Source organism: Budorcas taxicolor, chromosome 19 (assembly GCF_023091745.1).
Source record: "Budorcas taxicolor isolate Tak-1 chromosome 19, Takin1.1, whole genome shotgun sequence".
NCBI classification, from domain to species: Eukaryota; Metazoa; Chordata; class Mammalia; order Artiodactyla; family Bovidae; genus Budorcas; species Budorcas taxicolor.
Window position 1 is genome coordinate 10,013,659 of NC_068928.1, and position 60,948 is coordinate 10,074,606.

At 40.5% G+C, this 60,948-nt stretch overlaps 2 protein-coding genes across 2 annotated transcripts; both read left to right on the forward strand.

Annotated features, from left to right (window-relative positions):
• The first annotated feature begins 20,140 nt into the window (after window positions 1–20,140).
• On the forward strand, window positions 20,141–38,042 carry PRR11 (proline rich 11). Its single transcript, XM_052658765.1, has 9 exons — window positions 20,141–20,268; window positions 25,765–25,915; window positions 26,342–26,464; window positions 29,947–30,210; window positions 32,118–32,216; window positions 32,577–32,689; window positions 33,727–33,786; window positions 33,876–33,972; window positions 37,974–38,042. The coding sequence occupies exons 1-9, from the start codon at window positions 20,141–20,143 to the stop codon at window positions 38,040–38,042; spliced, it is 1,104 nt and encodes a 367-aa protein (XP_052514725.1).
• A 7,473-nt stretch (window positions 38,043–45,515) lies between these two features.
• SMG8 (SMG8 nonsense mediated mRNA decay factor) lies at window positions 45,516–50,595 on the forward strand. Its single transcript, XM_052657912.1, has 4 exons — window positions 45,516–47,298; window positions 47,882–48,027; window positions 48,605–49,477; window positions 50,092–50,595. Exons 1-4 carry the CDS (start codon window positions 45,516–45,518, stop codon window positions 50,287–50,289), a joined length of 3,000 nt encoding a protein of 999 aa, XP_052513872.1. The 3' UTR covers window positions 50,290–50,595.
• Window positions 50,596–60,948: the final 10,353 nt, after the last annotated feature.

The window sequence follows — 60,948 nt, forward strand, 5'->3', positions numbered from 1 at the left end:
TGTGGGATTTAGTTCCCTGACCAGGGACCAAACTCAGGCCCCCTGCAGTGAGAGTGCAGAACCGTTGCCTCTGGACCACCAGGGAAGTCCGTATCTGGGATATTCTTAACGATGAATCTTTGCTTATGTTTGACTAACAAAGTTTTTTGTATGTTTTAAAACTTTTACTTTGCTCCAAGGAAGAAGAAAAGTCTTCAAATTAGCAGTTTTGTCTTTTAGTCCCTCCCCATGTAATATCTTTCATTGTTAAAATATACAAAATTCTAGGACTTCCCTGGAGGTCTGCTGGTTAAGCCTCTGCACTTCCACTGCAGGGGCACAGGTTCAGTCCCACATGCCATGCAGCATGGCCAAGACAAACAAAGCACACACTTCCACCCACTGCTCGAAGAGCCCACGAGTGACCAGCAGGAAATTAAAACCAAAGAAGAGGAAAACAGCTACATCTGAAGCCAGGTAAGGTAATTCAGAAAGAGATTTTATAAATAAAATTTAGAATAAAGTGGTTTTATGTGAGCAATCGTGTTCTTCATTCCCTACAAATAATGTCCTTGTATTCACTCCTAACATCTCAGGTATCTTTCTTTCCTGTTATCTATTCTCCTAGCCATCTTTTAAGGATATTTGCTTAACAAACAGCTTAATTTTTTTCTGAAAGTCAATGTATTTACAACACACATTATATAATTACTGTTCTTCTTCTACTTTTAAGATACAGAACACCAACAGAAATCACACTAGGCTATAAAAGAAATTAAGTAAGACCTGTATCAGAAGGGTATCAGAAGAATGTTCATGTATCGGAAGATTCAATATTGTTAAGACAGCAAGAAAGCAAATAGATAAAAATTAAAGGAACTTTGTATTAATACAAAGACAAAACTCAATTTAAAAATAGACAAAAGATTTTAACATATATTCACTAAAGATATACCAACTTTGAATAAGCACATGAAAAGATGTTCAACATCATTAAGGAAATGCAAATTAGGACTACGATGAGTTACCACTACACACTTACTAGAACGGCTAAAATGAAGGCTGACAATATTAACTAAATGTTGGTGAGGATTCGGAGAAACTAGAACCCTAAGACAGAGCTTTGAAAAAGATTTTAGCAGTTTCTTATAAGATCATACTTTTATGATGCTGCCCAACAGAAACAAAAACATTATGTCCATAAAAGACTTGTATTATAATGTTTAAACAACTTTATTCATAATAGGCAAAATCTGGAAATAAAATCACGGGCATAATCTGGTGAACAGATAAATAATTTCTGATATTCTAAACAACAGAATGCTACTCATCAATAAAAATGGTGCAACTACTAACACATACATACAATATGGGTGAATCTTAAAAGCATTATGCCAAGTGCAAAAAGCCAGACACAAAAGACGCTTTGTGTATATAATTTCATTTTTATGAACTTCTAGGAAAGACAAAACTGGAGATAGGTGGTTGCCAGAGAGTTTGGGAGGAGGTTTATTGCAAAGGGTTATAAGAGTAATTTTTATGGCATATCATAACTGTGGTGGTGGTTACATGACTATACATGTGTCAAAACTCATCAAACTGTACAACTAGAACTGTTGAGTTTTACTCTATGTAATTATATCTCAAACTGATTACAAAAAAAGAAGTGATAGATTCACATTTTATTGTATCTCACAATTACAAAAAGAACCTTAAAACATGCATTCTAAAGTTTTAAACTCAAGCATTTATTAAACAATACACAAAATTAACACCAATTAAGATGAGGCAGGTTACCAGAGGAAATATACAACGGAGATTGTTTTCATCACTTACTAATTCACCTTCAAACTCAATAAAACCTGAGACTAGGCAGAACCTACCCAAATCTATAACAGAAGAATCAAATAACAAAGTACTACGTGTTTAGACAAGTCATAATGACATTAGCTATAAAATGTATTTTCTCGATGTGGTTCATAATGCATTACAGTGGTGAATTTTTAATTTGAAATTTTATTTTTTCAAATTATTACTTTCTAAAACATATACTCTTGGTAATAAAGTTATAGTTTTCAGCAACACAGGTTGTGGTAAATTACTCACAGACACTGAAGAAAGACGTAAGGCAAGAATCAAAATTCTGGTGTATGTTCTGCTTTCAGATGCTTTGACAATACTATTGCACTGCTAGCTGTAAAGTACAGTAGTGCAATAAAGTCAGAGCATTCGTCAGCAGTATTAGGTAGGAAAGACATAAAAGCATCTTGCATCAGTTGAAGCTTCAGTGTGAGAATACAAAGAAGGGTTGCCACTTTGGACAGAAGATATCTAAAACCTAAGAACATTTATATCAATGTCAAAAAAAAAAAGACTAGGATTTAAATATCAAAGTGGTATTTTTTTTACAACTAACCTATGATTAATACTCAAACTGAAACATGCGCAGATATAGAAAGGGATTTTGTAAATAAGTCATAAGCTGTGTAAGTTATTAACATGAGTGTTGTTAATACCTTAGAACTGGTATTAACAGAACAGCTTATAGTTACTACTAAGGCAAAGTTGTGAAAATATTTCTGTTCTGCTGAGAGGTGTTGGTTAGTGCCCCCATAGCAACTGACTGATGAACTGCCACATGAAACAATAAGATTACCAAAGAAAACAAATGAAAAGTAAAATAAGTTTCCCAATTTCTATAAACCCAATCTATCTCTCTGGAATCTAAACTACAATACAAAAAGCATTTGCCTATCTCAAGAGTTTACAGACTTTCAGGAAATCATTATGTCATAAACAGGATACTATTAGCACTACTTAACTGAATGCTATGAAAGGGAATTTTAACATTTCAGTAAACCCCTAAAACATCTTAAATATAAGATTTCCTTCAAGCTGAGGAAAATCAAAGAGAAAATAGTAATGGGAGGAGAAGACTCTTGAGATTTAAGAATCAGATTTCCTTGTATTCAAGCCAATTAACATCCTAACCTTTAAAATGGTAAGAAACCATTCTGAAGTCAGATGTCCACCCAGAAATAGAATAATATCATAGTATTATAATACCTTTTGTGCATAATCACTAGCCTTATCACAAAAGAAGGACACTAGACAAATAATACTAAAGCAAAAAGTGAAGGGAAGAAAGTTAGAGAACAAAGATTACCCTACAATGAGCTTATTCCTCCATTAATAATGAGGATTGATGCAAAAACACTTTCCATTATTTTTAACCAACCTTCCCTTAAGTGATCCAGGTCAGCTACTTGGTTGGATGGGCCTAAGAAAGGAACTTAAATTTAGGACAGCTGGAACATGAGTGTCTTGACCTCAAATCCTAGGTCACATATCTGAGATATTAGAGTATTTCAACTCTGCTAGCCAAGCATCAGGCTTTTAAAAAAGGTATTTAAAAACAAATGTTTAATTTCCTGAATCAGGAGTTAAAACCCCTGGGGGGGAAAAAAAAAAGATGAGGATATTTGTCTTAAAAACTTAAGTACTTCTTTTTCAAAGTTAGATAATATGTATTCTATTTCATTTATTAAATAGTCAACATTGATTCCTCAACAAATACATTATAAAACCAAAAATCAGAGGATTGCACAGGAAATCATTTACCTTTGGAATCTTAGAAAATAAACCATTCACAGATAAAACATTTTTTTCTAAAAGCACATGGCAAATCTAAAGATGAGCTATCCTATTTTATACTACCCAATCAATACAAAGCAATAATAATACAACTGTAATAGTTCAAATACAATTTTTAAACAATTTTTTTTCCGTGATTATGGAAACAAAGAATTTGAACAGCAAAAAAAGTTATGACTCAGTTAAAAGGAATTCAAGAAGACTTGCTTTCTTCTCTTTCTCTCATAAAAAGAACTTTAAAAAACTACCTCATCATTCAAACATCTAAAGTTTAAATTAAGAGTCTGGCTACCTCATAGTTTTCTAAAACCCATTTTTTTTCAAGATGTACACATCATTGTTTTCCCCTTAAAATAAAATGTGTTCAATCTAAACCATGTCCTGTTAAGACTATTGACTCCAATGCAAAGTCAGAAAAGACTTCATTGGTATCTCAGAATTAAAAGCCAACTTGAAGGGGAAAAAAAACTGTTAAAAGCATAATTAGTATCATCTAGCTCCTTACAATTAGGTAGAAATATCCATCTGGAGGTAGGAATTCATAATGGAGGAAAAACCTAGGATTTTTTTAAAAGACGGTTAACAATAACAATAACAAACTTTTAACTAAAAGTTCATTTATTACAGATTTTGAAAGCTGCATTAAATTCTACCTTCTTTGCTGCCAGTTCTCGCCTTCCCAATTTCCATACACACCCCACAAAGAAAATCGAAATTGAAAACGTTAGAAGCAACTGAAAGCAAATGAAAGTCGGTTTTGTATTAATATATTAGAGGCACTTCAATTCATTAATACATCAGAAGAAAACGAAAATAAGATCTACCAAGGTCTCTCATTTTCTGGAGGTGGGAATGGGGGTGAGGATCGTACAGTTTTTCTTAAAAGACCACTACATGTTGCGGATATGAAGGAGACCCAAGGTTGAGCTCGGGGAGGGGAGCACAGGTACAAACGATACTTCAGGATAACGCCAGGGAATGGCAGGGAGAAGAGGAGCGGATTGTGATGGAGATTTTGGCTTTTTTACTTAACCTTGTTATTTTTAACAACAACAACAAAAAAAAACGAACAGGCGATCAATCAATGCTGGGTGCGTCCTCCAAATTCCACATTTTAAAGGAAACCAGCCCACTCCGAACACTCGTAATGCAGTAGGGGGTGGAGGGCTGGGGGGTAGACAGAACAAGGGAACTAAGGAAAAAGCGCGGGCGATCTAGCCACTAGTCAACGAACGGGAGGGAGAGAATAAATAGGACAAGAGAGGGAACGAGCCAAAAGAAAAAACTAGGACAAGCCCTCCAGTTTGGCGCCCTCGAACAAGCCTAGCAGCAGCGGGAGTCCTTTCCAATTATTCGCCCCCGCCCCCTACTTTCACAATGAATGAAGCTAGGCAACTCCAGAGCACTGGTGCAATCCACATCCCAATCCCGCCCGCGTTCCAGCAAAGGAACTCGGGGTTCAGATTCCCAAGGCTCACACCTCTCCCCCACCGAAGGGCCAAACTGGTCTAGGAGCTTCTTCAGCCGCCAAGAAGTTGTGCACGCGAGTAGAGCATCCTTTCTCAGACTTGTTCAGCCTGCTCCGGGCTGAACGTGAACGCTTCAGCCCTAAAGGGATTTCTCTCCGCCCCTCTCGGTGTTATTTCCCACCCCACCCTCTATCCCCGCTTTCTCGGAGGGTGAACGACCTCTCCCCTTCTAGGGGCGTTTAGAGACCATTTCTGTCAGGTCTTTTCGGTGGAAATACACAGAACGCTATCTGCATCAACCACAGCTCCTCGAGGGGCGCAAAGCTGAGGGCAAGGAAAAAGGAATTCCAAAGGCCCCGCACCCTCAGCATCTCCCGCCATTTCCCTCACGAGTTTCCCGGATGTAACCCCTTCCCTCGCGGCGGTTAAAAAGAGACCAGGCGGCGGCGACTCCCTTTGGTGCAGGAGGAGGGAGCTCGAGCCCTAGTCCAGCCTCCTCCGCCTAGGGTTTCCGGCGACTCCAAATCGCGTTCCAACTTGGAGGCCATCGGGGAAAAAATAAACGGCCCAGTAAACCTCCTTCACTTCACACTCACCATCAGTTCCAGCTTATCGACCTCCGCCTCCATGTTGAATAGTTGACATTCCTCAGACCGCGGCGGCGCTTAAGCCGCAAACCGTACCAGCACTGAGGGTCCCTATTGGACAGCTGTCATTCAACGTCTCGTTCTGATTGGTCCCCCCGCTTCACCGGCGCCCGCCCATTGGAGGCTGGGAAACGCCCCTCCGCATGAAACACCTTTTCCTGTTGGGCAAGGACACAAAACGCCGCAGGAGGATTGGCTCCTACATCTTTTTTTTTCCCATTGGCTGCAGCCGTATCTCGGCATTTAATTTCACAGCGAGGGTTCTGCAGAGGAGAGCTTGCGATTGGTGCAGTCGGAAGAAGAGCCAACCAATTACACCAAAGCTTCCACAAACAGCAAAGGGGACGTGACACGCCTTTTCTCTGACTTCCCCTCCACTTCGCTCCCGCCTTCCCCTTATTCATACAAGAAGCGCCTCATTCCTGATTGGCCCAAGCTTCGTGATGCTTCAGCCAGTCACAAGCCAGACTGTGCTCCCGGCACTAAATAGAGAGCGAATGGTGGAAAGACCAAGGCTACGATTGGTCCCTCCGCGATATGGTTTTAATTTTGAATTTTCCTTTATGGCAAGGGAGAGGCCACTGAGGTGACTCCATCGTATCCCCGGACTCTTAAGACTAGTAAGTGCAGGGTTGTCTTCCTACGTTACCTGGGCTCGCTTCTCTTGTAGCTAGATCTGTTGCTGCTGGCGTTCGTAACGGTTTGCAGAGGTGGGAACTTTGGCTGGACTCAGAGAGGAGATGAATTGGAAAAGAGGAGGGTTAAGGCTGGGTAAGAAGTGCTCCACCTGGCTCGGCTCTAATCATAATTATATTTAATTAAAGCTCTGCAAAAATATGTTTTGGAGCAAAGTATCCGCCTTCCCTTTGCACATTCCTGTGCATGTATTTGCTGCTCAAAATGTAGTTCGCGGACCAACTGCATGGGCATCACTTGGGTTCTTATCTAAAATGCAGATTATCTGGCTCCGCCCAGACCTACTGAATCAGAATATACATTTTAACAAGACCCCTGATTCCTATGCACTTTGAGAAAGTACATTTTTTGACAAGGAATGATACGGTGTTCCTCGATATAGTCTTAATATCGCCCTATGTTCTGTGAGAGTATCGGCTTTAAAAGTGTATCCTGTTTTCTATGTGCCTAGTAATGTGCGGGCTAAGCTTTAGGGAGCCGTACCCTCTTTAGAAAAACAAGACTGGAGCTAACAAATAGCAATGCTGCACAACATAAATAAGCAAGTACCAAAAATAGCCCTGTGGATTCTCAAGAGGAATCAATTGAACTGATAATGGAAAGTGATTGACTAAAAGTTGTCTATGGGAGTGTAAACACATTTTTCCTTTAAAATGTGTTTTAGGAAGATGTTAAAGAAACGCAATTGTCATTTTTAAACCGAACGAAGGGCTCCTGTGTCTGCAGCGCAGAAAGCCAAACTCTGGGTGAGTTTGCCGCAAAGTAAGGGTTTTATTGTAGGGAGCCAAGCATGGAAGTGGGAGACAAGTCTCAGATTCACTCCAACTCGGTCTCTGAGTTCTGGGTTTTTAAAGGGGAAGAACAAAGGAGCTGAGATTAATCATCTTAATTGTCTGCAGTCTAGGGGTCTTTAGTCGCCTGTGGTCCCTGGGGTCTGTATCAATACAATCTGTAAAAGTCATTTTACCTTGGAAGATAATTCAGAACAGCAGATGAACAGTGGTGTTTATCTGAAAAGTTGTGCCTCAAGGAACCTGACTTTCATTACGTATTTTTGGGCTAGACCAAAAGAGAAACAAGAAAAAGAACAAAAAACCAGACATTCGTTTTCATTATAAATTAGACATAGTACTTTATTTCCATTTCCGTTGCTGCCATGCTTTAAAAGTACCCCCAGACCAAAAGCATTCTTTTGTATCACAGGGTGGAGTTTTCATAGCAGTGCCTGCTCTTGTGGCAGAGAAGGCAATGGCAACCCACTCCAGTATTCTTGCCTGGAAAATCCCAGGGTCAACAGAGCCTGGTGGGCTGCCGTCTGTGGGGTCGCACAGAGCTGGACATGACTGAAGCGACTTAGCAGCAGCAGCAGCAGCTCTTGTGGAAGAGAGTAATTCTCTCTCTACTATTGATTCCATCTTTGTACTGGAAATACTTTTGGACCCATCCTTTAACCATATGAAGGTGGTATGATTTGAAGAACTAAAAAACTCCTTCACCAAGAGATTTTTCAGAATTGTATTAAAGTATATTCTTTTTTTTTTTTTTTTGGCTGGTGGCTAACAGTGGGTGCTTGATACACCATAATGTAATTTTATTTTATTATTCTTTTTTTAACTTTATTTTACTTTACAATACTGTATTGGTTTTGCCATACATCAACATGAATCCACCGCGGGTGTACATGAGTTCCCAATCCTGAACCCCCCTCCCACCTCCCTCCCCATACCATCTCTCTGGGTCATCCCCGTGCACCAGCCCCAAGCATCCTGTATCCTGTATATATACTAACACATATATATGGAATTTACAAAGATGGTAACGATAACCCTGTATGCGAGACAGCAAAAGAGACACAGATGTATAGAACAGACTTTTGGACTCTGGGAGAGGGAGAGGGTGGGATGATTTGGGAGAATGGCATTGAAACATGTATAATATCATGTAAGAAACTAATCGCCAGTCTAGGTTCGATGCAAGATAAAGTATATTCTTAATCAAAATAGAGAACACTTGCTAGATAACACTTAGCGGGAATGATTTCTTCCATTCATTTATTGAATGAAATATTACTTAATGCCTGCTATACTTTAAATCCTGAGGAAAGAGATGAATAAAATTTATCCTACCCTTGAAATATCTCACAGTCCAGTGGGGTGACAAATGTGTAAGCAAAAACTACAATGCTGATAAGTCACTTCAGTCGTGTCCGACTCTGTGCGACCCCATACACAGCAGCCCACCAGCCTCCCCCCGTCCCTGGGATTCTCCAGGCAAGAACACTGGAGGGGATTGCCATTTCCTTCTCCAATGCATGAAAGTGAAAAGTGAAAGTGAAGTCGCTCAGTCGTGTCTGACCCTCAGAGACTCCATGGACTGCAGCCTTAAAGGCTCCTCCGTCCATGTGATTTTCCAGACAAGAGTACTGGAGTGGGGTAAATGTCACAAGCAGTTCAGTTCAGTTCAGTCGCTCAGTCGTGTCCAACTCTGCGACCCCGTGAATCGCAGCACGCCAGGCCTCCCTGTCCATCACCAACTCCCGGAGTTCACTCAGACTCACGTCCATCAAGTCGGTGATGCCATCCTGCCATCTCATCGGACGTTTGTTGGCAAAGTAATGTCTCTGCTTTTGAATATGCTATCTAGGTTGGTCATAACTTTTCTTCCAAGGAGTAAGCGTCTTAATTTCATGGCTGCAGTCACCATCTGCAGTGATTCTGGAGCCCAAAAAAATAAAGTCTGACACTGTTTCCCCATCTGTCTCCCATGAAGTGATGGCACCAGATGCCATGGTCTTCATTTTATGAATGTTAAGGTTTAAGCCAACTTTTTCACTCTCGTCTTTCACTTTCCTCAAGAGGCTTTTGAGTTCCTCTTCACTTTCTGCCATAAGGGTGGTGTCATCTGCATATCTGAGGTTGTTGATATTTCTCCTGGCCATCTTGATTCCAGCTTGTGCTTCTTCCAGCCAAGCGTTTCTCATGATGTACTCTGCATAGAAGTTAAATAAGCAGGGTGACAATATACAGCCTTGACGTACTCCTTTTCCTATTTGGAACCAGTCTGTTGTTCCATGTCCAGTTCTAACTGTTGCTTCCTGACCTGCATATAGGTTTCTCAAGAGGCAGGTCAGGTGGTCTGGTATTTCCATCTCTTTCAGAATTTTCCACAGTTTATTGTGATCCACACAGTCAAAGGTTTTGGCATAGTCAATAAAGCAGAAATAGATGTTTTTCTGGAACTCTCTTGCTTTTTCCATGATCCAGCGGATGTTGGCAATTTGATCTCTGGTTCCTCTGCCTTTTCTAAAACCAGCTTGAACATCAAGGAGTTCACGGTTCACGTATTGCTGAAGCCTGGCTTGGAGAATTTTGAGCATTACTTTACTAGCATGTGAGATGAGTGCAATTGTGCGGTAGTTTGAGCATTCTTTGGCATTGCCTTTCTTTGGGAAATGTCACAATAAGGGTGTGTGAAAAGGAGTGCTATGGAGGCACAGAAGAGGTGATGTAAACATCTAGTTAACATTCCATAAGGACAAGAAATGTTGGTCTTCTTCACAATTGTATTCCCTACCTACCACAGTACCTAGTGGATCATAAACAGTCATGTATCATGCACCTAGATACACCAACTGTTATTTTTCTGTATAGGGGTGTGTGTGTAATATAATATATAAAAGTTATATAAATTATATATAAATACATGGTTAGATGGGGCTTCACAGGTGGCACTAGTGGTAAAGAACCCGCCTGCCAATGCAGGAGACATAAGAGAAGCAGGCTTGACCCCTGGGTCAGGAAGATCTCCTGGAGGAGGGCATGGCAACCCACTGCAGTATTCTTGCCTGCAGAATCCCATGGACAGAGAAGCCTGGCAGGCTACGGTTCATAGGGTCGAAAAGAGTTGGACACAACTGAAGCGGCTTAGCACACATGCACGTGGTTATATATATATATATATTCTATAGTATACATTATACATTGCACATATACCCCTATAAAGAGAAATAGCTAACCAGTAAGAATTGGTGAATCTCTGTGAGTGATATGAATGTTAATTATGCTATTCTTATAAATTTTGTCAAGGTTTGAAATTTTTCAAAGTTAAGAGTAGAGGAGATTCATGTTGATGTATGGCAAAACCAATACAATATTGTAAAGTAAAAAAAAAATTTTTTTAATATAAAAAAAAAGAGTAGAGGAGGGCTTCCCAGGTGGCTCAGTGGTAAAGAATCCACCTGCCAATGCAGGAGACACGGGTTCAATCTCTAATTGGGAAGAACCCACATGCAAAGGAGCAGCTGAGTCCATGCACCACAACTCTTCAGCCTGTGCTCCAGAGCCCGGGAGCAGCAACTACTGAGCCCTGTGCTGCAGCTACTGAAGCCCATGTGCCTAGAACCTGCGCTCTGCAACAAGAGAAGCCACCACCATGAGAAGCCCTCACACTCAACTCAAGAGTAGCCTCCGCTGTCTGTAACTAGAGAAAATCCTATGCAGCAACAAAGACCCAGTACAAGCCAAAAAATAAAAAAGAGTAGGGGAAAATAGACTATATCAAAAGACAAAAACAAGGGGGAGCCCAAGGGAGAATAGTGACGTCAACTGAAGACAGAAGACAGAAAGGGGAGTGATGCTAAGGAGAAGGGACAGGATGACTTAGAGAAATATTTCTGATTCGTGTATATGAGTACTTTTTTAATATAGTCTACTCTATAATGGAATATTCTTATTTCCTCACTTTTTTTTTTATCATGTTGTGGTACAGGCTGTTTGTTTTTTTTAATTGGCCTTAAATTCTTTTCAAAGCAAAGTAAGTAAAATGGAAGTGTATTTTTCAATTTACAAAAATAAGAAAAATGCTTTGAGTCATCAGGAAAGAATGAGTTTCTCTCTAGTGTTAGCAGCTGGAATCCCACCTAATCTATCAAAAAGAATTTGTAAGTCTCATTACGCTTTTGGAAAGGGGACAGATCATGTCTCATCTAGATAAAGATTGCTATATACGCTATTAATTGAACAGTTATCCTCTACAGAGTATCGAAAGCTTTTAATAAAGCAATGATGGTAAAAGAAACCTAAGCTTGCTGAATCCTCTGTCCTATGTGAGGTGAGAATTCATTATCTTTTAATTTTGGAAAAGCTATGATGATTTTTTAATATAGTGTTAATCTAGAAAATATCTCAGACTGCATCTTTCTATCCTGACAGATAAGACATATTCTTTTCATTCTCTACTTGTGTCAATTACTATATTTAATTAGAAGGCTATTAGATAGTAATAATGACCCAGGGCCCAGGACACACACATACGGAAGAGATAAGAGAAAATAGTATTTCATTCCTAGATTTTTTTTTTTTCATCAAAAGATAATTTCCCAAATGATATACATTGGAATATGTAGAATTCTTTAGAAATCTGAATGCAGAGGCACTGGAACAACCACCAGGAAATGGCTAGAAAGAGATGACCCACTTTCAGAAGGGTGGTATTTTTCCAGCTAATAGTATATGGCAAAGGTGAAGTGTCCAATACTACTCCAAGGCTTATTAGAAAGAAATACACAAACAAGAAATGGTAGTCCTCTGAGTCTTCTGTCTATAATCTTGGTTCCCATTTGCCCAAAGGCAACAGTATCCACTTTTGTGATTGTTTTCTGGTGTTTACCTCCATGTTTCTAAGTAATATGTTTATAATATTGTACTAATTCTCCCCCCCCCCCATCCCCCCCAGGTTAAACTCAGTACTCGGTATAAATTTAGAGAATTGCTAATTGCTACTTTCTTCTGTCTTCCCAATGTAACTGTGTCATAATTTTTGGGTGTCATTTGTGTCAAGAGTGTTCTGCCTATGTGTTCCTCTAAGAGTTTCATAGTGTCCTGTGTCATAATTTTTAATTAAATACTCAATGTTTATACTATAAAATATTGTGTAACAGCTGATCATTACATGTTAACTATGATTTCATTTATTTTCTTATGCAACTTTTTCCTAGACATTGTTTATATGTTTATTTTTTTAAGCACTTCTCAGTAACCTGGGCCAAACTTTACAGAAAAATAATAAACTCCACTCAGAATATTCAAATACACTAGGTAATTTATCAATTTCCTTTTTTTTTTTTTTTCCTGCTGAAGCCGTCTGTTACACTTGCTTATTTCACTGGCTAAGTAAGGGTCAGTAAACTAGTATTTTTATAGGTCTCATGAGCTAGAATGGTTTTTAGAATTTGTAGTAGGTGGGAAAAAAATCAAAAGAAGAATACTTTGTGACATATGAAAACTCTACGAAATTCAAATTTCAATAGCCATAAATAACATTTATTGGATTACAGCCGTAGTCATTGTTCATGGCTATTTTGATGCAGAATTGAGTGGCTGTAGCAGAGTTGAGTGGTTGATGGCTTGTAAAGCCTAAAATATTTATTATCTAGCCCTTCACAGGAAAGGTTCGCTGACCCCTGCCCTGGGCCCGCTGCAAAACTGTCTTCCAAGGACTTATGGTCACCATTATCCTGGAAATTCTCATTATTATCTCACTTCTGCTCTCACACTTGACTGAAATTTTGGCCAGGTATGGGACTGTAAACATTTCTCCATCAGAACTGCAGGATGGCTGTTGAACTCTGATGTCATTCTATTCTCAGGCCTCTGTATCTAGGCAGTGTTTTCTCTGGAAGCTTTTAGAATATCCTCTTTACTTTTGGTGTTCTAAATGATGGCGTGCCTCAATGTGCATCTTTATTCAAATTATGCTGGGTAATTTCAGTATAATTTCAATCTGGAAATTCAAGTCCTTCAGTTCTAGGGAATATTTTTGTATTGTTTATTTGATAAAATTCTCTCCATTTTTTTCTGTTCTCATCTAAAACTTTAATCTTCAAACTGTTCTATTACATTTTTTAAATTTCTACTATTTTTAATTTTAAAAACTTTTTCTTTTCCTTTTTCAAGGATGCAAGATCTCGATTTTTTTTTTTGGCCTTGATCCTTTTTAAAATTTATTTTTAATTGATTGATGATTGCTTTACAATACTGGTTTGATATCTGTCATATATCAACATGAATTAGCCATAGGTGTACATGTGTCCCTTCCCGCTAGGTTGTTACAGAGCCCTAGTTTGAGTTCCCTGAGTCATACAGCAAATTTTCTTTGGCTATATATTTTACATATGTTAGTATATATGCTTCCATGCTACTCTCTCCATTCGTCTCACCCTCTCTTTCCTTTCCCCCATCCTTGTCCATATCATTTTCTGAAGTTTTGTGTTTGGTTTTTTTTTTTAAGTTTTCTTCTACTTTCTACATTCTTTCCATTTCCCTCTCTGTTCATTTTGGTCTCTGTTCCTCATATTTAAGACTCTTCCTATAATGATTGATGATCCTTGGCTGTTATATGTCAAAGGAAGACACAAAAAAGATGGTTGGCAGCTCAAAGTAGCGGATATGGATATTGTCAAGCTACAGCCAGTTTCCCTGGAGAAGAATCTATTCTCCTCCAGGAGGAATGAGAAGTGTGGGGTTTTAAGGCCAGGAATTAAACTTGGGTGGCTTGTATTTGGGGAGCTGAGCTGAGGAAGGGAATTGAGTGTCTCACTTTTTAGTTCAGGACCATCCCCTGTCTTCTGAATAGTGACGTAGACATGACCCTACTATGCCTGGTGACCCAAATTCAGCAACTCTAACTTCTCCAGAGAATAGACTTGCCCATAAAATGAAAACCAGGACACTGCCTAGCTGCATGGACTGGAGGGAAGACGTCAAAGGCCTATCCAGTCGTTAAGACTTTTAATTAATCCAATTAAGCCCAATGGCACCCCACTCCAGTACTCTTGCCTGGAAAATCCCATGGATGGAGGAGCCTAGTGGGCTGCAGTCCATGGGGTCGCTGAGGGTTGGACACGACTGAGCGACTTCACTTTCACTTTTCACTTTTCATTCACTGGAGAAGGAAATGGCAACCCACTCTAGTGTTCTTGCCTGGAGAATCCAGGGACGGCAGAGCCTGGTGGGCTGCCGTCTATGGGGTCGCACAGAGTCGGACACAACTGAAGTGACTTAGCAGCCAAACCTCCCCAAAGGGACTTGGTGCTTTCAAGTCTGAAACTTCTCCGAGTTCTGGGATTTGTCTTGCTTCCTTTTGGCTTCTCTACCACCCAGTCAAGCCTCAGCTTTCCTCTGTTCTGCCAAGTCAGTTACCACTGTTCCATTTTCCAAGATTCAGTTCACACGTATCATTTATTATAGTATCTGTTCCTATTCTTTGTCCTATGAGTTTATGCCTTTTTTATTCCTTTACTGTCTTTTTCATGATGTTTCAGAAGAGAGTACACCTTTCCTTATAAATTTTATATAGCCAACTGAGTCTCACAAAATGCTATTATGGATTTTTTTTAATAGACTTCATTTGTAGCCAACCTATGTTTGCAGTCTATGAACAAGCTTAGTCCTAATAGGAATCTTGGTTAATATTTTCATTTACTCTGTGAAGTAAGACAAACGTGAAACACAAAGATTTATGGTGGAACTTCATTTCAGTAAGCAATTTCTGATAAATAATCATTTTCAAATACTGGAGTAATACTCCTCAATTTTTCTGCCGTTCAAAATGTAATGACTACAGACAAGATATACTCTCAAGTTTAATCTGCCCTATTAACATTTTTTTATCACTTTTTTTACTCACTTATTTATTTATTTATTGGCCATGTTGCACAGCATGTGGGATCTTAGTTCCCTGACCTGGCGTCAAACCCATACCCCCTCCATTGGAACACAGCCTTAAACACTGGACTGCCAGAGAAGTCCTCATCACTTTCTTAACAGAGAACAAAATAATAAATCAAGCCCTCATTTGTAGGGGTTTGTGTTTGGTTTTTTTTTTGACCCTGAAGCTCGAGGGATCTTAGTTCCCCTACCAGGTATCAAAGCCATGCTCCCTACAGTGGAAATGTGGAATCCTAACCACTGGGCTGCCAGGGGATTCCCACATTTGTAGTGTTTTATAATAGGGATTCCCTGGTGACTCAGATGGTAAAGCATCTGCCTACAATGCAGGAGACTGGGTTTGATCCCAGGTCGGGAAGATCCCCTGGAGAAGGAAATGGCAACCCACTACAGTACTCTTGCCTAGAAAATTCCAAGGATGGAGGAGCCTGGTGGGCTCGCAAAGAGTCGGACACGACTAAGTGACTTCACTTTTTATGATAACCATGGTATAAATTCTCCCATCATGGCCAGTTTTTAAGTTTCCATTGTGAAGTCCTTGAATGTGGCATTGGGAGGAAATGAGCAGTAATATATCTAAAGCATTTTCACTCTATAGATAAAATAAGTTAAAAACATGAAGAGCATACATATTAGTAAAACCTTTATGAAATGCTGAGTTTTGTATACTTATAAATACCTTTTAAGATCTAAATTATCTAAAATCTAAATTACCTAATTATAAGTTTATATAATTTAAATGGTAGATTTAACAACTGGCTCACAGACTTCCTAAAAATGTAACAGTAAGTACCAATCCCAGCACATCATTAAAGCACAGGTTGAGGTAGAGAGTCAATCCGCCGAGTTTAACCAGAATGTCCAGCTCCTTTTAAAGTCTGTTTTCATAACTGAGGGATTGGTGAATATAGGAAAAAGGGAAGCAGGAGGACAGTTCTCTTTGTCAGTTTGATCCCTAACAAAAGACGTCAAGGCGAGAGAGGGAACAGGAACAGAGGAGGGAGGGCTGTGAAGAGCAGCTGAAAGACAGCGAGGGGAGGTTACTATGGAAATCTCAGATCCAGGGGAATCCTAGTCAGTGAACTCTGCCTTGGATAGAGGTTTCTTCATATAATAGTCTCGGCCATGGATTTGATGAGGTTTAACTTCTTTTCTAACAACCATAAGTTTTTTGTTGCTTCCTGAGGCTTTCCTAAATATCTTCATTTAGAGTATTTTTGCTTTACGGTTTTTTTTAATCAATCTTTTAGACATCCCTTGTGTTTAACGATCCCTGTTTAGCTTTCCTTCATTACTTCAGTGAAAAGGAAAAGTGATATAATAAATGTGAAATCAGCTATCTTGAGGTATGTCTCCCAAGCCTTTAAGAACAATTAAGAAAAATGTTGTTAATCTGAGGCCTGGCAATTAGTTAAATAAGATGCTATCAAGAATCTTTACTCCTATAACGGTTGTTGATACACACGCTATCACCTGTTGCCATGAAGGGTGGCCTCTGTGGAGCTAAAGCATTTCTTAGTCTTGAATACCCACAGTGGGGCTGGGGGAGGTTCTTCAGTCTTTGGAATCTGGGAGTTTAGCAAGCCTAGAGCTGCATACCAAGTGCTGGAGGGTTACAGGGTGAACAAATGTGGAATGAATGTGTATTTTAAAGACCAATTGTTCCTATTCAAATGTAAGTTCGAAGAGAAGGAGGCCCAGCCCTTGAGACCATTTTTAGTTCTGCTGCTTGAATAAGGACATCTTTGTTCCTCAGGTAGCAACAGCTAAAACCAGCGAAGCCCTTCTTCACGTCAAGCCAGCTCTGACTTAATTTTCTTCAGAAAAGGATTTGGATTGAAATCTAAATATACTAGTTAGGGTTTATTTTCTAATTAATTTGTTGTAGTATAGTTGTTTTACAATGTTGTCTTACTGTCTGTTGCACAGCAAAGTGAATCAGCTATGCATATACATAGAGCCCCTCTTTTTTTGGATTTCCTTCCCATTTAGGTGACCACAGAGCCTTGAGTAGAGTTCCTTTAGAGGAACTAAAGTTCTCGTTAGTTATCGGTTTTATGCATAGTAGTGTATACATGTCAATCCCAGTCTCTCAATTCATCTCCCACCCCTCTTTCGCCCCTTGATATCAATATGCGGTGCTGAGAAGTCGCCTAAGCTGTATCCAACTCTATATGACCCTATGGACTGCAGCCTGCCAGGCTCCTCTGTCTGGGATTCTCCAGGCAAGAATACTGGAGTGTGTTGCCATGCCCTCCTCCAGGGGATCTTCCGACTCAGGGATCGAATCTGCATCTCCTGCATTGCAGGCAGAGTCTTTACCACTGAGCCACCAGGGATAACACTCACCGATATCAATATGTGAGTGTTTAAAAGTCTTTTAAAATAAATGTTTTGAAACACCCATATCTTAGATTTGGGGTAGTTATTATCTTGTATATCACCTAGGACAAACATGGTCTTTGGAGACGTACAGATTTGAACTTAATGCTTCAGTGCATTCCATTGGATACATCATTTCATCTTTCTAAGCCTTGATTTATTCGGATTTAAATGGTAACGAAAATTCTCTTACTCAGGGAAAATACCTTGCACAACAATGAAGATTCACTGAAAAATTGTATGTGAAGGTGCCTAAAAGTAAACGGGCATCCAATAAAAGGTTAATTTAGTTTTTCTTTCACTACCAACTCCGCCAAGTTCCATGGATGCTCAGTAAATGTTACCAGCAAAGAAATTTACTTCCTTTTAAAAACTGACACTGCCCAACTGTTGCCTTCTTATCTTCTCTGTTATTGTTAGCAAACCAAATTGAGATCCACTTGACCAACTCAGAGCCCAGCTCATCAACTGACCCTACATTGTGATGAAGGAAACTACAGTGTTCATTGCAGGATGCCAAACAAGGAGAAAGGGCAGCTAATGCTCAAAAGATCTGAACTCCTCACTGGCTTTCAGGCAAGGATTTTTTTTTTTTTTTTTTTTTTTGGTCTTACTGCACATGGCATGTGGGAATTCCCTGACCAGGGAACAAAACCACACACCCTGCAGTGCAAAGTCTTTAACTACTGAACATCGAGGGAAACCCAGGCAAAGATTTGTCAAGGCAGCATTAAGGCTGAGGGTCGTAGGGTGCCTGCTCAGCTGATGGACTTTCGTCTGTTTGCTTGGTGGTAAGGTAAAAAGGTGATGTTTAGGGAATCTTAATCATCAACATTTATGCTTCTTACCAGTTTCGGGTCTAAGTGCTTGTGGTCAGCATATAGTCACCATCTTTCACCTGGGTTGGCGGGGTGCAGGGGTGTCCTTAGTTTCTGCAAGACAACACAAAGATATGCATCAGTTGTTACATATATCCCATGAGGAAGAATTAGTTTTGTGACTGTTTTATCTCTGAACTATTGTTTAAGCTCTTATTACTTTTTTTGCTTGACTACTTTTCCTTTGATTCTGCATTCCCTCACTTCTCTAATTAGTAGCTGTTTGAGTCTGCTCTTTGGAACTTGAGGGACATCTGGGAGACTGAAGCCTTTTTTCTACAAATGAGACAAAGGAGACAAAAAAGGCCTTTTGCATTGGGAAGGCCCTGCAAGGTCCTGCTTGATTTCATTATGAAGAAATTTACTTGACTGAACAAAGAATAGCAAAACAAAACCAAAACAAAATTAGAGTAACATAATACCAAAGCCAAGGTATTTTCAGAGATAGTTTAGATCTGAGTTTAACTTTTCCCCCAGTTCAGGGTGGTCTCAGGTGGCCGTGGGGTTGCCATAGCCTATGATGCCTTGAAGTGGGACCTCAGTTCCCTGACCAAGGACTGAACCTGGGCCGCAGCGCTCAGCCTGGCACTTGTCTGCTTTGAAGAAAGATTTCAGCAAAGAGCTGAAAAGCAGTGAGGCAAGTAACGTGCTTATTAGGAGAGAAGATACATGTAGAGAAAGCACAGGCAGGCTCAGAGAGAGAAAGCTGCACACTTTCGAGGTGGATTAAATTGCTTATACAGGGTCAGTTCTTCCTGGTGTCCTCTGGCCAATCATCTTGCTTTGACTTTTAGTCCCTATTTAGTCTGGGTCAGGGCCCTCCCTTCATTGGAAAAGACCCTGATGCTGGGAAAGATTGAGGACAGGAGAAGGGGGAGACAGAGGATGAGATGGTTGGATGGCATGACTGACTCAATGGACATGAGTTTGAGTAAACTGCAGGAGATAGTGAAGGACAGGGATCCCCTGCCTGCTGCAGTCCATGGGGTCACAGAGTTAGATACAACTTAGCGAATGAACAACACCAGGGCCCTCCCTTGTATGTGTGTGCATCGTTTAGCCAAAATGGATTCCAGTGCAAGAGCCTCTGAGAAGTTACAAATTTGGATTTAGTGCTTTACTGCATTACAGAACATAATATGGTCTGGCTCCCCTTCCCCTGAGGGTCTTTTCTGCACACGCATAGCTTAGGAGCCTCCTAGACCTCAAAATGAGAAATATGTGGTCTCTCTCTTTTATCTAAACAGGACTCAACTCTTCCTTGCTCTTGCCATTATCTTTATCTTGAAACATCTGTCAGGACTTCCTGGTGATCCAGTGGTTGAGAATCTGTCTTCTAATGCAAGGCACACAGATTCAGTCCCTGGTTGGGGAACTAAGATCTCACATGCTGCAGGGCAACTAAGCCTGCTTGCTGCAAATAGAGAAGCCCCCGTGTGCCGCAACAAACACCCAGTGCAGCCAAAAAGGAAAGAAAAGTAATATCTGTCTACCGGGGGCAGAGTCCAGCTGCTCAGCCTAGGGTCCCTCTATCTCCTGCTTCAGGCGGACTTCTGGGTTGCTGGTGGTGACCTGTTTGCTAACCACAATGGTGGCTACAAGAATGTGTTCATTTTGTGATAATGCATTGACCTATACAGTCAAAAATTGTATTTTTTTCTGTGTATTATTCTTCAACAAAAAATGTAAATATTTTCTCTACAGAAACCATGCCCAAATTCAAACAGCGAAGAAGAAAGCTAAAAGCCAAAGCGAAAAGATTATTCAAAAGAAAAGAAGCCTCTCACTTCCAGTCTAAGCTAGTTACACCTCCTCCTCCGCCACCCTCACCAGAAAGGTAAGGCATAATGTGGAACAGAGAAAGTATTAAAAATCTGATCAGTTTGGGAGCAAGTCACCAGATGTATCAATGAAAAATATAGAACGCCACTTAATTTGAATTTCAGATAACCAATGAATGATTTTTTTTGTATTGTCCCTGTAACATTTGAAATACACTCAAAAAATTATTTTTTACTACTTATTCATTTTTTTATCTGAAATTAAATTTTAGCTGAGCATCCTGATTTTCATGTGGCAGCCATAGTTTAAGAGCTCAAATGAGGGACTACCCCAGTGGCCCAGTGGCTAGGATTCCAGGGGCCTAGATTCAATCCCTGTTCTGGGAACTAGATCCCACATGCGGCAACTGAGTTCACAGGCCGCAAATAAAGGACCTACAAATCGCACTGAAGCGGGAAGATCCTGTGTGCTGCAGCTAAGACGTGGTGCAGCCAAATAAATAAAAATTAATTTTTTTTTAAAAGAGTTCAAACGAAGTAAAACATCTCAAGGAATTGTGTTTGAGGTTTTATTGTTGTTCTGTTGCTAAGTCCTTCACTATCTTCCGGAGTCTGCCCAAACTGATGTCCACCTAGTAGGTAGGTGATGCCATCCAACCATCTCATCCTCTGTCGTCCCCTTCTCCTCCTGCCCTCAATCTTTCCCATCATCAGGGTCTTTTCTAATGAGCTGGCTCTTTGCACAGTAACTATTTTCTACTTTCCTACTCAGTTGTATAAATCTGGTAACTAAGTGATGAAAGAGGGGTATACAGCTGGAACTTAAACCTTCATTTTGGTAAAGTTCAGTCATTTATTCTCTGGGACTCAGGGCTTAAATGTGTTATTAAAAGAGACTCTGAGGTCTAAGAACTCTAGGGTGATAGTTTTCACAATAACATACTTTACACATTTTGTTTTTAAAGGTCTCTTTACAGAAAAAATTTTGAAACAGACTCAAAAAATCAGTAAGCATGATACCATCCTTGACTCCTCTCTCTCCTGAATGTTGCAAAAGTCCCCCAACTGGCCTTCCTATTCTGCCCTTGCCCCCTTCTGCAGTGTATTTCAATACAGCATTCAAAGTGAGCCTACTAAAATCATGTCATATTGGTCTTCTACATTGAAAGTTCTTTGTATAAACCACAAAGCCTTTATGGTCTGCTTCACATTATCCATTAATCCTCTTCCCTCCTTTCTACCCTAGTCATCCAGCCTCCTCGCTACTCCTCAAACACCTCAGACAGGCACCCACCCCAGGGCCTTTCCACTTGCTGTTACCCTTGCCTGGAATGTTCTTTTCCCCAAATATTTGCTTTGCTAGTTTATTCCGTTGAGGTTTGCTCTCAAAAGCCACTTTCTCAGTGAGATATTCTGTGATTACACTATTGAAATGTTCACCTACAGGCAACATTTTACATTCCCACTATCTTGCTTTATCTTTTTCTCCTTAGCATTTGTTCACTACCTGGATTCAGTTCAGTTGCTCACTCGTGTCTGACTCTTTGTGACCCTCTGAACTGCAGCATGCCAGGCCTCCCTGTCCATCACCAACTCCCAGAGCTGGCTCAAACTCATGTACACTGAGTCAGCAATGCCATCCAACTGTCTCATCCTCTGTCGTGCCCTTCTTCTCCTGCCTTCAATCTTTCCCAGCATCAGGGTCTTTTCCAATGAGTCAGTTCTTTGCATCAGGTGGCCAAAGTATAGGAGCTTCAGCTTCAGCATCAGTCCTTCCAATGAATATTCAGGACTGATTTCCTTTAGGATGCACTGGTTTGATCTTCCTGCAGTCCAAGGGACTCTCAAGTCTTCTCCAGTACCACAGTTCAGAAGCATCAATTCTTTGGTGCTCAGCTTGCTTTATACTCCAATTCTCACATCTGTACATGACTACTGGTAAAGCCATAGTTTTGACTAGATGGACCTTTGCTGGCAAAGTAATGTCTCTCCTTTTTGACATGCTGTCTAGGTTGGTCATAACTTTTCTTCCAAGGAGCAAGCGTCTTTTAATTTCACGGCTGCAGTCACCATTTGCAGTGATTTTGGAGCCCCCCAAAAATAAAATCTGCCACTGTTTCCATTGTTTCCCCATCTATTTGCATGAAGTGATGGGACCAGATGCCATGAGCTTAGTTTTCTGAGTGTTGAATTTTAAGCGAACTTTTTCACTCTCCTCTTTCACTTTCATTGAGAGGATTTTTAGTTCTTTTTTGCTTTCTGCCATAAGGGTGGTGTCATCGGTATATATGAGGTTATTTATATTTTACCCAGCAATCTTGATTCCAGCTTGTGCTTCATCCAACCTGGCATTTGTCATGATGTACTCTGCATAAGCAGGGTGACAATATACAGCCTTGTTGTACTCCTTTCCCAATTTGGAACCACTCTGTTGTTCCATGTCCAGTTCTAACTGTTGCTTCCTGATCTGCATACAGATTTCTCAGGAAGCAGGTAAGGTGGTCCGGTATTTCCATCTCTTGAAGAATTTTCCACAGTTTGTTGTGATCCACACAGTCATAGGCTTTGGCATAGTCAATAAAGCAGAAGTAGATGTTTTCCTGGAACGCTCTTGCTTTTTTGATGATCCGATGTATGTTCGCAATTTGATCTCTGATTCCTCTGTCTTTTCTAAATCCAGCTTGAATATCTGGAAGTTCATGGCTCATGTACTGTTGAAGCCTGGCTTGGAGAATTTTGAGTATTACTTTACTAGTGTGTGAGATGAGTGCAACTGTGCGATAGTTTGAGCATTCTTTGGCATTGCCTTGCTTTGGGATTGGAATGAATACTGACCTTTTCCAGTCCTGTGGCCACTGCTGAGTTTTCCAAATTTGCTGGCATATTGAGTACAGCACTTTCACAGCATCATCTTTTAGGATCTGAAATTGCTCAGCTGGAATTCCATCACCTCCACTAGCTTTGCTCGTAGTGATGCTTCCTAAGGCCCGCTTGACTTCACATTCCAGGATGTCTGGCTCTAGGTGAGTGATCACACCATCATGGTTATCTGGGTCCTGAAGATCTTTTTTGTATAGTTTTTCTCTTTATTCTTGTTTACTCTTGTAGCATCTTCAGCTTCTGTTAGGTCCATACCATTTCTGTCCTTTATCGAGCCCATCTTTGCATGAAATGTTCCCTTGGTACCTCTAATTTTCTTGAAGAGATCTCTAGTCTTTCCCATTCTATTGTTTACCTCTATTTCTTTGCACTGATCACTGAGGAAGGCTTTCTTATCTCTCCTTGCTATTCTTTGGAACTCTGCATTCACATGGATAAATCGTTCCTTTTCTCTTTTGCCTTTCATTTCTCTTCTTTTATCAGCTATTTGTAAGGACTCCTCAGACAACCATTTTGCCCTTTTGCATTTCTTTTTCTTGGGGATGGTCTTGATCACTGTCTCCTATACAATGTCACAAACCTCCTTCTATAGTTCTTCAGGCTCTCTGTCTATTGGATCTAATCCCTTGAATCTATTTCTCACTTCCACTGTATAATCATAAGGGATTTGATTTAGGTCATACCTGAATGGTCTCGTGGTTTTTCCTACTTTCTTCAATTTAAGTCTGAATTTGGCAATAAGGAGTTCATGATCTGAGCCACAGCCAGCTCCTGGTCTTGTTTTTGCTGACTGTATAGAGCTTCTCTATCTTTGGCTGCAAAGAATATAATCAACCTGATTTTGGTATTGGCCATCTGGTGATGTCCATGTGTAGAGTCTTCTCTTGTGTTGTTGGAAGAGGGTGTTTACTATGACCAATGTGTTCTCTTGGCAAAACTCTGTTAGCCTTCGCCCTGTTTCATTTTGTACTCCAAGGCCAAATTTGCCTGTTACTCCAGGTGTCTCTTCACTTTCTACTTTTGCATTCCAGTCCCCTGTAATGAAGAGGACATCTTTTGCATGTGTGTTCTAGAAGGTCTTGTAGATCTTCATAGACCCATTCAACTTCAGCTTCTTCAGCATTACTGGTTAGGGCATAGACTTGGATTACTGGGATAGTGAATGGTTTGCCTTGGAAACAGATCACTCTGTCGTTTTTAATATTGCACCCAAGTACTGCATTTCAGACTCTCTTGCTGACTATGAGGGCTACTCCATTTCTTCTAAGGGATTCTTGCCCATAGAAGTAGATATAATGGTCATCTGAGTTAAATTCACCCATTCCAGTCCATTCTATTTTCCTGATTCCCAAAATGTCGATGTTCACTCTTGCCATCTCCTGTTTGACCACTTCCAATTTACCTTGATTCATGGATCATTCATGACACATATTTATTTAGTGTGTTATTTGACTTATTATTATTTGTTTACTCAATAAATATTTGTTATACAAGTCAAACTGGGAATTCTAGAAGTAAATGAAAAATTTGGCTTTTGGTAATCTCTGGTTCCTATGCAATATTGTTCTGGGGAAAGGAATGGCAAACCACTTCAGTACTCTTGCCTTGAGAACCCCATAAACAGTATGAAAAGGCCAAAAGATAGGAAACTGAAAGATGAATTCCCCAGGTCAGTAGGTGCCCAATAGGCTGCTAGAGATCAGTGGAGAAATAACTCCAGAAAGAATGAAGAGACAGAGCCAAAGCAGAAACAACGTCCAGTTATGAATGCTCACTACCTAACAACCCACATATATTTATTTTCTTCTAAACTTCTCAGTTTGCACTCGGATATAGCAGATGAACAGTGTTCTGATAGCTTCGGGTGAACAGTGAAGGGACACAGCCATACATATACATGTACACGTTCTCGCTCACAATGCCCTCCCATCCAGGCTGCCACGTAACGTCAAGTAGCTTACATATATTTTCCTTTTAGTCCTCTTTGTAAAGCCTATGAAGGCAGGATTTTCATCTATTTTGTTCATTACTGAATCTCTGACACATATTTATTTAGTGTGTGATTTGGTTTATTATTATTTATTTACTCAACAAATATTTGTTATACAAGTCAAACTGGGAATTCTAGAAGTAAATGAAAAATTTGGCTTTTGGTAATCTCTGCCTCTCAGTCATACTATAAAACTAGCTTGCTATTTAATTCAGTTCAGTTCAGTGCAGTCATTCAGTCGTGTCCAACTCTTTGCAACACCATGGACTGCTGCACACCAGGCTTCCCTGTCCATCACCAACTCCCGGAGCTTGCTCAAACTCATGTACATCAAGTCGGTGATGCCATTCAACCATCTCAGCCTCTTTCATTCCCTTCTCCTCCTGCCTTCAATCTTTCCCATCATCAGAGTCTTTTCCAATGAGTTGGTTCTTTGCATCAAGTGGCCAAAGTATTGGAGTTTCAGCTTCAGCATCAGTCCTTCCAATGAATATTCAGGACTGGTTTCCTTTAGGACGGACTGATTCGATCTCCCTGCAGTCCAAGAGACTCTCAAGAGTCTTTTTCAATACCGCAGTTCAAAAGCATCAACTCTTAGGTGCTAAACTAAGAATTATTTAATTAGAGCCTTTTAATTCCAACTCAGGAGTTTTTGCTTTGTTTGATTTTGTCTTTCCTGCAGAGCGGTTATTCCTTCAACAGATATACCCATTAGTAGAAGCTGGCTAAGACTCTCCTGGAACTTCAGATTTCCCAGTTTTAAAAATCCAATAAAGCTTTGGACAAATAGAGTATGGTCTATATACAGCTGGTGCTGGAGCTGCATGACCCAGGTATGGATTTGACATACATTTTTTCAGCATTATGGTTTTTCTACACACTTAGTATGTGTGTTCATGTGTGTGTGCTCAGCTAAGTAGACACTCGAGCTTAGCTCACATAATATGAAGTCAGGTGTTTATGTCTGTCTTCACGTTTTTTAATAAAATTTTCATATTGAAATATGGTTGATTTACAATGTTGTGTTAGCTTTAGGTGTACAGCAAAGTGATTCAGTTACACACACACATACATATTCTTTTCCACATTATTTTCCATTATAGATTATTAAAAGACAATGAATATAGTTTCCTGTGCTATACAGCAGGTCCTTGTTGTTGCCTTCACTTCTATAAAACATACATTGTAGCATTTTCTTTATCATATTGTCCTTAGCATATTGCTCAATGGAGTCAGACTTCTTTATTTGTGAATTTCAGAGTTTCCAAGTTTTAAAAAACACCATCTTTCCATCCCGTCTCTGCCACCAAGAACTTCGTAGTCTAAAACAACGGTTTTGCATTTTGGAAAATGAAGTATGCAAGCTCCAGGAAGCACTGAAGGTTAGTATTATCAAATGAAAAACAAAGCCAGATTTAGGTAAGGGGGCAAGAGCTAGTCCTGCATTGGAACCCCAGTGTGCTTTCATTAGAAGGGGGAGTGGCTACAGGCTCGTGCTAGTTCTGGGCATCTTTGCTGTCAGATTCCTTCCTTAAACTGCAGAGGCTCTGCTCTGCATCGCAGGGGGGCTGACCCCTGCAGGCGCCATTGCCTAAGCTCCATGTCACCTGGCTCCCGGTGTGCACTCATGGGAAACACTGATGAGAGGCTAGAAGGAGCGAGAAAAGTGAAAGTGTTAGTTGCTCAGTCATATCCAACTCTTTGTAGCCCCTGGACTATAGCCCACCAGGCTCCCCTGTCCATGGGATTTTCCAGGCAAGATTATTGGAGTGGGATGGGTCACCATGTCTTCCTCCAGGGGATCTTCCCAACCCAGAGATCGAACTCACGTCTCTTATATCTCCTGCATTGGCAGACAGGTTCTTTACCACTAGCACCACATATACATATACGTGTATGTGTGTGTGTGTTAGTCCCCTCAGTTCAGTTCAGTTCAGTTGCTCAGTCATGTCTGACTCTTTGTGACCCCACGAATTGCAGCACGCCAGGCCTCCCTGTCCATCACCATCTCCTGGAGTTCACTCAGACTCACGTCCATCGAGTCGGTGATGCCATCCAGCCATCCCATCCTCTGTCATCCCCTTTTCCTCCTGCCCCCAATCCCTCCCAGTATCAGAGTCTTTGTCCAGTTCTTGGTGACCCTATGGGCTGTAGCCCACCAGGCTCCTCTCTCCATGAAATTCTCCCAGACAAGAATTCTGGAGTGGGTAACCATTTCTTCTCCAGGGGACCTTCCCGACCCAAGGAAGACAGGCGAAGCTGGGGTGTTTTTTCCCTTTGTTCTCTGTGTTGGGCTGTTTCTCCAGCAATGGCTGTCATTGCTGCCTCAGCCCCACCCCCACTAGGTCAATCCGCCATGTTTCTTGACTCTCTGGGTTAGCCTAGCTCCAGAGATCTGGTTACACTGCCCTTTCCTTTGACCCTCCAGTCTCAGGGTGTTTATGGCTTTTGCTGTTGCTAATGACTGCACTGCCTCTGTCCCTTGGGTGCCGCTCAGCTCTTCCATATATAATATAGAAGCTCTTCCCCATATTACATGTTCCCTCTCCAAAGAAGGTTGTTTTTTTTTAAATTTTTGACTGCACCCTGAGGCATGTGGGATCTTCGTTCCCTGACCAGGAATAGAACTCATGCCCCCTCCATTGGAAGGCAAGGGTCTTGAACACTGGGCTGCCAGGGATGTTCCTGTCCCCTCTTTTAAATACTCAGTGGGGTTTCTAACTTCTTGACTGAGATAGGCAGGAAAAAAACTATAGATATCCACTCTCTCCAAACTCCCCTAAGCAAGACCCCTATTCTCAGTGTCTAAAATGTAAAGAATAAACACTGTGCTCATTGTTTTGGAGAGACACTTCTGGGACTACACCCCTACTCCCAGAATTTGTACCTTAAGGTGATCTAGCCTAAAGAGAAAAGGCAAATCATCCCACAACCTGGACCTTAGTTTCTGCATCAATAAAAATGGGCGAGATACCATCTGTAGTGGGCTGAGTGATGGCCCTCCAAAAAGTTGGTCCAAGTCTTAATCCCTGGAAGCCTGTAGATATTATCTTATCTACCAGGGTCTTTGTAGATAGATAATCAAGTGAAGGGTTTTGAGATGAGGAAATCATGCTTCGTTATCTGGTTGGACCCTCAATCCAATGACATGTCCTTATAATAGACACACAGAGCAGAACACATAGAGGGAAGAGAAGCAATGGGACCACCGAGGGACAGACTCAGGTCATAGGGCCTCAAACCAAGACACACCAATAGATTCCGGAAGCTGGAAGAGACAAGAAACAGATCCTTCTCCAGAGCCTTGAGAGGGAATGCACGCCTTGATTTCAGGCTTCCAACCTCCAGGAGTGGGAGAGAATGACTTTTCTTTGTTGTAAACTACCAACTTTGTAATACTTTGTTATAGCAGCCCCTAGGAACTATTATGCCCTCTTACTTCCGGGGAGCGGTGGTTGCATTCATTTGCTAGGGCTGCCGTGACAAAGTAGCACAGACTGAGTGGCTTATTCAACAAAATTTATTTTCTCACAATTGTGGAGGCTAGAAGTCTAGGGTCGAGGTGCTGGTAGGGTTGGCTTCTTCTAATGCCTCTCTCCTCTGCTTGTCTTCTGTGTCTTTAGCTGGTCTTTTCTCTGTGCCCATGCATCCCTGGCGTCTCTCTTATATGTTCAAGTTTTGTCTTTATGTAAGGACACAAGTCACATTGGATTAGATCCCACCCTGATGGCCCCCTTATTATTATTGTTTAATATCTATTTATTTCGCTGAGCTAGGTCTTAGTTGCGGCATATGGGATCTAGTTCCCTGACCAGGGATTGAACCCAGGCCCCCTGCATTGAGAGTGCGGAGCCTTAGCCACTGGTCCACCAGGGAAGTCCCCCTAATGGCTCTTTTTAATTTAATCACTTCTTTGAAGGCCCTGTCTTCAAATACAGTCACATACTGAGGTACTAGGGGTTCAGGTTGGGGGAAGACAATGCAGCCCATTAGAGTCAGGTTGCAACCTTTGACTCTTTTTTTATTCAGTTCCTTGAACAGACTATATTCTTGGCTGCATTAAGTATTTTTCCCTCTGCCAGGAACTCCCTTCCCTCAATCTTTATATCCTTTCCTCACCTGAGAAGCCTAAATTCATCCTTGAGATCATGGCTAAATAATACTCTCTAGACTTCTAGCTATTCACGCTCACAGCACACTTCGTGGCTCTTATTTTTCTCTTTTGAAATAATCGTGTATTTATTTATGACTGTACTGGATCTTCATTGCTGCGAGGACTTTTTCTCTACTTGCAGTGAGCAGGGGCTACTCTCTAGGTGTGGTGCATACGGGTCTCATTGCCATAGCTTCTCTCCTTGCAAGCACAAGCTCTAGGGTTCACAGGCTCAGTAGTTGCGTCTCCCAGACTCTAGAGCATGGGCTCAATAGTTGTGGCACAGAAGCTTAGTTGCTCCGGGGTATGTGGCATCTTCCCGGATCAAGGATCAAACCTGTGTCTCCTGCATCGGCAGGCAGATTCTTTACCACTGAGCCACCAGGGAAGCCTTGGCTCTTGTTAGAGTATTACTTGGCTTGTTTCGAATGTGTTTTGTATTATGTTTGAGGTCTCTGTTTCTCGGCGGACTGTCAGCTGGATGGGGAGACAGACAGGACTCACGTTGTAGCCACAGTGCCTGGCATATAGCACACACAGAACAAATAGATGAATGAGTGAATGAGCTTGTGACAAATGAGGGAATATTGTAGCGCACGTGGTGTACGGAGAAGACATTCAACACGTGGCAGCTCTGATTTGGATGACTGCTCAAATAAATAAAGAAGCAAATAAATCTGCTCTTTAGGTGCCAAATGCAATCTCTTCCAGGCCATCTCAGAAAACTCCTCCTGTCCCAGCTGTGGTCAAGCGTGTCACACGGGTCCTGAGCGTCCAGAAGTGCCCACCGGTGCTCCAGCCAGCCCTGCAGACTCTGCAGCTCTCTGTCCTCCCTCCCCAGCGCAGCCAGCCAGTCGCCCTCCACCCCCTCCGCCCCCTCCGCCCCCTCCTCCCCCTCCTCCTCCTCTGCCTCCACCCGCACCACCGACAGCACCATTGCTGCTCAGAAAATCTGCTCTCACGAAAGCACTTCAGGTAAAAAAAAAAACAGTCTAGTAAAGGTGTGTTTTGGTCAGTGGGTAAGGAAGGAGTCAAGCCAGGTATCTTTTTTAAGGCTGGGCAAAGGGCTCTGACAGAACAAAAGGACTACCTTTTATTCTAATTCCATCTCCTGCTTATGGCAATTATTGTTTTTAAAGACATGGTCCCCTGGGAAATCGCAGAAGTTGGAATTAGAAATGAAAGTGCTTTTTTATTTTTTGGAGGATAAATGAATGAAACCCAGCAGGGTGGGAGATTCCTGTTGGCTTCTTGGTATACCTTTTTTACCAAGAGGAAAATCTCTCTGGGAAACCAAATTAAAAACAGACTCCTTAGTGAGTAAAGTCAGAACAACAGTAGGTGCAGAAAAGTGCTGTCTGATTCCACTTGTAGGAGGTACCTGCTGCTGCTAAGTCGCTTCAGTCATGTCCGACTGTGCAACCCCATGGACTGCAGCCCACAAGGCTCCTCCGTCCATGGGATTTGCCAGGCAAGAATACTGGAGTGGGTCGCCATTACCTAGAATAGTCAAATTCATAGGGTCAGAAAGCACAAAGGGTGAGGTGGGGAGGGGGAATGGGGACTTACCTTTTTCTTTTGGGGAGGAGAAATAGGGATTTAGTGCTTAATGGAGACAGAGTTTCAGTTTAGGAAGGTGAAAAATTCGGGAGATAGATGATGGTCAGTGTTTCACAATATGAATATACTTAGTGCCACTGAACTGTACAGTTAAATATGTCTAAGATAGTATGTTTTATATTATTTAGTATGTGACTTTTATCACAATAAAAAAAATTTAAAAAAATAGAAAAAGAACTAGTAGATCCTAAAGTGTAATGCCATTGGACTGGAGAACCAGTCTCCGTTAGAGCTACTTCAGTTCAGTTCAGTTCAGTTCAGTCGCTCAGTCGTGTCCAACTCTTTGGGACCCCATGAATCGCAACACGCCAGGCCTCCCTGTCCATCACCAACTCCCGGAGTTCATTCAGACTCACGTCCGTCGAGTCCGTGATGCCATCCAGCCATCTCATCCTCTGTCGTCCCCTTCTTCTCCTGCCCCCAGTCCCTCCCAGCATCAGAGTCTTTTCCAATGAGTCAACTCTTCGCGTGAGGTGGCCAAAGTACTGGAGTTTCAGCTTTAGCATCATTCCTTCCAAAGCAATCCGAGGGCTGATCTCCTTCAGAACGGACTGGTTGGATCTCCTTGCAGTCCAAGGGACTCTCAAGAGTCTTCTCCAACACCACAGTTCAAAAGCATCAATTCTTCAGCACTCAGCTTTCTTCACAGTCCAACTCTCATATCCATACATGACCACAGGAAAAACCATAGCCTTGACTAGACGGACCTTAGTCGGCAAAGTAATGTCTCTGCTTTTCAATATGCTATCTAGAGCTACTTACCTGCCCACTAACACAGCCCTATCTAAAATGCTGATTACTTTTTACTGCAGATACATTTGGTTTAAAATGACTGAATTAAATGCAGAGTCAGCTGTTATAGTTGCCCTAATATATACCTCTTCAAGTATATGTGCTTGCTTTCTGGCAAGTGTGTCATTTTCTTAGGTAATTTAGGCAAAACTTCACATTGATTAGAGGAACTCTTTCTACTTCCATCTTATTACAACAATTCCTAAGGAAGATGCGTAGCTGTAGAAAACTAGCCCAGCTCTTACTTAGTTTCAAAGCCTTACATTTTCATTAATATTTTTCAATAGCTTTAGCATCCATGGATACTGAAAACAGAATTAGTTCTTGGTGGCATGGAAAGAATTTGATTGGCTCCTCGGGGAAATAAGAGTTAACTTTTAACTCTGAGGTTTTAAAAACTAGATTTGGATTTGCATTTGACTAGATGTCCTGGTTTCAGTTTGAATTCTAATTTTTCCTTGTATCTTAAGGCTGGACCATTAAAAAAAAATGGACCCATGCAGATAACAGTTAAAGATCTACTGACTGTGAAATTAAAGAAGACACAGAGTTTTGATGAAAGGAGGAAGGTAAGAAATCATTGACCACACATGTGGTCTTTCATTTTTTAACCTGATTGTCTCTCAATAGAAAATAAGCATAAGTCTTAGATATAAAAGCTGTTCTGAGGAAAGTATTTGATATTTTATTTGAGTAATTTTTGATCTCCTCAACAAAATATATAAATCCCCCAATTATTTAATTCAGCAGTTTTATCCACCAACCATTAGCTTGAAAAGGTAGAGATATACTTTGAAGCTTTGGAATGAAAATTGAATAGATATATTTTACACATACTCAGCACTCGAAGATTTGTTGTTTTGGTATGTTTACATTTTGAATGATACTTTTAAATCAGTTTTTAATAATGTCTCGTTTTGTGATTAAAGCTTGTACCATCACCAAAGGCACAGAACCCACTGGTTACTGTCTCTGACCTGCAACGCGTTACCCTGAAACCGAAGTCCAAAGTGTTATCAACTCGAGTTACAAATGTCTTAATGTAAGAAACTCCACAGCATTACACTCTACTGCTACTTTAAAATAGTAATATTTTGCTTATTTCTAACTCTAAAAGTTATATATGATCATATAGGAAAATTGAAATATACAGTCATGTTTAAGGAAAACAAAAATCATCAAATAATCATATCATTGGAGACAGCCACTCTTAACATACTGTTGTTTATCATTCTAGTCTTTTTCTAGGCATATACACTATTATTTCCAGTTCATGGTACTGTTTATTGCAAAATATAAAATATCATCAGGAATTTTCAAATCAGCACAGTTTTAGAAATAATACAAAAACTAGAATGTCTTGGAATCAATAAAATATGTATATGTAATATACATATTACAGGTATATGTGTATGAAATATGTATATTAAATACATATTGCATGAAATATGTATATACATACATACACATGTCTGTACCCATGTGTAATTTATATTATGTTGAGTTGGCCAAAAAATTTGTTTGGTTTTTCTGTGCAGTGTTACAGAAAAATGTGGATGAACTCTTTCGCCAACCCAGTATATACAAGTAGAGCTTTTCCCATTACTGTGTCATAAACTTTCCCCATCTCATTAAAAATTAGCTTAAAGAATCATCTTGACTTCTTCAATAGATGCAGTTTTTTAATATGTGAACTTCATAGATAAAATAGTATTTTGAGACATTTAGGTTGTTTGTGATTTTTTTATTTCTGTAACTCTTCAGTAATCATCCTTGTCCATCATCTGTGTGCATAACTGAGTTTTGCCCTAAGATGGATTCTTACAAGTGTAAGTACAACATCAAAAAAAGTAATTTATTTAAAAAAAATAATAAAATGAAAGTATTAGTTATTCAAGTATTAGATTCTGATTATTATTAGAATCATTATATCACTTTATGCTCCTATCAGCATCTACTGCTATTTTTTAATGTAACAAACTACTTTCTAGGATGTTGCCCATTTTGAAATGGTTGCTTTACTTGGAGAAAAATTATACAATCTGGTGAGCTCTAACTTTTGCATTTTTATTTTATCAGTACTCCTGGTAAAAGTCAGTTAGATCTACGGAAACTACTTAGAAAAGTCGATGTGGAGAGGTAATCCATTCTCCTATCTTTATGCTCTCTAAATTCATTTGAAAAGTTGGCGTAAAACACAGCTCACAATATTTTCATTACCTTTGCAGGAGCCCAGGTGGAACCCCACTTACTAATAAAGAAAATGTGGAAACAGGAACTGGACTAACCCCGGTGATGACCCGGGCCTTGAAGAGAAAATTTCAGGTAAGCTTTTATGAAAAGCATTTGCTTCCTTTTCTTCAAACTCTTTAATTTAGAATCATAATCTAAAGCATCTTTCTTAATAATAGTAGTAATTTTTAAACAGTTCCTTAAACTAGTCCATCCTAAAGGCAATCAGTGCTGAATATTCATTGGAAGGACTGATGCTGAATCTGAAACTCCAATACTTTGGCCACCTGATGCGAAGAACTGACTTATTTGAAAAGACTCTGATGCTGGGAAAGATTGAAGACGGGAGAAAGGGACGACAGGATGAGATGGTTGGATGGCATCACCGACTCGATGGACATGAGTTTGAGTAAACTCCAGGAGTTGATGACAGACAGGGAGGCCTGGCATTGCTGTAATCCATGGGGTCGCAAAGAGTCAGACACGACTGAGGGACTGAACTGAACTGAACTGATGCTTTATAAAGAACTTCATGTTTGTGGTTCCTGAAATGCTATGAAATAGCTAAGATTATCATCTCTACTTTAGCAATGAATGTCTGGTTTTATTAATTTCATTCATAACTATTTATTAAGCAGTCCCTATATGCCAGACACTGTGCCGGAATACCAGGGAGACAGTGGTAAGCAAAAACAGACACAAATCTACTGTCTTGGAGCTTTCAGTCTAATGGGAAAAGTAGACAGTAATCAATAATCACAATTTGTGTGATTTTGCACTGAAGTAAATTCTGTGAAGGAAAGTAACAAGGTTCAGTGAGAATCCTTGGAGAAAGTTGACCCAACCTGGATGATCTAGGAAAGATTCCCTTAGGAAGTGATGAGGTGAGACTTGAAGGATGAATAGGCATTAACTGGAGAGGGTGTCTGTATCGTGAGCCCACCATGAATGTCACAGAGGAGAGTCCCAGGCGAAAAGAATAAGATCCGCAAAGGTCTCATGATGGGAGGGATCAGGGTCTATCTGAGGAATTGGAAAGTGGCCAGTGAGGCTGTAACAGAGAGACGGGGATGAAGATGGAGATAGGAGTCAGCTATGCAGAGCTGATAGGAAAAGGTCTTGGCAGCTTTCTTTGTTACCTGCCTGTATGACTCACACACCAAAATCCAGTGCATCAATTGGCTCTTGTGTGATTTCTTCCAAACTCTATTTGTCTCATCTGCAGCCCCTTCCTGCTAGAGTGCTGGGGCTCAGGGCTGCTGGCCTCTTGGCTGTGAAGATTGTATTTCCATCTCCCTCTGGCCCAGGAGACTCACCACAAATTCCTCTGCAGACACTCTTCCCACCCCAGCACTGTCCTCCCTTCGTTCATTCCCTTGTTGAGAATTTTTTGCCTTTTGTGAAAGAAATAAAAGCAAAAATAAGCAAATGGGACCTAATCAAACTTAAAAGCTTTCAGACAGCAAAGGAAGCCATAAAGAAAACAAAAACAACCTACTGAATGGGAGGGAATATGTGTGAATAATGTGACTGACAAGGACTTAATATCCAAAACATACCAGTAGTTCATACAACTCAATAGCAAATAAATAAACACTCAATAAAAAAGTTGGCAAAAGACCTAAACAAACATTTCTCCAAAGAAGATACACAGATGGCTTGCAGGCACATGAATAGATTCACATCACTACCTATTGAGAAATGCAAATTAAAACCCTAATAAAGTATCACCTCAGGCTGGTCAGAATGGCCATCATCTAAAAATCTACAAATAATAAATGCTGGAGAGGGTGTAGAGAAAAGGAAACCCTCATACACTGTTGGTGGGAATATGAATTGGTGTAGCCACTATAGAAAACAGGTTCCTCAAAAAACTAAAAATAGAATTACTATATGATCCAGCATATATCCAGAAAGGATGAAAACTGTATAAAAAAGATTCATACACCAGTGTTCATAGCAATACTATTTACAATAGCCAAAGCATGGAAGTGACCTAAATTTCCATCAACAGATGAATGGATAAAGATGTCACATATATATGTATATGTATATGTATACACACATGAATATATATGAATTCATATGAATATATATGAATATATGAAATGGAATGTTATTCAGCCATAAGAAATAATGAAATAATGCCATTTGCAACAACATAAATGGACCTAGAGATTATCATACTAAATGAAGTTAGGCAGAGAAAGATCACTATTATATATCACATATATGGAATCTAAAAAAATGATACAAATAAGCTTATTTAGAAAACTGAAGCAGACTTAACAGACATAGAAAACAAACTTACGGTTACCAAAGTAGAGGGGTGAGGGATAAATAAGGAGGTTGGAATTAACAGATATACACTACTAGATATACACTATTTAGTAGACAGATATACACTATTTTATAATATAAATAACCAAGGACCTACTGTATAGCGCAGGGAACGATATTCAGTATCTTATAGGAACCTCTAATGAAAAGAATCTGAAGTTTTATACCTGAAACTAACACACATTGTAAATCAATTTTTGTTTTCAAAAAAAGGAATCAGTTCCTTTTGCAGGATAGCTTGGTTTCCCTCTTGCCAATCAACTTGTCCTGCTGGGCACTGTGTGGCCTTCTTTGCAGATGAGGCCTGATGCCCCTTTCCTTCTTTGGAGCCTTCACTAGGAGTCCACTCCCAGATCACATTCCTTGGTGATACCGTAAATTGTGAAGAGCAGAGGCAGAAGGCAGAGGCCTTATTTAACGACTAAGCCCTTTCCTTTTTTTTCTTATTTTGGCTGTGCTGCTTCCCTGACCAGGGATTGCACTCAAGCCTTGGAAGTGGAAGCACCAAATCCTAACCATAAGGAACTCCGTCCTTCCCTTCTTTGTTCAGCTCTAGGTCTTTTTTGTCCCTATCCCACCCTATAACTACTATAGTGGATTGGTTAATGTGGAAGCATGTAAAAATGCAATGAGCAACAAACCCATGTCCTGAGCAACGGCATCAAAAATCACAGATGAAGGTCTTTCCTGGTGGTGCAGTGGATAGGAATCCACCTGCCAATGCAGGGAACAACTCAGGTTCAGTCCCTGGTCCAAGAAGATTCCACATGCCGAGGAATCGCTGAAGGGTGCACCACAGCTACTGAGCCCAAGGTCTAGAGCTAGTGCTGCACGAGAAGAGAAGCCGCCGCAGTGGGAGGCCCGCACACGCAATGAAGAGTAGCCCCCGCCAGCCACACCTCAAGAACACCTGCGCAAAGCAACGCAGACTCAGCTCAGCCAAAAAGAAATAGTTTAAAAATATCACAGATGAGACCTTTGCCATATGTTGTGCTCTCCAAAATCCACTTAGTAGAGGATGGTGGTGGTGGTTCAGTTGCTAAGCTGTGTCTGACTCTTTGCAACCCCTTGAACTGCAGCACACCAGTCTTCTCTGCCCTTCACCGTCTCCTGGAATTTGCTCAAACTCACGTCCCTTGAGTCAGCGATGCCCTCTGTTGCCCCCTTCTGCCCTCAGTCTTTCCTAGCATCAGGGTCTTTTTCATTGAGTTGGCTGTTTGCATCAGGTGGCCAAAGATACAAGGTATTTAGTAAAAACTTGTTTTAGACATGGAATAACTTTCCCCACTCCTATTAGGTTTTGCGTTTGACTGTGGGTAAGAGAAATCTGACTATAGTGGCTTAAGCAAATGGAGGCTTATTTTTCTTCTCTGCATATTGTCTTGGGAAATAGGCATTGGATACAGGGTATAGCAGATTCCCCATGTTGTCACCTCTCTTCCAACCTTCATACCTGGCTTTTATCCCTACCGTGCAGAACGTCTACACTTCCTAAAGCCTCTTGTCTAAATTGTAAGCAAGATAAGAAGGGGAAAGATCAAAAAGATATCCTAGCTAAACTGCCCTTCATCTCTTAAAACAGGTGATATCCAGGAACTTTGATTATATCAGGGAAGTTGGAAAAAGTGAGTTTTAGAATCTGGCCGCATTGCTGCCTTGCATAAAATCTGGGTTCTGATAGTGAGGAAGGAGAGCTATGGTGGCCACAAGAACATAATTCATGTTATAATTGGGACTTCTTGTTTTTTTCATAGCTGGCTCACCCTAGAAGCCCAACTCAAACTCTGCCGGTTTCTACAAGCAGCTTTGATGAACAAAACTGATGCCACCTCTGCCTGACTCCCAGCAATGATCCATTAAATGTACAGATAAAATGACCCCAATCCTTTTGAAGTATAATATGTATAAATAACTATATTAATATATAATTCATTTGAAGAATTAAAATATGTATGGAGCCCATGCATACTGTAATGAAAAGTGGGTATTAGAATACTTTCTAGTTTACAAGATTGTTCACAGGACAGATGGAAAAATGTAATCCCCAAAGTAATGTTTATCCTGGAATTACTCAATTTAAGTTAGGAAGGTTATTCCAATTTAACTAGATAACTCTAATTTGTGGTCTATAGGTACAGTTATGACATTAAAATAACCTGGTACCCATTCATCTTGAGTATTCTCAGGAAATTAAAAAGCAAAATATTTCATCCTGTAAAGTTCATGTGTTCATTAAGTGCTACTTAACCCAGAAAGACCCCCCTAGATTTTGTTTCTGTTCCCTATAAGCAATTAGGTAAGATCATCTCCCATCCAAACCTAACTATTCCAAAAGGATCTGAAGCAAAAGCTCCAACGTGACCTTAAAAATTAGAATTTCATTTCTAGTATCATAGGTATGTAACAATATCAGGCTTGCTAAAGTCTGGGATATTCCTTATTTTGATATCTGCTATCCAAATTCGTACTAAGCTAAACATAGACTTCATGAAGACCTCTACATGAACCTTGGGTTTTCTACAGGGCACCACCAGGGATTCTCTGAGGTCCATAGCAGATTCACTGTGAGGCCTGATTCTCTGTCCTCAAGTGCCTGTCGATTCAATAACAGTAATTCTGCACAATCACAGGATTTTACTTTTTCCTGCCAATTCAGGGTTGCCAGACTTAGCAAATATAAATACATGCCTGCTAAGTCACTTCAGTCGTGTCCAGCTTTTTGCGACCCAATGGACATAGCCCACCAGACTCTTATGTCCATACGATGCTCCATGCAAAAATACTAGAGTAAGTTGCTGTGCCCTCCTCCAGGGGATCTTCCCAACCCAAGGATCCAACCTGCATCTCCTGTCTTCTGCATTGGCAGGCAGTTCTTTACCACTCAAGCCACTTTGGAAGCCCATAAATACATGACACCCCCATCAAATTTGAATTTCAGATAAACAACAAGTAACTTAAGCATATATATGACCCATTAAATGATGAGTAATTTTTTAAGTATAACGATGTCCTAAATATTGCCATGGGCTTCCCTTGTAGCTCAGTCGGTAAAGAATCTGCCTGTAATGCAGGAGACCCAGGTTCGATCCCTGGGTCGGGACGATCCCCTGGAGAAGAAAATGGCAACCCACTCCAGTATTCTTGCCTGGAGAATCCCATGGACAGAGGAAGCTGGGGGGCTACAGTCCATGGGGTTGCAAGAGTCAGACACATCTTGGCGACTAAACCACTTCTATATATGTATACTTAAAAAAATACATCATTGTTTTTCTGAATTTCAAATTTACCTGAACATCCTACGTTTTATCTGGCAACCCTACCAGTCAGTCTCCTACAAGGTTGCCAATATCTGGGAGCCCCTGGTTTTGTCAGACCTGTCTGCTTAGCAGTAGGCAGTACTGTAGCTTCAGCCAAGATCCCTGTCACTAATGTGCTAAATATCACGAAAGAAGAGGAACTCTCATTAGGGTGAGTGAGACTCTGAAGGCACAGCATTAGCTCTGATGCTGATAACTTCCACTGCAGTTCCCAAATGCGGATAGTGGCTCCTCACAGAGGGGAATCAAGGAGGGTCAGTTTTACACTGAACTTCTAACCCGGCAGGAAGCACTTACATAGGTGATGTCCCTGAAATATTCCCTGATTAGGCTAAAAAGATATTTTATTAATTTAGCCAAAATGCCTATATTCCCTCAGATAAATGTAACTTCGAGATACCAAATAGGGGGCTGTGAAAAGTCACCAGGCCGGAAAGCAGATACGGAAACAGTGTTTTGTTTTGATGAGACCCACATTTACATTTATGGATGAAAATTAAGCAGATACTGAAGTTAAGAAATGCATCTGTTCTAATAAAAACTTTTTAAACCTGTTACTATGTTTATATTAAGTAAAATAAAGGGAATGATCACTGAGAAGAAATCAGGTGAGTATTTGTAACAATATTCTGTGGGACATCTAATAATGTTTATAATATTAATAAACCATTGTGTACTGTATCAATTTAAATGATTTTATGATTCTTGTGAGATAAAGGTTCATTTTTTTGAAAAGCTATAGGAATCCTATGGTTAAATATTTGTAAAGCTGCTATTACTATCGTATCAGTGTTAAAATGTGTCCTATCTTGTATCTTTTACTAATTTTTATGACAGGTTTCATATTGTACCCATTTGAGAATCCAATAACTGCTATGGCTTCATTAAATTGTTGCTGATCATATGTTTCCACTGTTTATTTTGAGACTGAATGTCAACCAGAGAATATGAACAAGCATGGTGCATCCAGTTTTTGAATAAAGAACAATACAAAACTTTGGTCTTTCTCTTTAACGTTTTGCCCTAGAAATATAACATACAGGGAAGTACATAAAACATAAATAGACACAATATCAAACACTCATGGGACCACCAAGAAAGGAACATTTAAGTGTCTAGAAGTTCCGCCTGTTTCCATCCCTTACGTTAATACCTTTCCTCAAGAAGTTACTACTCGACTTCCCTGGTGGTACAGTGGATGAGAATCCTCTTCCCAATGCAGGCTACACAGATTCCATCCCTGGAAGCCCATGTGCTGCAGAGCAACTTAGGCTGGGTGCCACAGCTACTCAACCCATTCGCTGCAACTTCTGAAGCCCGCGCATCTAGAGCCTGTGCTCCACAATAAGAGAAGCCTGGGCGCAGCAATGAAGACCTAGTGCACCCAAAAATGTTCTTTAATTAAAACAAACAAACAAAAACCCAAAGGCTAAAGCCAAAAATGGGTTCTCTTAAAAAAAAAAAAGTAACTACTCATCTATTTGTTTTTCTTTGCTTTTGCCCTCTAAATACGCTGGGCCTAAATATGCATCCCTAAATGCTATGATTTATTTATTTAATTTTTTCCTTTAAATTTGGCTGTGCCACAAGGCAAGTGGGATCTTACTTCCTTGACCAGGGGTGGAACCTGTGCCCTCTGCAGTGGAAATGCAGAGTCTTAAACCACTGGACCACCAGGGAAGTCCCCATGCATGCCATGTTGAACATTCTTGAACATGTACATTTATGCAAGAGTGACCTGAATGTGTATGTCTAGGAGTGGAACTGCTAGGTGGTAAAGCATGCCTGTTTTCTAGATACTGCCAAACTAGGATTCCAAGTGGCTGTACAAATCAATGGTCCCTTCAGCAAAGTATGAGAGTTGTAACTCCTTCTAGGGAGTCTTTTCAACTTAGTTTTTTAACATTTTGTTTACTTGGGAAATTATACAAATGATGTGGTTAATATATACTATTTGTTTATGCATTTGTAAGTCAAAGAATTGTTAATATTATAGCAGGAAAGTCACATACTAAACATAGCAAATAATGTACATGATGAGGATCACAACATAATTTATGTGGATAAATATGTACAATTTCTTATTTTAGTTGGCTTTTAGAAATGGGAGAGAATCTGGACATATAGAAGTAGAGAAGGAAACAAGTGAAAAACCAAATAGACAAAAATTTTTAAAGCCCACTTCCAGTCCTTTCTAAATTCTTGTTAGCAAATAAGTATTGCTTGAGAAGAATTTCCCGAAGCCCAATATAGCTTAATATATCAAAAATAGCAGCACCAGGACCAAGGGCTTTGAGAATTCTTTTCCCCTAGTTTTCTTGAGATATAATTGACATATGACCTTATATTAGCTTAAGGTATACAACATAATGGTTTGATGTATGTATCTATTGCAAACTGATTTCTACAATAAATTTAGTTAACATCAGTCACCTCATATAGTTACAGGCTTTTTTCTTGTCAAGAGAACTTTTAAGATTAGAAAGAAAAATTCAAAAATAGAGATGTAAAAATAAGAATATAAAAAAACAATAAATAATATATTCACCCAAAACCTGCATACAAATGTTTATAGGAGCTTAATTCATAATTCCAACACTTGCAAGCAATTAAGATGTCTTTCAGTAGGTGAATGGATAAACTGTGGTACATCCAAATAATGAAATATTCAGCACTAAAAAGAAATGAGCTAGCAAATCATGAAAGACATAGAATAAACTTAGATGCATATTACTAAGGGGAGGAAGCCAATATGAAAAGGCTACACACTGTATGTATGATTCCAGCTATATGACATTCTGGGAAAGACAGAACTATGGAGACAGTAAAGATCAGGGGTTTGGGGGAAGAGGGGGATGAACAGGTGGAGCACATAGGATTTTTAGGGCACTGAAACTTCTATAAGACTCTTAAATGGCAGAAACACAACCTACATTTGTCCAAACCCAGAAGGTACAACACCAAGAATAAACCCTAATGTATGGATTTGGGGGTGATAATAATCTGTCAAAGTAGGTTCAGATATTGTAATAAATGTACCACTCTGGAGCCTGGTGTTGATAGTAAAAAAGATATGCCTGTGTAGAGGGTATATGGAAGCTCTCTATGCTCAATTTTGTTATAACCCTAAAACTGCTTTAAAATTTTTTGCTATAACACTCAGTTCAGTTCAGTCGCTCATTGTCCGACTCATTGTGCGACCCCACGAATCGCAGCACGCCAGGCCTCCCTGTCCATCACCAGCTCCCGGAGTTCACTCAAACTCATGTTCATTGAGTCAGTGATGCCATCCAACCATCTCATACTCTGTCGTCCCCTTTTCCTCCTGCCCCCAAGCCCTCCCAGCATCAGAGTCTTTTCCAATGAGTCAACTCTTTGCATGAGGTAGCCAAAGTACTGGAGTTTCAGGTTTAGCATCATTCCTTCCAAAGAACACCCAGGACTGATCTCCTTTAGAATGGACTGGTTGGATCTCCTTGCAGTCCAAGGGACTCTCAAGAGTCTTCCCCAACACCACAGTTCAAAAGCATCAATTCTAAAAGTCAATAAATCCCAACAAGTTTTAAACATTTTGGTGTATAATCCTCTGAGCCTAAGAATTTTTTGTTGTACCTCACAAATCTTTCAAAATCACTGGCTTTCTTTTTCCACTGATATGAGTCAAGAAAGAAATCTGTTCACCTTGCTTTGAAAGATGTTTTTAAGGTGGTGCTTCTCAAACTATACTGTGTACAAATTATTAGATTTAGTTGAAATGCATGTTCTGATTACTAGGTCTGGGGTGGGACCTAAGAGTCTGTATTTCTAACAAGTTCTTTCTTTAGTCTACACTTTGCTGGGCTTCCCAGGTGGAGCAGTGGTTCGATCCCAGGTCGGGAAGATCTCCTAGAGTAGGAAATGGTAACTCACTCCAGTATTCTTGCCTGGAAAATTCCATGGACAGAAGAGCCTGGTGGGCTATGATCCATGGGTTGCAAAGAGTCAGACCCAGTTGAGCATGCATGCACTCTCTCTACTGGCACTACACCTTGCACAACAAGGTTCTAGAGCTTAAAGAAAAATATTCTTATTTGTCTACTTTTGATAGAGCCATTTGACACTGTGGAATTTTTGTATTTTGTGAACTACAAATTTAACTGCTTTCAAAATGCTCAACATTGCTAATTATTAAAGAAATGCAAATCAAAACTACAATGAGGTTATCGCCTCACACTAGTCAGAATGGCCATCATCAAAGAGTGTACAAATAATAGAGACTTCCCTGGCAGTCAAATGGTTAAGACTCTGAGCTTCCACTGCAGGGGATGCAGGTTCGATCCCTGGTCAGGGAACTAAGATTCCACATGCTGTGTGGCCAAAAATAAAAATAAAAAAACTAGAGTGTGTAGGGAATACTCCTACACTATTGGTAGACATGAAAATTGGTGCAGCTACTACTGAACATCAGTATGGCAGTTTCTTTAAAAACTAAAAATATTTCCAAGGGGGAAGAAGGAAGGGTGGGTGGGGATTAAAAAAAAAAAAAAACTCCCAGCAATCCCAATTCTAGGCACATATCCAGAAAAAGATGGAAACTCTAATTCGAAACTAATTCAAAAAGTTACATGTACCCCCAATTGCACTATTTGCAATTATCAAGACATGCAAGCAACCTAATAGTCCATCAACAGAGAAATGGATAAAAAAGATCAGGTGTGTGTGTATATATATACATACATAAAATGGACTATTACTTGGCTATAAAAAAGAATGGAATATTGCCACTTGCAGTAACATGGATAGATCTAGAGATTATCATACTGAGTGAAGTAAGCCAGACAGAAAAAGACAAACATTAACACTTATATGTTGAATCTAAAAAATAATACAAATGACCTTATTTATAAAACAGAAACAGACTCCTCACAGACAGAGAACAAACTATGGTTACCAAAGGTGATGTGGGGGGCTGGAGGGAATAAATTAGGAATATGGGATTAACAGATACACACTACTATATGTAAAGTAGATAAACAAGGATTTACTGTATAGCACAGAGAACTATATTGAATATCTTATAATAATCTATAATGGAAAAGAATCAGAAAAAATATGTAAAAGTGAATCAAGTCGCTCAGTCCTTTCCGACTCTTTGCGACCCCATGGACTGTAGCTCACCAGGCTCCTCCGTCCATGGGATTTTCCAGGCAAGAGTACTGGAGTGGGTTGCCATTTCCTTCTCCAGAGGATCTTCGATGGATCAAACTCGGGTCTCTCGCATTACAGGTAGACGCTCTACCATCTGAGCCACCAGGGAAGCTATAATGAAAAAGAATCAGAAAAAATATGTAAACTGAATCATTTTGCGGTAAACCTGTAACTAATGCAACATTGGAAATCAACTATACTTCAATAAAAATAAAATAAAACCACTACTGGTAGTGAAAAAAAAAAAGTTTGAGGTGAGTAGTGGTATGTCAAAGAAAATATGATGTAGAAAACGATTAAGAGATTAAATATGGTAAGAACAATTAAACTGTTGTAGATGCTTTATAAATATTTCACATAAATCTAGCATAGTATGAATATAATTCCCTTTCAAAACCACTGCTTCTGCCTTTACCGTACATGTAATTATTGTCGGTTTGGAATTGTCACAATCACAACTCTCCTCTTCACTAAGGTGTTTTACAACTTCTAACATTTAACTCATTAAACATTTTGTCTATCAAGCAGAACAAACAAAAAACCCTAATTGCTTACAAGTGTTTTTCTGACATTTCAATTCCTAGGGTCTCCGATTAAGGAAAATCTTAAATCAGCAGTGATGTAGGACTAGATAAAACCTTGGTGAAAAACGAGGACAGGAGAAGCAAGAGGTGGAACCTAAAGTGAGAGGAAAGCAGGGACTGAAGACGCGGAGGAGGGATTTCACCATTGGACGAGAGCCGGTTGCGTTTACTGAACGGACCGGAAGAACTCGCGAGTTACCTCAGCACCATGGCGGGTCCCGTCAGCTTAAGAGAGCTTTTAATGGGCGCTTCAGCCTGGACAAGCTCTGAGAGTCCCGAGGGGTCCCCTACAGAGGGTGGTGGGAGCGCGGCCAGCGGACCGGAGCCTCCTTGGCGGGAGGATGAGATCTGCGTGGTGGGAATCTTCGGCAAAACGGCTCTGCGCCTGAATTCCGAGAAGTTTTCACTTGTGAACACGGTGTGCGACCGACAGGTCTTTCCCCTCTTTCGCCACCAAGATCCTGGAGATTCGGGGCCTGGAATCAGGACCGAGGCTGGGGCCGTCGGGGAGGCTGGCGGAGCCGGAGACCCTGGGGCTGGGACCGGGACCGGGACCGGGACCGGGGCCGGGGATCCAGTTCGGGGAGGCGTAACTGCCGCGGAATGCAACCGAACTGAGCCAGGTTCCCAGGATTACAGCCTTCTGCAAGCCTATTACAACCAGGAAAGCAAAGTTCTGTACCTTCTTCTTACTTCGATCTGTGACAATTCCCAGCTTCTGCGGGCTTGTCGGGCCCTTCAGAGCGGGGAAGCTGGAGGTGGCATCTCTTTACCTCATGCAGAAGCGCACGAGTTCTGGAAGCATCAAGAGAAGGTGCAGTGCCTCAGTCTCCTTTACCTTTTCTCCGTCTGTCACATACTGCTTCTGGTCCATCCCACTTGTTCCTTTGACATCACTTATGATCGAGTATTCAGAGCCCTGGATGGACTGAGACAGAAAGTACTGCCCCTTCTCAAAACAGCTATTAAGGATTGTCCAGTTGGTAAAGACTGGAAACTAAACTGCCGACCTTGCCCACCTAGACTCCTTTTCCTTTTTCAACTCAATGGAGCACTCAAGGTAGAACCCCCTCGGAACCAAGACCCAGCTCATCCAGATAAGCCCAAGAAGCATTCTCCCAAAAGGAGACTGCAGCATGCCCTGGAGGACCAGATCTATAGAATCTTCCGGAAGAGTCGTGTCTTGACTAATCAGAGTATCAACTGTCTCTTTACTGTACCTGCCAATCAAGCTTTTGTGTACATAGTTCCCGGAAGCCAGGAGGAGGATCCAGTAGGCATGTTGCTGGACCAACTTAAGAGTCATTGTACTGTGAAAGACCCTGAATCTTTGTTGGTCCCTGCACCCCTTTCTGGGTCCAGGCGATACCAGGTGATGAGGCAGCACAGCAGACAACAGCTTTCTTTCCACACTGACACCGGCAGTTCTAGTTCTTCGGGGCAGCTAGTGGATTTCACGCTTCGAGAGTTCCTATGGCAGCATGTAGAGCTAGTACTAAGCAAGAAAGGTTTTGATGACAGTGTGGGCAGGAACCCACAGCCTTCCCATTTTGAACTTCCTACTTATCAGAAGTGGATCTCAGCAGCTTCAAAACTGTATGAAGTAGCTATTGATGGGAAAGAGGAGGACCCAGCATCTCCCACTGGGGAGTTAACATCTAAGATTCTAAGCAGTATTAAAGTCTTGGAAGGGTTTTTGGATATTGACACAAAATTCTCAGAGAACCGTTGCCAAAAAGCTTTACCGATGGCCCATAGTGCCTACCAGTCAAATTTGCCTCATAATTACACAATGACTGTCCACAAGAATCAGCTTGCCCAGGCTCTTCGAGTGTACAGCCAACATGCTAGGGGTCCAGCCTTTCACAAATATGCCATGCAGTTACACGAAGACTGCTACAAGTTTTGGAGCAATGGCCATCAGCTCTGTGAGGAGAGGAGTTTAACTGATCAACACTGTGTACATAAATTTCACTCCTTACCTAAATCAGGTAGCTAAAGTTTTCTTAGCATTTCACAATCAAAATTTGGGGCTGTGTTTGTATTCTTGTTTTCAGACAGTTTGTTCCCTATGTATTGACATTTTAAAAAGAGAGCCCTACAGAAATTTAGGTGCATCAGATTTAAGTTTCCTCACCTGCTGGAAAAAGAAAAATCAGCTATGACTACTAATTACATTGTATTTAAAGAACGAACCCCAAGGTATTAGTGAAAAAGAACTGTTAAATAATACAGAGTTTCAGGAATTTCATTTTAATGTTTTTACTTTGGAACTTTTGTTTAAAGTGAACAGAATGAGTTGTATGCTCACTATGATGGTGATAAACTTTACTTAGAAATTCTAGAAGGTTATATTTAAAGTATATTTTATTTCCATATATTTCCACTTGCTGCTTCTGTTAGGTGTGTTTAATCAAGTGTTTGTGGGTGTGGGTGTGTGTGTATGTTGAGGTTTTTTTTCCCCTCCTTATTTCCTAAGAACTCTGGAGAAATTTGAGGGTTAGGTACAGTTGAATGCAGAATAAATGTGGGTCTGCATTGTGTGTAAAATTAATAGTGACTTATGTTTTCCAGGAGAAAAACCAGAGGCTGATAGAAATCCTCCAGTGCTGTATCACAATAGCCGAGCTCGATCCACTGGTGCCTGTAACTGTGGAAGGAAACAGGCACCCCGAGACGATCCCTTTGATATCAAGGCAGCTAACTATGACTTTTATCAGGTAGATTCTGCATTTTTTTTCTTCCTCCTCTCTCTCTCTCTTTTGCTAACTACCATCTGAGTAAAATGTATCTTTTCAGAAGCAAAATGTCTAATAATAGATAAGTCAGTGTCACTTGCAGTGTGATATGTGATGAGAAAATTCTTTATATATGTACTTATTTGCCTACCCATTAACTGTTGATTCTTGCTTTTTAGTGTGAAGAATGTATTGTTTTCTTTTATTTATTTTTGGCTGCCCTGGATCTTCGTTGCTTTGCGCAGGCTTTCTCTAGTTGCAGCGAGTGGCTGCTATGCTTCGTTGTGGTGCTCAGGCTTCTCATTGTGGTGGCTTCTCTTGCTGCGGTGCACAGGCTGTAGGTACACAGGCCTCAGTAACTGCAGCACACGGACTCAGTAGTTGTGACACACGGGCTTAGATTCCACGGCATGTGGAATCTTCCCAAACCAGGGATTGAACTCATATCCCCTACATTGGCAGGTAGATTCTTATCCACTGTGCCACCAGGGAAGTCCAAGAATGTTTGCCTTCGATGAAAGGTTCACAGGATTTATTTGTTTTTTTCCTTCCTCCATAGCTTCTGGAAGAAAAATGTTGTGGAAAATTGGATCACATCAATTTCCCAGTATTTGAACCAAGTACTCCAGATCCTGCTCCTGCCAAAAACGAATCATCTCCTGCTCCCCCAGATGCCGATGCTGATAAACTTAAAGAGAAAGAACCTCAAACCCAAGGAGAGAGCACAAGCCTGAGTTTAGCTTTGAGTTTAGGCCAATCCACCGATAGTTTAGGTACCTATCCAGCTGATCCACAAGCAGGAGGAGATAATCCAGAAGTTCATGGTCAAGGTGAAGTAAAAACTGAGAAGAGACCAAACTTGGTTGATCGGCAGGCATCCACAGTTGAATATCTCCCAGGCATGCTTCATTCAAATTGCCCCAAAGGTCTCCTACCCAAATTCTCCAGCTGGTCTTTGGTTAAACTAGGCCCTGCTAAATCTTACAACTTTCATACTGGTTTGGACCAACAGGGCTTCATTCCAGGAACAAACTATCTTATGCCTTGGGACATTGTCATCAGGACTAGAGCGGAAGATGAAGGAGACTTAGACACGAATTCTTGGCCTGCTCCAAATAAGGCTGTTCCTGGTAAGAGAAGTGCAGTTGTCATGGGCAGAGGAAGACGGCGAGATGACATAGCGCGAGCATTTGTGGGCTTTGAATACGAAGACTCTCGAGGTCGAAGATTTATGTGCTCAGGTCCTGACAAAGTAATGAAAGTAATGGGAAGTGGACCCAAGGAATCAGCTTTAAAAGCCCTGAATAGTGATATGCCCTTGTATATTCTGTCATCCTCTCAGGGTAGAGGGCTAAAACCACATTATGCTCAACTTATGAGGCTTTTTGTTGTGGTTCCTGATGCTCCTTTGCAGATAATCTTAATGCCTCAGGTAAGAAATATAGCTTTTTGTGTTGTTAGCCAATCATATTTGTTGTTTGTTTTGATTGTTTGAAAAAAAGTACAGGGTATCAAACTAATTAAACAGGTCTTAATTTTAAATACCTCTTACATTAATAACTAATTTCTGTTTCTTAAAAAATAAATTGTAGATGTGTTAATCAGTTCACACTAGCAATTCACATGATTTAGTTAGAGGCAGAACTTGAAATTAAAAATCTGTAGAAAAGCAGGATAATATTTGAGGTTATTTAATGTAATATCAGATATGATTAAAGTTAGGAGTGTACCTGCTTATGTGCTCTTTGAACCTATCCTTGGTTTAGGCACTTAACCTTTCAGGTGTCTTTTTTTTTTTTAAGATTTTTTTCTTTTTTTAATTTATTTAGCTGCATGGGGTCTTGGTTGCGCTCATAGTATCTCTAGTTGCAGTGCAAGGGTTTAATTGCCCCACGGCATGTGAGATCTTAGTTCCCCAGTGAGGGATACAGCCCTCAGCCCCTGCTTTGCAAGACAGATTCTTAACCACTGGGTCACCGGAGAAGTCCCTTTCAGATGTTTCTTCTTGAAAAATGTTAAAATAATCATATAACCTATGTTTTTCAGGTTCAGCCAGGCCCACCACCATGTCCAGTATTCTACCCAGAAAAGCAAGAAATCACTCTCCCACCTGATGGCCTCTGGGTTTTGAGGTTTCCTTACGCCTACGTGACTGAGAGAGGACCTTGTTTCCCTCCGAAGGAAAACGTGCAATTGATGAGTTATAAGGTGCTCCGTGGGGTTCTTAAAGCAGTAACACAATAAGTGTTTTCCAGCCAGTACAGTCTTGAATTTGAGCTGGGTTTTGGTTTTGGTGTGTACAGGATCTTTTTTGGTGTGTAATACTGTGTTTTCTTGAGCCCAAAATATGTTTTGTTACAGAAGTTCAGTATTTGGACAGTAATTGTTCCACTGTTTCGTGATATTGTTGCTATTTATTGTAAATGGGGGTATAACTTCTTAATAAACATTGTTTATTCTAGAAAAGGACATAAAATACATGGTTGATACCTCTATTTTCTTGTTTCTGTTTTACTGTCCATAATAAAAAATACTTCTGTTATAACTGAATATTGCATTATCATGTTGAGCCAGAGGTTTGTTTTGTTTGTTTGTTTGTTTGTTTTCTAAAATGATGTTTTAGCTGGGATTTTCCTTAAAACACTGCTCCTGAAATCATCTTCAGAACAAGATGATCTAGTAGGTTATCTGGTAATTGTATGAGTACTTCATTGCAAAAAATGCCCTATATTGTTTGGCTCATAGTTTTGGTGCCTGAGTTACATTGCTTTGTTCTCACCGTTTTATTCTTAGACTGATGAAATACCATATTTAAAAAAAATTTTTTTATTGTTTTATTTATTTATTTTTGGCTGTGCTGGGCTTTTTTAGTGCTTTGATTTTAGTGCTTTTGCGAGAGCTTTCTCTCGTGTGGCAAGGTGGGGCAAGTCTTCCTTGCAGTGGCTTCTCTTGTGGAGCACAGGCTCTAGGCCTGTGGGCTTTAGTAGTTGTGGCTTGTGGGCTCAGTGTTTGCAGCTCTTGGGCTCCAGAACACGGGCTTAGTGGTTGTGGCCACGGGCTTAGTTGTTCAGTGACTTGGGATTTTCCCCGACCAGGATCAAATTAGTGTCCCCTGTGCTGGCAGATGAATTCTTGTCCACTGCGCCACCAAGGAAGTCTGAGATACCATGTTTTAAATTAAGTTTTAAATAACTAAAACCTATTTATCCAAAACATTAGTACACATTTTATTCATTGGAAATTGCTGTACTGTGAAATAGTTTGCTAAGTGATACAAATTCTATCAGTTCATATCAACATTAACTTTCACCATCAAAATAGTGACACTGACATATCACTAGCTAAGTTGTGCAAAATAAGTTAGTATACCAAAATTCTAGTGTAATTGATTATATTTTCTTAGACACGTTGGTTTTGAAATACTGAGCAAATAGAACTGGAGTTTTTAATACTGTATAGGAAGTGTAGTATTTGATTAACACGTCTTGCTACCAGACCAGCATAAAACAGTTACTTAAGTTCTGATTAGATTAGATCTTAAATTTTCAAACCTATAGAGAAAAACATATAACTAGCAGCCAATTTAAAACTGTAATTAATTAGGTGTCTTTTTATACCTATTTTACTGTAGTTTTGTTAGGGGGAGAATCTGAGCCAATATGAAAGTTAGTCTACATTTTTTCATCCCGTCCTTATTTTTCATCCTTTTCCCTTATCCATTCATTCTTTTTATATCAGTTTTAAAAATCCCAACTACTGTTGTATTAATTGTAGTTCTTGGTTGTTGCATTTGAAAAATATGGCTAGATTGTTCTGTAAGTAAGTAAGTGTTAGTCACTCTGTCGTGTCTGACTCTGCAACCCCATGGACTGTAACCTGCCAGGCTCCTCTGTCCATGGAATTCTTCACACAAGAATACTGGAGTGGGTAGCGATTCCCTTCCCTCAGGGATCTTCCCAACCCAGGGATCAAACCCAGATCTCCTCATTGCAGGCAGATTCTTTGCCATCCAAACCACTAGGGAAGCCCATTGTTCTAAGACTTGACTTAGAGGCTATTAAAAAAAAGACTTTTACTTAGGTTGTGTAAACTTGTAGGTCGAAGGAACTTAAAAAAGTACTTTATGAGAACAAATAGGTTTCAGAAGAGCAAACCTCTGACTTTTTTGCTTTGTTTCCTTGCTAATGTCATTCTACACTGAACGACTTTACTGCTTAAATTAGAAAGTGATTTTCCTTGATTACATTTGGTTACAGAGGCAACCCTAATTTGAATTTCTGCAGCATTTTTAAATACAAATCTTTATTTAAAGTATTTATAATGTGTTAGATTCTGGTGTACAGCAAAGTGATTGAGTTATATATATGTGTGTATATGTCAATGTATATGTATATTCTTTTTTGCATTCTTTTCCATTATGGTTTATTATAGGATATTGAAATAGTCCTTGGGGCTATGCCTTCTTGTTTATCTGTTGTTGCTTTTTTTTTTGGCTGCACCACAAGGTTTGTCCACAAGGCTTGTGGGATTTTGCTTAGTTCCCTGACCAGAGATTGAACCCCGGCAGCCGGTACAGAATCCTAACCATTGCACCTCCAGGGAAGTCTCTATTTTATATATAGCAGTTTGTATCTGCTAATTCCAAACTCCTAGTTTATTCTTCTTGTACACCCTTACCTCTTTGGTAACCATAAATTTGTTTTCTATATCTGTGAGTTTATTTCTGTTTTGTAAATAAGTTCATTGTATTATGTTTTAGATTCCATTTCTTCATTTCAGTTCAGTTGCTTAGTCGTGTCCCACTCTTTGTGCCCCCATGGACTCTTTGCAACGTCATGCAGCACACCAGTCCTCCCTGTCCATCACCAACTCCCAGAGCTTGCTCAAACTCATGTCCATTGAGTCAGTGATGCCACCCAACCATCTCATCATCTGTCGTCCCTTTCTCTTCCCAGCCTCAATCTTTCCCAGCATCAGGGTCTTTTCAAATGAGTCAACTCTCTGCATGAGGTGGCCAAAGTATTGGAGTTTTAACTTCAACATCAGTCCCTCCTAAGAACACCCAGAACTGATCTCCTTCAGGATGGACTGGTTGGAGCTCCTTGCAGTCCAAGGGACTCTGAAGAGTTTTCTCCAACACCACAGTTCAAAAGCATCAATTCTTTGGCACTCAGCTTTCTTTTTAGTCCAACTCTCACATCCATACATGACTACTGGAAAAACCATAGCCTTCACTACATGAACCTTTGTTGGCAAAGTAATGTCTCTGCTTTTTAATATGCTATCTAGGTTGCTTATAACTTTCCTTCCAAGGAGCAAGCGTCTTTTAATTTCATGGCTGCAGTCACCATCTGCAGTGATTTGGGAGCCCAGAAAAGAAAGTCTGACACTGTGTCCACTGTTTCCCCATCTATTTGCCATGAAGTGATGGCACTACAGAGGCCATGATCTTCGTTTTCTGAATGTTGAGCTTTAAGCCAACTTTTTCACTCTCCTCTTTCACATTCATCAAAAGGCTCTTTAGTTCTTCACTTTCTGCCATAAGGGTGGTGTCATCTGCATATTTGAGGTTATTGATATTTCTCCCAGCAATCTTGATTCCAGCTTGTGCTTCCTCCAGCCCAGTGTTTCTCATGATGTACTCTGCATAAAAGTTAAATAAGCAGGGTGACAATATACAGCCTTGACGTACTTCTTTGCCTATTTGGAACCAGTCTGTTTTTCCATGTCCAGTTCTAACTGTTGCTTCCTGACCTGTATACAGGTTTCTCAAGAGGTAGGTCAGGTGGTCTGGTATTCCCATCTCTCTCAGAATTTTCCACAGTTTATTGTGATCCACACAGTCAAAGGCTCTGGCATAGTCAAAAAAGCAGAAATAGATGTTTTTCTGGAACTCTCTTGCTTTTTCTACGATCCAATGGATGTTGCCAATTTGATCTCTGGTTCCTCTGCCTTTTCTAAAAATCACTTGAACATCTGGAAGTTCACGATTCTGAAGTCACATTGCTGAAGTCTGGCTTGGAGAATTTTGAGCATTACTTTAATAGCATGGGAGATGAGTACAATTTGTGGTAGTTTGAACATTCTTTGGCATTGCCTTTCTTTGGGATTGAAATGAAAACTGACCTTTTCCAGTCCTGTGGCCACTGCTGAGTTTTCCAAATTTGCTGACATGTTGAGTGCAGCATTTTCACAGCATCATCTTTCATGATTTGAAATAGCTCAACTGGAATTCCATCACCTCCACTAGCTTTGTTCGTAGTGATGCTTCCTAAGGCCCACTTGACTTCACATTCCAGAACGTCCGGCTCTAGGTGAGTGAGTGATCACACCTTCGTGATTATTTGGGTCATGAAGATCTTTGGCATAATCAATAAAGCAGAAATAGATGTTTTTCTGAAACTCTTGCTTTTTCTATGATCCAGCGGATGTTGGCAATTTGATCTCTGGTTCCTCTGCCTTTTCTAAATCCAGCTTGAACATCTGGAAGTTTATGGTTCACATACTGTTGAAGTCTGGCTTGGAGAATTTTGAGCATTACTTTGCTAGCATGTGAGATGAGTGCAATTGTGCAGTAGTTTGAGCATTCTTTGGTGTTGCCTTTCTGCGAGACTGGAATGAAAACTGACCTTTTCCAGTCCTGTGGCCACTGCTGAGTTTTTCAAATTTGCTGGCATATTGAGTGTGGCAGTTTAAAAGCATCATCTTTTAGGATTTGAAATAGTTCAACTGGATTTGTTCGTAGTGATGCTTCCTAAGGCCCACTTGACATCACATGCCAGGATGTCTAGTTCTAGGTGGGTGATCACACCATCATGGTTATCTGGGTCATGTATAGTTCTTCTGTGTATTGTTGCCACCTCTTCTTAATATCCTCTGTTTCTGTTAGATCCATACCATTTCTGTCCTTTACTGTGCCCATCTTTCCATGAAATGCTCCCTTGGTATCTCTGATTTTCTTGACGAGATCTCTAGTCTTTCCCATTTTGTTGTTTTCCTCTATTTCTTTCCATTGATCACTGAGGAAGGCTGTCTCATCTCTCCTTGCTATTCTTTGAAACTCTGCATTCAAATGGACATATCCTTCCTTTTCTCCTTTGCCTTTCACTTCTCTTCTTTTCTCAGCTACTTGTAAGGCCCCCTCAGACAACCATTTTGCCTTTTTGCATTTCTTTTTCTTGGGGATGGTCTTGATCACTGCCTCTTGTACAATGTCACAAACCTCCATCCATAGTTCTTCAGGCACTCTTATCAGATCTAATCCCTTGAATCTATTTGTCATTTCCACTGTATAATCATAAGGAATTTGATTTAGGTCATACCTGAACGGTCTCATGGTTTTCCCTACTTTCTTCAATTTAAGTCTGAATTTGGCAACAAGTTCATGATCTGAGCCCCAGTCAGCTCCTGGTCTTGTTTTTGCTGACTGTATAAAGCTTCTCTATCTTCAGCTGCAAAGAATATAATCAGTCTGATTTTGGTATTGACCATCTGGTGATGTCCATATGTAGAGTCTTCTCTTGTGTTGTGGGAAAAAGGTGTTTGCTATGACCAGTGCGTTCTCTTGGCAAAATTCTTAGCATTTGACCTGCTTTTTTTGTACTCCAAGGCCAAATTTGCCTGTTACTGCAGGTATCTCTTGACTTCCTACTTTTGCATTCCAGTCCCCTATAATGAAAAGGACATCGTTTTTGTGTGTTAGTTCTAGAAGGTCTTGTAGGTCTTCATTAGAACTGTTCAGCTTCTTCGGCATTACTGGTTGAGGCATAGACTTGGATTACTGTGATACTGAACAGTTTGCCTCAGAAAAGAACAGAGAACATTCTGTCGTTTTTGAGATTGCATCCAAGTACTGCATAGAAAGCATTCCATTTGTAAGTGATAGTGTGTATAGTATGAAAGTGAAAGTTACTCAGTCGTGTCCAACTGTTTGTGACCCTATGGACTGTACAGTCCATGGAATTCTCTAGGCCAGAATACTGGAGTGGGTAGCCTTTCCCTTCTCCAGGGGATCTTCCCAACCCAGCGATCAATCCCAGATCTCCCGCATTGCAGGCAGATTCTTTACCAGCTGAGCCAAAAGGGAAGCCTTGTAAGCGATATCATATGGTATTTGTCTTTCTCTTTCACTTAGTAAATGCAAGATTTTTATGCTGTTTGTACTTATAACTTGCTTATTTGCTGCACTTTTTCATGCTTGTTTTTGTCCATAAATAGGTTTACAGGGTGTTGCCTTAGAGAAATGTGGACTATGCTATCTGTATTGCTTACTACCTTTCTCTTTAGTCATACAAACCTTACTTCAGCAACTTCAAAAGTTATCGTTTTATTAAAGAAATTATATTTCTTCTGTATCAGCATTTGCATTATCTTTTGCTTAGTAGATTTTCTGAGATATCAGCAGGTGTTTCAAATTGATTCTTTTTTTTAAGAATCACTAGGACAGAAAGGCATCCTTCAACCTATTGTATGTCTTTTGGTGTGTCCTTGAAAAGCTGTATAGGATTCAAATTTTTAGGAAGCAAATCATATTTTATTCAAGAGTGCTTACTGTTTAAAGGACTACTATGATAAAGCTTGTGGAGAAGGCAATGACACCCCACTCCTGTACTCTTGCCTGGAAAATCCCATGGATGGAGGAGCCTGGTAGGCTGCAGTCCATGGGGTCACTAAGAGTCAGACATGACTGAGTGGCTTCACTTTCACTTTTCACTTTCATGCATTGGAGAAGGAAATGGCAACCCACTCCAATGTTCTTGCCTGGAGAATCCCAGGGATGGGGGAGCCTGGTGGGTTGCTGTCTATGGGGTCGCACAGAGTCGGACATGACTGAAGTGACTTAGCAGCAGCATGATAAAGCCTATAAAGTAAATTAATCTGATTTTTAAATGGTTTCCCATGTTTGTTTACTTTAAGAGTTTCCTGCACTACTTAAGCGGTGAATGTGTTTCTTAGGTTAAAAAATTAAAGATTAAAAAAGACTATAAAGAAACAGGAAATAAAATTAGAAAAATGGAACTAGAGAAGCATGATTCATAACAATAAAATAATAATAACCACTGTGTACTGAATGGAAGAAGGCAATGGCACCCCACTCTAGTACTCTTGCTTGGAAAATCCCATGGACAGAGGAGCCTGGTGGGCTGCAGTCCCTGGGGTCGCTAAGAGTCGGACACGACTGGGTGACTTCACTTTGACTTTTCATTTTTCTCTTTTCATGCATTGGAGAAGGAAATGGCAACCCACTCCAATGTTCTTGCCTGGAGAATCCCAGGGACAGGGGAGCCTGGTGGGCTGCCATCTATAGGGTCGCACGGAGTTGGACATGACTTAAGCGACTTAGCAGCAGCAGCAGCAGCAGCAGCAACAGTGTACTGAATGATATGTAATAGCTATTTCGTGAATATACATTCATTAGGTAACTTAATCAGCATTTTGCATACATTGCCTCTGATCCTCAAAGTGTTGAAGATAGAGATCATCCATATTATCAGGAAATTAAAACCTGAAGCGATTAAATAATTTTGTTCAAGATCATATACCTAGGGAGTAGGAAAGTCAGAATTGAAATTGAGAACTCTGATTTCAAAGTTGTACTCTTCCTATGTTATGCCTTCGTAGAAAACGTAAGAATAAAAATAGCATGTCAATTTCTCCAACTGAATATTTTGACTCTGGTCTTAAGACTTGTGAATGGGTGAGTTTTTGCTATCAGAAAAATGAGGTATGATACTCTTCAAACATCTTTTTTTTTTTAACATTTATTTATTATATATAACTTATTTATTATATATTTGTATTATATAAAACTTGTTTTATTATGTATTATTAAGTAAGTCTGCAAGCAGGCTTTCTCTAGTTGTGGCGAACAGGGGCTGCTGTCTAGTTGCAGCGCATGGGCTTCTCTCGTTGCGGAGCACAGGGTTTAGGTCCATGAGCTTCAGTAGTTGCTACATTCAGGCTTAAAAGCTGTGGCTCATGGGCTTAGTTGCTCTGAAGGATGGGGAGTCTACCCAGACTAGGGATCAAACCTGTGTCCCCAGCATTGACAGGTGGATTCTTAACCACTGGACCACCAGGAAAGTCTTAAACATCTTAGTGTATTCTAAGAGTATAAATCTTGGTTCTCTCCAAAACTGTTGAGCGTTATATTCTTGTACCCTCTCTTGTTCCATATTTTCTTCTGCATAAAACAGCACTATAGTAGATTGAAGCCAAAAAGAATTGGCTTGAGAATTTAAGAAATTCTTAGCGCTTAAAAGAACACTGACAGTTTACTTATCCTTGAGTATTATTTTCTCGAGAATGGTAATAATTATTATTTATCGCAAAAGGTGGTTATGAGGATTGAAGGAGTATACGTAAAGCACCTAATAGATGAATTCTTGATGATAATTTATCTTAAACGTATTTTTAAAAAGTATCCCATAATACTAATAGTTTGGGAGTCTTGGTTAGTTTTAGTCCTACCTTTTATAGTCAGGGGCTTCCCTGGTGTCTCAGAGGTTAAAGCGTCTGCCTACAATGCAGGAGACCTGGGTTCGATCCCTGGGTTGGGAAGATCCCCTGGAGAAGGAAATGGCAACCCACTCCAGTATTCTTGCCTGGAGAATCCATGCACAGAAGAGCCTGGTGGGCTACATACAGTCCACGGGGTCGCAAAGAGTTGGACACGACTGAGCGACTTCACTCGCTCACTCACTCACACAGTGCCTAGTACACATACTGGGCTTCCCAGGTAGAATCCACCTGCCAATGTAGGTAGACGTAAGAGACATGGGTTCAATCCCTGGGTGGGGAAGACCCCCTGGAGGAGGGCACAGCAACCCACTCCAGTATTCTTGCCTGGAGAATCTCATGGACAGAAGAGCCTGGCAGGCTACAGTCCATAGGGTCACAGGGTTGCACACACTGAAGTGACTTACACTCACACATGTAGTATGTTTACCTGTGGTAAACACTAGGACATGCAGCAGCTTTGTAGATTTGGCTTGCACCTTTCCTCTTGTATCTTTCTGCGGTCTTTTTAAAATAGACTTTGGGTTTTTTTTTTAGTTAGTCTGTTTATACTTTATATAAAGTGAAAGTGTTAGTTGCTCAGTCATGTCAGACTCTTTGCAACCCCATGGAGTATAGCCTACCAGGCTCCTCTGTCCGTGGGATTCTGAAGCAAGAACACTGGAGTGGGTTGCCATTCCCTTTTCCAGGGGATCTTCCTGACCCAGGAACCAATCCAGGTCTCCTGCTTTGTAGGCTGATTCTTTACTGTCTGAGCTACCAGCGAAGCCCTTTATTATATAAAGCATCCTCTCAAATCCCCTTGACCATTTAAGTGCCCCTTTTCTGTCCTGTCTCCCACAACTTTGTGCCTGTCCTAAAATGTGGCACTGGTCATAGCAAAACTTTCATCCAACAACAGAAGAGATGGCTCTACACATGGACATCAGCAGATGTTCAATACTGAAATCAGATTGATTATATTCTTTGCAGCCGAAGATGGAGAAGCTCTATACAGTCAGCAAAAACAAGACCAGGAGCTGACTGTGGTTCAGATCATGAACTCCTTATTCCCAAATTCAGACTTAATTTAAAGAAAGTAGGAAAAGCCACTAGGCCATTCAGGTATGACCTAAATCAAATCCTTTACGATTATACAGTAGAAGTGACAAATAGATTCAAGGGATTAGATCCAATAGACAGAGAGCCTAAAGAACTATAGAAGGAGGTTTGTGACATTGTACAGAAGACAGTGATCAAGTCCATCCCCAAGAAAAAGAAATGCAAAAAGGCAAAATGGTTGAGGAGGCCTTAAAATAGCTGAGAAGAGAAGAGAAGCGAAAGGCAAAGGAGAAAAGGAAGGATATGTCCATTTGAATGCAGAGTTTCAAAGAATAGCAAGGAGAGATAAGAAAGCCTACCTCAGTGATCAATGCAAAGAAATAGAGGAAAATAATAGAAAGGGAAAGACTAGAGATCTCTTCAAGAAAATTAGAGATACCAAGGGAGCATTTCATGAAAGGATAGGCACGATAAAGGACAGAAATGAGAAGGACCTAACAGAAGCTGAAGAGATTAAGAAGAGGTGGCAAGAAAACACAGAAGAACTGTACAAAAAAGATCTTCATGACCCAGATAACCACGATGGTGTGATCACTCACCTAGAGCCAGACATCCTGGAGTGTGAAGTCAAGTGGGCCTTAGGAAGCATCACTGCGAACAAAGCTAGTGGAGGCAATGGAATTACAGCTAAGCTATTTCAAATCCTGGAAGATGATGCTGTGAAAGTGCTGCACTCAATATGCCAGCAAATTTGGAAAATAGCAGTGGCCACAGGACTGGAAAAGGTCAGTTTTCATTCCAATCCCAAAGAATGCTCAAACTGCCACACAGTTGCACTCATCTCACACGCTAGAAAAGTAATGCTCAAAAATCTCTAAGCGAGGCTTCAAAAGTATATGAACCAAGAACTTCCAGATGTTCAATCTGGATTTAGAAAAGGCAGAGGAACCAGAAATGAACTTGCCAACATCCATTGGATCATAGAAAAAGCAAGAGAGTTCCAGAAAAACATCTGCTTTATTGATTAGGCCAAAGCCTTCAACTGTAGATCACAACAAACTACAAAATTCTTCAAGAGTTGGAAATACCAGACCAGCTTACCTGCCTCCTGAGAAATCTGTATGCAGGTCAAAAGGCAACATTTAGAACTGGACATGGAACAGTGACTGCTTCCAAATTGGGAAAGGGGTACGTCAAGGCTGTATATTGTCACCTTGCTTATTTGACTTATATGCAGAATACATCATGCGAAATGCTGGGCTAGATGAAGCCCAAGCTGGAATCAAGATTGCCAGGAAAAATATCAATAACCGCAGATGGGCAGATGACACCACCCTTATGGCA

Bases quoted from the DNA above. Each gene is read 5' to 3' on its own strand.
- PRR11 (XM_052658765.1), top strand. From the start codon at position 20,141: ATGCCCAAATTCAAACAGCGAAGAAGAAAGCTAAAAGCCAAAGCGAAA. The intron at 25,916-26,341 runs GTATGGATTTGA...TGTGAATTTCAG, and splicing joins GCTGGAGCTGCATGACCCAG to AGTTTCCAAGTTTTAAAAAA. The intron at 30,211-32,117 runs GTAAAAAAAAAA...TTGTATCTTAAG, and splicing joins CTCTCACGAAAGCACTTCAG to GCTGGACCATTAAAAAAAAA.
- SMG8 (XM_052657912.1), top strand. From the start codon at position 45,516: ATGGCGGGTCCCGTCAGCTTAAGAGAGCTTTTAATGGGCGCTTCAGCC. The intron at 47,299-47,881 runs GTAGCTAAAGTT...TATGTTTTCCAG, and splicing joins TCACTCCTTACCTAAATCAG to GAGAAAAACCAGAGGCTGAT. The intron at 49,478-50,091 runs GTAAGAAATATA...TATGTTTTTCAG, and splicing joins AGATAATCTTAATGCCTCAG to GTTCAGCCAGGCCCACCACC.